A 72,089-nucleotide genomic window follows, 5' to 3' on the forward strand; every position below is an offset into this window, starting at 1 on the left:
GTTAGCAAAGGGAGACATGATTGCAGTCTTCAAGAACTTGAAAGGTTGTCACACAGAGAAGGGCCAGGATCTCTTCTCAATCATCCCAGAGTGCAGGACATGGAATAATGGTCTCCAGTTAGACATAAGCTAGACATCAGGAAAAAGCTTCCTGACTGCTAGAGCAGTACGACAATGGAACCAATGACCTAGGGAGGTCGTGGGCTCTCCCACACTAGAGGCATTCAAGAGGCAGCCATCTGTCAGATATGCTTTAGGGTGGATTCCTGCAATGAGCAGGGGGGTGGACTTGATGGCCTTATAGGCCCCTTCCAACTCTATGATTCGGTGAGTCTGTCAGAGCTCCCTATACAACTCTGTGATTATTCAGCTGCAGAAGAAGAAACAACACATCTGCAATTGTTATTCATTTCAATGATCTCCAAATGGGCATGCCGCTGGGGAGGGGGTGGCCAGCAGCCCATTCCAGGTCAGGCCTCTGCATCCCTGCCAATGAGTACTAGCCAATTAGATCAGTATCCTCCTGACTCCCCATCCCTCCAAAGTCACTGTCACTGTGATAAAAAAAAAAAAAGCCTGGGAGTTTGGTTGCATGAAATGGGTGTGTGAGAGTGTGTGGATAATTAGGTATCCTGAACAATAATCAGACACTGACAATCATCCTAGTGAATCCCAGTGGAGGAGCAGGGGAGAGGAAGGCATTGCTGAATGGACTTGGACAGGGGCCAGGCAAAATGTAAGTCCTCCCAGGGCATGAATAGGTCAGTACATTGTCCCATGCACTAGCTAACATGGCTCGCTATCACAGCCTCAGGGGCTTGCATGGTGCTCTCCTGGCCTTTTTGTGGAAGGCTATAGTTAGAGATTGGATGTGGGGCCAAGCCTGTGTTTTCCAAATAGCATCAGCTTTACAGGGAGTCCCTTTCATCAAGCTCTAGGTCTATATTCCCCGTTTATATGCCTGTAACAGAAGAGAGGAGAAGTGGGGGCATTCCACCAGTCCTGCTGAAAGGCAATTTATTTATTTATTTATTTATTTATCTTTCCTTTTCCCTTACCATTCCTTTTTCCTTGTGTATCTTCCTTTCTTTCTTTTTTTAAGATTGTAAGCCTGCTGCTCTCGAAGACTTTTTGGCTGAGCAACAGAAGTAAAATACTTTAAATCGCTCAATTAATTATTTTGTAGGGGTGAATCATGTACTCCTACAAAAGCTCCAACATGGCCTTTTCTTTTGTTGGTTATGTGGGTAAGGTGTGGAGCAGAAAACCTGGGTTCCAATCCTGGTTCCTCTCCATTCTCTGTGGCTGCTATTAGAACACCCAAAATTAGGTGTCTAATTAGGTGTCTAATTTCCATCTAAAATTGTGGCTGCTATTAAGATAGCTTTACCTTCTGATGGCCTTATTTGCATTTTCCCCTGGGAGGGGGATGCAATTCCACACCGTCTGTTTCCCACTGTGGTTTTCTTTCCAGGCAGCTTATAATGCGTCTGTCTGTGAGCTTGCTGTTGTCGGTTCCATTCTTCTTTATCCATGTGGCTGTGTTAGTCCAGGGCCTAAGGGACTATGCATCAGAACATCCCCAGTTTGAATCTCACTAGCTGGCAAGCCACTCTCTGTGTCTATCTATCCCCCATCTCCAATAAGAGGAATAATCATACTGATTTATATTATAGAGTTGTTGTAAGGACTACAACTAGATCAGTCTTCCCCACCTGGTATTTCACTAGAAAGCAACTTGAGTGAAATTACTGCAATGTGTTATACGTGGGGCTGCCTTTGAAAACAGTCCAGAAACTTCAACTGGTACAAAACAGGGCAGCACGGTTACTAACAGGGACTGGCCGATGAGACCACATCACGCCAGTCCTTTTCCAGCTTCATTGGCTGTCAGTCCAGGTTCGGGCCCCAAAGTGCTGGTATTAACATTTAAAGCCCTAAACGGCTTGGGGCCAGGCTATCTGAAGGAACGCCTCCTCCCATATGTACCTGCCCGGACCCTAAGGTCATCCTCAGGGGTCCTTCTCCGCAAGCCCCTGCCAAAGGAAGTGAGGCAGGTGGCTACCAGGAGGAGGGCCTTCTCTGCTGTGGCACCCCGGCTGTGGAATGAGCTCCAGAAGGAGGTTCACTTGGCACCTACATTATATGCTTTTAGATGCCAGGTGAAGACCTTTTTATTCTCCCAGCATTTTAGCAGTCTATAAATAAATGTTCACTTGGTGTTGTAAATTTGTAATTTTCCATTGCTGCTGTTTTTATCAGGTTGAGCTTTTATATTGTATTTTATATTATTGTTTTATTCTGTTGTTTTATACTTTGAATGGTTTTAATTTTTGTGAACCGCCCAGAGAGCTCCGGCTATTGGGCGGTATAGAAATGTAATAATAAATAAATAAATAAACTCCCATCATGGGCTGGGAATGATGGGCGTTGCAGGCTAATGCATCTGTAGAGCCCCAGAGTTGAGAAGGCCGAACTAGATAATGCATGTGAAGTGCTTTGAACACTTAAAAGCAGCATACAGATGTTAGGTATTATTTACAGTTCCCTTCCCAAATACTGATAGAAATGACTTGTGTTATGGTATTGGTGTTGTCCATGTGGACCTATGGATACTCTGGGCAAGACTCCTACCATTCTTTTGGAAAGCCTCTGGATTCTACATGCTAACCTTCTGAGCCCAGAGGCCTCTGATGGGGAAAGCACATCAATCGGTTCTTGGGAGCGTGCTTAGGCTTTGTGTACAGACTGGGTAAGGTGGGATCATTGTGGCATTCCCACTGGTTATGTGGGATAAACATGTGTTTATTGTCGCCTTCCATGCATATGTAATGTCAGTGACCAATAAGATGGGTGGATGGCAGAGCACATGCCAAGGATGCTGCGGGGTTAGCTACTGACCTTGGCCTAATCTACACCAAGCACGATAATGCACTATGAAAGTGGTATATAAAAGGCAGGAGCCCACTAAGCAGGATATAGTGGCATGAAAGCGGTATATGTCAATGGGCCCCAATAGTTGTCAGTGCACTTCAATACCGCTATAAAGCAATAATGCGGCTCCTGCCTTTTATATACTGTTTTCATAGTGCAATATCCCCCTTGGTGTAGATTAGGCCCTTGTCACACTATCTCTTGCTTCTACCAGTATTAATTTACTTTCTACTGTGTTTGCTAGGAGTGACTGCAACTATGTTAGGGCAGTGTAATGGTGGCATAGCAGCTGCCAGAGTCACAAGACCATAGGATCACCCTGCTCAAGAATAGTATCTACAAGATGTTCTCCTTTCAAACATATCTGCTTCATCACTGCTTCCTCAAAGCAAGGAATTTTTTTGTTGTCAATTTTTAATGTTGATGTTGCTCATATTGGAAAGCATGGCTTTCGGACCACTGTTCTGTTTTTTATTCATATAGTGCCTCTGTCTATTGGGGAGGGTATGGTGAAATCAATGGAATGTTCTCTTTTTTTTCCCCACCCCACCCCTCAACAAAATACATCATTTTGCTGAGAATTCTGCCAAATTTTGTTTCCTAAATACTTTTAACATCTCCACTCTGAGTTTCAGTGATTTGAATGGAGTGTCTTCAGGAATTTCATTAAGTGTTTCTTTTGACCCCCAAGACCCCCAACCTTCCCTTTCAAACACAAACATTATACTACAACCCTCCCACAACAAATATCAAAGGGAAATGTCCTAGAAGGTAAAGCATTCTGGGTTAACTCATAATCATTAACATCTTCAGGTTCCTTCATTCATTCTCAAGCATCCTGTAATGACCTGATAGATAGGTTTTGTGAACCGCCCAGAGAGCTCCGGCTATTGGGTGGTATAGAAATGTAATAAATAAATAAATAAATAAATAAATAAATAAATAAATAAATAAAGAGTGTGGCTGTGTTGTTTTAAAAGAAGGCAAATAGATCTCCCTGTTGGTAGGCTTCCTGACTGGATATCCAATATTCACTCAAAACAAAAACTAGAATTAAAATGTAGAGATGCACATGGAGCATCATCACATGAGTGTTTTATAGCACGCTCGTTATTGCCCATTCATGGTTTTTCATGGGTCCTTTTGATGACACTGTCCACCTCCCATGTTTCTCCCACCCCTTCTGCTTGTTTTCCCGTCACTAAAAAAAAGTCCCGGAAAAGCTGACTTTGTTCAGCTGTAGCAAAACTGGAGTACTTTGGCCACATAATGAGAAGACAGGATACCCTGGAGAAGAGGCTGATGCTAGGGAAAATGGAAGGCAAAAGGAAGAGGGGCCGACCAAGGGCAAGATGGATGGATGATATTCTGGAGGTGACAGACCTGACCTTGGGGGAGCTGGGGGTGGCAACGGCCGACAGAAAGCTCTGGCGTGGGCTGGTCCATGAAGTCACGAAGAGTCGGAAGTGACTGAACGAATAAACAACAACAAAGCAAAACATGCTGCCATTTTTTGTTGTGTGCAAGAGAAGCAGCGGGATAAAAACACCCACTGAATGGGCCACGTGGCGATTGTAAAGAAAGAGGAAGTATTGTGGGACAGATTGTGGGGAAGAGATGGTAAGGAAACGTGATTTCCCCCGTCTGATGGATGCTCATAGTGTAGGGTAACCACTTATGCACTGCCCAAAAAAGAGGACACACATTTGCACAGCATTTGCACGTGCTGATTTATACATATTGATGCAAATTTAGAAAGAATGACTAGAATTAAAATAGAAATAGCATTCATCTCACCATATTGGGGAAGAGTGGGACCAGTTTACTTGTGTGCCTCCTCAGTCTGCTATCCAGCTGTGAACCATTGATGAGCGACTCCGAGGATGCTTCTTTTTCTTTATATCCAACCTGGACTGGAGAGCCCTTCAAAACAGTGGATGCCCCCAAATGAAGGACAGTCTTCTGACAGCCCTTCAAAGAGAGGACTGGCCACCTACTTTAGTGGCTTAGAACTGTTCTTGTTCTTGTTTGACTGCATGTCTCAACCCTTGAGCTCTGGGCTCTGAAATGAAAGAGTAATGACTCTTCCTGCCCTAAGAATGTAGAACAACTGGCATATCAGACCTTGACCTCTCCATCTCTCCTCCCTCTGCTCAGTCACTCATTTAGTGAGATTCCAGCAAACACAGGGATTAATGCACTTAGCTTATTGATGGACTAGTAAACAAAGGGTCCTTGGTGACCATGCAATTTCAGAAAAGAGCCTTTTCGGCTCTGGCTAGTCTGGTTGGCTGCTGCAAACATTCACTTTGCCTGGACAGGATGCAAGGGTGAATGCAGAGGGCAGATGGGGAAAAGGACATTTTTTAAAAAAAGGTGATTTGGATGTATGATATTCTGCCATTAGCCAGAGTGCAAACTAATCATGCAGGCTGGAAATATCAGGCTGCTTCCATCTGATGAACAAAACCTAGAACATTTCCCACAAATCACAACAGGTTTGGAGAATCTCTTATGTCTGCATTGTTATGATGATGTGGTATAGCCTCTGAATCACCCGCTTATTGTAGTTCAGTGATAAGGGAATCATAGCAAGCAAGGGGGAGGGGGCAGGGAAAGAAAACTAATTATTTCTGTTGATCTGTGTGTATTGACAGATTTGGATTGTTTATTTGTTTGTTTCTATCCTCTTTATAGAGAGCAGTATATAATTGCTGCTGCTACTACTACATTTATTTAATTCTTTAATGAGACAGTGTAATCATCATTCTTCCACCCTACGGTAACTTTCGAGAAATAAGGCATATTGGGATCCTGTTCAAAACAGAAAAGGTGTCACATAGATTTCTGTAACAAAAGACACCTTGTGGTAGAAAAAGTATGAACTCAGCCTCCTCATTGCATCATTTGGAACTCCTGTGAGTACAATTGGTGTGAGAATAAACCATTGGTGGCCAATATACACTCGAGTAATGAGGAGTGGAGCCTCGTGTGGCGCAGAGCAGTAAAGCAGCAGTTTCTGCAGCTGAAACTCTCCCCACGGCCTGAGTTCGATCCCAGCGGAAGCTGGTTTCAGGCAGCCAGCTCGGGTCGACTCAGCCTTCCATCCTTCCGAGGTCGGTAAAATGAGTACCCAGTTAGCTGGGGGAAAGGTAATAAAGGCCGGGGAAGGCAACGGCAAACCACCCCGCTATAAGGCCTGCCAAGAAAACGTCAACGAAAGCTAGCGTCCCTCCAAGAGTCAGTAATGACTCAGTGCTTGCACGAGAAGTTCCTTTCCTTTCCAATGAGGAGTGACACCAGTAGCAGCCTGACTGGAATTGGGTGTCAAGCACACAGCACAAAAGGCTGCTGGCTTAGTGGACCTCTAGTTCAGGGGCGGGCAGAAAGTAGATCTCCAGTTGTTTTGGACTTCAGCTCCCATACTTCCTAGCTGTTGGCCATGTTGGCAGAAGCTTCCTATAGCTGAAGTCCAAAACATTTGGAGATCTACCTTCTGCCCACCCGCTTAGTTAATTCTTGCCAGCATGCATATCACCCACAATAATGCCAGACCAGCATAGATCAAGAGAGCAGGGCAAAACAGTTAAGTTTTGCAACTGAGTTCTAGCAGCTGCAACAGCAGCACACGCAGTTCCAGCAGAAATGATCAAAGACAAGCTGGAAGGAAACCACAAGAAGTGGCAGTTGAGCCTTATTAGTGCATAAATCATAAAACCAGCCTCAATTCCAGCAGGTCCCTTTTTGGCTACATGCCTGTTTCTGGCCTAGTTAGCTACAAGGTTCCAGAAAACTTATAGGCGGGCTCAGACACACACACACACACACACACACACACACACACACATTCAAACACACACACAAATTAATAAAACAAGTACAACTTTCAAAGCAAACTTTATTTCTCTTGCCTCTTCAAACTTTGAGGAACACAATAATATGTGGCCAAAATTGGAGAGGGAAATGGCCTTTTAAAATATGCCATTTTGTAAAACTGTTTTGACATTTACATTTGAATCAGGGCAGGGGGATCAAAAACAGATTTTTGCAAGGTGACTGCACATTGCTGAACATTGGGAGGAGTGTGGAAGCTGCAATGTCATTGTTGCTGATTTTAATTTCTAGTAGTTTTGAGTAGGGGTGTGCACGGACCCCCCGCTCCGCTTCACTTGCAGATCCGCCATTTTTCGGAGCGGGTCGCTCCGCCCCGCCCCCGCTCCGCCCACTTCCGCTCCGCTCCGCTCGGAGCTCCGGATCGGATCCGGAGCTCCGTTTTTGCCCCCCCATAGGCTTGCATTGAAAGCTAAAAAAGTAAACAACTTTTTTTCCGTTGAAGTTAGAAACCTCACGTTTGGCACCATGACACCTCATGGGCGTATACACACACACGCCAAGTTTCAAGGCAATCCCATCATCCCCTGATTTTTGGCGAATTTTTGAAAATCGGGCACCCCATTCACACCCCTTGGGATAGCTCCGTCAATTTGCATGTTAGAAACCTCAAACTCGGCACCAGGGCAGCTTATCCATGTGTCCACATGCACGCCAAGTTGCAAGCAAATCCCATCATCCCCTGATTTTTGGCGCGGCTCTACCCTCTAACGCACCTCCCATAACCCTAATTCACACCCCTTTAGATAGCTCCGTCAATTTGCACGTTAGAAACCTCAAACTCAGCACCATGATAGCTTATCCACGTGTCCACATGCACGCCAAGTTTCAAGGCAATCCCATCATCCCCTGATTTTTGGGGAATTTATGAAAATCGGGCACCCCATTCACACCCCTTGGGATAGCTCCGTCAATTTGCATGTTAGAAACCTCAAACTCGGCACCAGGGCAGCTTATCCATGTGTCCACATGCACGCCAAGTTGCAAGCAAATCCCATCATCCCCTGATTTTTGGCATGGCTTAACTCACCCCAAATTGTCCCATTCTACAACTACGTCAATTTGCACGTTAGAAACCTCAAACTCAGCACCATGATAGCTTATCCACGTGTCCACATGCACGCCAAGTTTCAAGGCAATCCCATCATCCCCTGATTTTTGGGGAATTTATGAAAATCGGGCACCCCATTCACACCCCTTGGGATAGCTCCGTCAATTTGCATGTTAGAAACCTCAAACTCGGCACCAGGGCAGCTTATCCATGTGTCCACATGCACGCCAAGTTGCAAGCAAATCCCATCATCCCCTGATTTTTGGCGCGGCTTAAACTTTTTAACTCACCCCAAATCAAGTCCCATTCTACAACTACGTCAATTTGCACGTTAGAAACCTATCCTTTGGTCCCATGACAGCTTACCCATGTGTCCCCATGGACACCAAGTTTCAAGGCAATCCCATCATCCCCTGATGTTAGGGGAACTTTTGAAATTTGAACACTCCAGTATGTCAGGGATTTAAAGTTGCAATTGCAGACAGCTCAATGGGGCCAGTTCCAAGGCAATCCCAACATGCCACGAGATAACCCTAAATCTTCTGGCACATTTGAAAAAGGGATTATTGAATTTGATAAAGTCTAAGTGAGCGCAGGAAGGACTTCTCCCCTTAGTCAAAGCAAGACACATACACCATCGCTGCAAGGCGGGAAGGGGAGAAGGGAGGGAAAGCAGGCAGGCAGCATGCATTGTAGTGCCGCAAGGATGGCTTGAGCACTAACGCATAGCAAACCAACCCATAAGTGGGCGCAAAGTGAGGCAAAGATGGCTGGTTGTTTCTTTCTAAGCCAGCAGTTACGCCTTGAGGGGCACAGAGGAGGACGACTGGGAGCAAGCGTGCCGGAGGGTGCTGGCCACGAACCGCAAAGCCCATCTCCCAGGCACCAGGCGGGCAGAGCAGGCGAGGAGTCAGTCCTGGCAGATGCCCCACCACAGCAGCACCCCGGGGGAGGCGGGCAGACAGGCAGGCAGGCATGGGTTGGCGGGCCCAGAAAAGCTGGTACCTTGCACAAGTAAGCCATAGATCTGTGGGGGAGTCAGTCCCAGCAGATCCAGCTACCTCACAAGGATGGCTCCCAGGCAGGCGGGCAGGCGCCTCCACTGTAGTGGCTGTGCTCAACTCGGCGGGCGCACTACAAGACGAGTTGAAGTGAGAGCTCACTTCTCAGGAAATGTAGTGGCTGTGCTACGGGAGATCGGTGGACTGCTGGAGCTTAGCTTTTTCTCTGAGGGGAAGTCCATGAGTTGAAGTGACAGCTTGCTTCTCAAAGACAGGGTTACAGCGGAAGAGGGGTGGGACGAGACCGGGGAGACAAGCTCGACCAGTGACTACTACTAATCCCCACATCCTGGAGGACCACAGCATCCCACACAAAGTGGCTGTGGTGAAGTCAATGGCTGTCATGAGTCGAAGTGAGTGCTGACTTCTCAGGAGGAAACTTAAACTGTCCCTAGTATGCACTAAGTGGCTGTGCTATGGGAGTTCGGTGGACTGTTGGAGTACCAGCCACAATTGGGGAAGTGAATGAGTTTCAGTGAAAGGTTGCTTCTCAAAATCAGCACACAGATCAAGGACTCCATTTGATCCCCGAGCTATCTAAAGGGTGACCCGTGGACTGCTGGAGTTTTCCTCCGGTTCCCGGTGGCTGGGATGGGTCTCGGCTTCTCAAAGCCATGGCACTGCTGCATATGCAGTGCAGCTTCTCGAAAGAGAGCTGTCCCACGGAAAAACGGTGCATTACTGGAGCTTAGCTTTTTCTCAAAGGGGAAGTCAATGAGTTGAAGTGAAAGGTTGCTTCGGAAGTCTATGGCTTTCATGAGTTTCAGTGACAGCTTGCTTCTCAAAGAGGGCGTTACAGCGGAAGAGGGGTGGGACGAGACCAGGGAGAGGAGCTCGACCAGCTGCTGCGACTAATCCTCACCCACATCCTGGAGGACCACAGCATCCGCAGTAGTGGCTGTGGTGAAGTCAATGGCTGTCATGAGTTGAAGTGAGTGCTCACTTCTCAGGAAAATTAAACTGTCCGTACACACTAAGTGGCTGTTCTATGGGCGATCGGTGGACACCTGGAGTACCACCCGCACATAGGGGAAGTCCATGAGTTGAAGTGACAGCTTGCTTCTCAAAGATAGGGTTACAGCGGAAGAGGGGTGGGACGAGACCGGGGAGAGAAGCTCGACCAGTGGCTACTACTAATCCCCACATCCTGGAGGACCACAGCATCCCACACAAAGTGGCTGTGGTGAAGTCAACGGCTGTCATGAGTCGAAGTGAGTGCTCACTTCTCAGGAGGAAACTTAAACTGTCCCTGTGCAGTCAGTGGTTGGGGAGAGAGGCACGGCCAGCTGTGCCTCCACCGTAGGGGCTGTGCTCAAGTGTCTGAACTTGGAGTCGAAGTGAGAGCTCAAAATTGCTCCATATGAGACTGGGGAGAGAAGCTCGACCAGCTTCTGCTACTAATCCTCACCCACATCCTGGTGGAACAAAGCATCCACCGAGAAGTGGCTGTGGTGAAGTCAATGGCTGTCATGAGTTGAAGTGAGTGCTGACTTCTCAGGAGGAAACTTAAACTGTCCCTACGCACTAAGTGGCTGTGCTATGGGCGATCGGTCGACTACTGGAGTACCACCCGCACATAGGGGAAGTCCATGAGTTGAAGTGACAGCTTGCTTCTCAAAGATAGGGTTACAGCGGAAGAGGGGTGGGACGAGACCGGGGAGAGAAGCTCGACCAGTGGCTACTACTAATCCCCACATCCTGGAGGACCACAGCATCCCACACAAAGTGGCTGTGGTGAAGTCAACGGCTGTCATGAGTCGAAGTGAGTGCTCACTTCTCAGGAGGAAACTTAAACTGTCCCTGTGCAGTCAGTGGTTGGGGAGAGAGGCACGGCCAGCTGTGCCTCCACCGTAGGGGCTGTGCTCAAGTGTCTGAACTTGGAGTCGAAGTGAGAGCTCAAAATTGCTCCATATGAGACCAGGGAGAGGAGCTCGACCAGCTGCTGCGACTAATCCTCACCCACATCCTGGAGGACCACAGCATCCGCAGTAGTGGCTGTGGTGAAGTCAATGGCTGTCATGAGTTGAAGTGAGTGCTCACTTCTCAGGAGGAAACTTAAACTGTCCCTATGCACTAAGTGGCTGTGCTATGGGAGTTCGGTGGACTACTGGAGTACCAGCCGCAATTGGGGAAGTGAATGAGTTTCAGTGAAAGGTTGCTTCTCAAAATCAGCACACTGATCGGGTCACCCAGAGGTCCACAGCCTCTACGTAGTGGCTGTGCTGAAGTCAATGACTTCCATGAGTTTAAGTGAAAGGTTGCTTCTCAAAGGCGAGGACTTGCCTGTTTCATTTTCGCAGCGAGACAGGCAGCTGCAGTAACACTCACAACCACACACACAAGGACAGCTTTTGCACAGAGGCTCATGAGTTCAAGTGACAGCTTACTTCTCAAAACCATACTTCGGGATCAGGGAGTACGTCTTCCACTCCCAGGGCACTCCAAAGGGCGACCCGTGGACTGCTGGACTTTACCTCCCTCAGTTGGGGAAGTGAATGATGAGTTTAAGTGAAAGCTTGCTTCTCAAAGACGGGTTACAGCAGAAGGGGAAGAGGAAGAGGATGAGACTGAGGAGAGAGAGGTTGCATCGGAAGTCTATGGCTTTCATGAGTTTCATGAGTTGAAGTGAGTGCTCACTTCTCAGGAAAATTAAACTGTCCGTACACACTAAGTGGCTGTTCTATGGGCGATCGGTCGACTGCTGGAGTACCTCCCACACATAGGGGAAGTCCATGAGTCGAAGTGAAAGCTCACTTCTCAGATAACTTGAATTGCGAGACTGGGGAGAGACGCTCGGCCAGCTGCTGCAACTAATCCTCCTCACCCACATCCTGGTGGAACAAAGCATCCACCGAGAAGTGGCTGTGGTGAAGTCAATGGCTGTCATGAGTCGAAGTGAAAGCTCACTTCTCAGGAGGAAACTTAAACTGTCCCTATGCACTAAGTGGCTGTGATATGGGCGTTCGGTGGACTGTTGGAGTACCAGCCGCAATTGGGGAAGTCCATGAGTTGAAGTGAGTGCTCACTTCTCAGGAAAATTAAACTGTCCGTACACACAAAGTGGCTGTGGTATGGGCGATCGGTGGACACCTGGAGTACCACCCGCACATAGGGGAAGTCCATGAGTTGAAGTGACAGCTTGCTTCTCAGGAGGAAACTTAAACTGTCCCTACGCACTAAGTGGCTGTGCTATGGGCGATCGGTCGACTACTGGAGTACCACCCGCACATAGGGGAAGTCCATGAGTTGAAGTGACAGCTTGCTTCTCAAAGACAGGGTTACAGCGGAAGAGGGGTGGGACGAGACCGGGGAGAGAAGCTCGACCAGCGACTGCTACTTATCCCCACATCCTGGAGGACCACAGCATCCACAGTAGTGGCTGTGGTGAAGTCAATGGCTGTCATGAGTTGAAGTGAGTGCTCACTTCTCAGGAGGAAACTTAAACTGTCCCTGTGCAGTCAGTGGTTGGGGAGAGAGGCACGGCCAGCTGTGCCTCCACCGTAGGGGCTGTGCTCAAGTGTCTGAACTTGAAGTCGAAGTGAGAGCTCAAAATTGCTCCATATGAGACTGGGGAGAGAAGCTCGACCAGCGACTGCTACTTATCCCCACATCCTGGAGGACCACAGCATCCGCAGTAGTGGCTGTGGTGAAGTCAATGGCTGTCATGAGTTGAAGTGAGTGCTCACTTCTCAGGAGGAAACTTAAACTGTCCCTGTGCAGTCAGTGGTTGGGGAGAGAGGCACGGCCAGCTGTGCCTCCACCGTAGGGGCTGTGCTCAAGTGTCTGAACTTGAAGTCGAAGTGAGAGCTCAAAATTGCTCCATATGAGACTGGGGAGAGAAGCTCGACCAGCGACTGCTACTTATCCCCACATCCTGGAGGACCACAGCATCCGCAGTAGTGGCTGTGGTGAAGTCAATGGCTGTCATGAGTTGAAGTGAGTGCTCACTTCTCAGGAGGAAACTTAAACTGTCCCTATGCACTAAGTGGCTGTGCTATGGGCGTTCGGTGGACTGTTGGAGTACCAGCCGCAATTGGGGAAGTGAATGAGTTTCAGTGAAAGGTTGCTTCTCAAAATCAGCACACAGATCAAGGACTCCATTTGATCCCCGAGCTATCTAAAGGGCGACCCGTGGACTGCTGGAGTGTAACCTCCCTCACCCTCAATTGGGGAAGTGAATGAGTTTCAGTGAAAGGTTGCTTCTCAAAATCAGCACACTGATGGAGTCACCCAGAGGTCCACAGCCTCTATGTAGTGGCTGTGCTGAAGTCAATGACTTCCATGAGTTCAAGTGAAAGGTTGCTTCTCAAAGGCGAGGACTCGCCTGTTTGCTTCTCAAAAAACCATACTTCTGGATCAGGGAGTACGTCTTCCACTCCCAGGGCACTCCAAAGGGCGACCCGTGGACTGCTGGAGAGAGGCAGCCTGGCTAGTGGTGGTGGTGGTGCCAGGCATTGCCTTGCCCCCTGCTTGCACCTCACCTAAACGTGCAGTCAATCATGGACAAACGGTTGTAAACCGCCCAGAGAGCTTTGGCTGTGGGGCGGTATATAAATGTAATTAATTAAATAAATAAATAAATAAATAAATAAATAAATGGAGTCTTTTGGAACTGGGTGGAAAACTATCCGGATGAGTTGACTAAGCTGTACCGGACGCCACAGAAATGAAATGAACTCAAGTGCGGTGCTTTGCCCTCACAGTCAGTCACACACACGCACGGTGACAAACTCTGCCTAGTGCCTACAGAGAAAAAACCAGCCTGCCTGAACTGTAGTGTGCCTGCCAACCCAAGGAGGGGTGGAATTAAAGGGAGCCTGCCTGTCACTCCCACGAGGGCTTGAGGGTGGGGTATCCCAGCAGGGGGAGATTGCCCTTCAGAAAGACCAGCTGCTCCACCAAGTCCGGCTCCAAGCGAGAGCGGTGAGGGGTCACTATGTCGCCCGCCATAGAGAACACCCTCTCGCTTGGAACACTGGTGGGTGGGCAGCTGAGTCGATCCATGGCCACCCGCGCCAGGTCCGGCCAAATCTGAAAACGGGATGACCAGTAGGCCAGGGGGTCCATGGAGGAGTCCTCGATGGGCTCTGACAGGTAACGCTGCACGGTGGTTGCAGCGTCATCCTGGCTGGTGGCTGGGGAGGGTCTCTGCCCAAACACGGTGTGCAGAGCCTCTTCCCAATACCCCTCGCCTGTGCTGCTGCTGGGAGGGATGCAGGTGAGGCTGCTGCTGGTGCTGCTGGTGCTGCTGCGGGGAGGGGTGGCCTGCTCCTCTGCCTCACTCTGCCCCACCCTCTTGGCCCATGCCGCCCGCACTTCGCCCACCAGCGTTTCCACCCAGTGCTGCCTGCTATTTGGCCCACAAAGCCCATCCTTCACACGAGGGTCGCACATGGCTGCCAACATGTGGACCCTGTCGGTTTGGATGGGCTCCAGCCTCCGCGTCAGGCCGTCCCTCAGCCTAGTCACCGCTTCGCGGACCTCGGGCTCGAAGCGCCTGCCGGTGACGGGATCCCTGTACTCCAGAAAGTCGCCCATCTGTTTCTGGAGATGCCTGCATACAGGGATCACCTGGCTGAGGAGGGCAGAGCTTTTGCTCAGGGTCTCGGTGGCGTTCAGGAACGGCTTGAGGACCGCCACCAGCTGGGACATGGCGTCCCACTGCTGCTTGCCCAGGTGGTGGACGCCCATGTCCCTGACCCTGAACAAGTCGTGGATGGCACGCTGTTGCTCCACCATCCGCTCCAGCATCAGGTAGGTGGAGTTCCAGCGTGTCACCACATCCTGCACTAGCCTGTGCTGCGGGAGATTCAACTCCTCCTGCTTCTCCCGCAGCAAGCGACTGCCCTTGACGCTGTGGTGGAAATGGCCTGCCACCTTTCTGCAGCTCTCCAGGAGGTTACGGATCCCGGACAGGGGACCGAGGTTGGGCTTGCTGCTGCCCATCCCAAGGCCATCCCTCACCACCAGGTTCAAGACGTGCGCGATGCAGCGGACGCCCTCGAATCCGCCGTCGCGCACCGCCTTCACCATGTTGGCTCCCCCGTCCGTGACCATGTAACCGCGGGTGACCTTCTGCCCAGCTAGCCACCCATCCACCATGCGGTTCATGGCCTCCGTAATCTCCCCTGCCGTGTGGGACTGGTCCATCACTTGCGTGTGGAGGAGGGCCCAGCAGTAGCCCTCCTTGCCAGTCCCTGTAGTGCTGGATCCTTCCTGCCCCACGGCTGCCCACCAGTGTGCCGTCAGGGACAGGTAAGCGTGCACTCCGCCCTCGCTGGACCAAATGTCCGAGGTGAAGTGCACCATCCGTGCCTCTGCCTGGCACAGACGACCCAGCACTAACTCCCTGCAGGAACGGTACAGGGAAGGCACCACCCGCCTGCTCAGGGTGGTGCGACACGGCAGCTTGTAGTATGGCACCACAAGCGCCATCAGCCTCTTGAAGCCTGCGTTGTCGACGAGGCTGAATGGCTGGTCGTCCAACGCCACCATCTCACCGATTGACGTGGTGATCTGGGAGGGCGTTGGAAAACGCCATCTTGTGGTTCCATACTTCCCCCACCCCATTTCCGGCAGGGTTGCCTGCCTAACCCTTGTGGGGATGGGAGATGGAGAGCTGAGACTGGAAGTGCCAGCAGCAGCAGCAGCAGCAGCAGCAGCAGCAGCCGCCGCCTTCGGCTTTCCCCTGGAACCAGTCGCCTTGCCCGCCTCTTTCCCCAGCAAGACCGACTGGTGCTGCCTCTTAAGATGCATCTTCATGCTGCTGGTTCCATAATGCCCTGTCGATGAACCCCTGCTTAGGCTGAGTTTGCAGTGGCGACAGACAGCAAAGCGGGGATCCGCTCCCAACTCAAAGTGGTCCCACACGATGCTTGTCTTTCGTTTCCGTGGTGACACCACCAATTGCCCGCCTGAGCTCTCTGGTGTTGCCACAGAAACAGGGGTGTGGGATGAGACTGGGGAGAGAGCCTCGGCCTGCTGCTGCTCCTCCTCAGCCCCCACATCCTGGAGGCCCACCGCCTCCTCCTCCTCCTCCCCCCCCTCCACTGTGCTGAGGACCTCGTCTAGGTCCATCATCGGGCTCGTGGGCTGAAAGGAGAATGAAGGAGTTGGGGATACTCCTCCTCCTCTAATGGCACTGCTGCCACGTGCCTCTTGCAAACGGGCACTTTTCCCATTCCCACCCTCAAAAAGAGAACGCCGGGCACAAGTTGCAGAAGAGAGTGGCTCTGCCTGCTGCTTGTCCTGCTTCTGTTTTGGAGCAGTCAGCCAAGGAGTTGCCCGTTTGAGTTTCACAGGAGGAGAGGAAGCCTGCTTACTGCTGGCAGACTGAGCCTTGCTGCTTTCAGCACGCCTGCTTCCTCTTTTCATGATGACTAACAAAATATTAATACTACTAATACTATGTATAAGGTACTACTAAGAATATGTATAAGAAGATATAATATGTTTAAATGTAGGGAAATGGGACAAGAACAATAAAATATACTACTACTAATATGTATGAGAATATACTAATATATATATATATATCTACTACTAAGAATATCTACAAGAATATAATAATATGTTTAAGAATATTACTAATAAATGTAGGGAAATGGGACAAGAAATGGGACAACCACTACTATAACAAGAACAAAATATGAATACTACTACTACTAATATGTATGAGAATGTATACTAATAGACTACTAAGACTATGTCAAAGAATATAATATAATATGTTTAAGAATAGGGAAATGGTGTGCGTATGCTTTCCCCAAAATGCTCAATCTGTGGCTGCCTGTTGAACTTGACAAAAGCAGCCCACTCCGTCGAAGTTACACAGAGAAGAAAAAGAGAATCCAATTTTTTTGGTATATTTGGTATATAGAAGATAGAAGGAAACACAATCAGGATTTAAGAGAGGGGAGGGGGGAAAAGAACCAACCACTACTATAATATGTATGAGAATGTATACTAATAGACTACTAAGACTATGTCAAAGAATATAATAATAATATGTTTAAGAATAGGGAAATGGTGTGCGTATGCTTTCCCCAAAATGCTCAATCTGTGGCTGCCTGTTGAACTTGACAAAAGCAGCCCACTCCGTCGAAGTTACACAGAGAAGAAAAAGAGAATCCAATTTTTTTGGTATATTTGGTATATAGAAGATAGAAGGAAACACAATCAGGATTTAAGAGAGGGGAGGGGGGAAAAGAACCAACCACTACTATAAGAAGAACAAAATATGAATACTAATATAATATGTATGAGAATATATACTAATGGACTATGTGAAAGAATATAATAAAATATGTTTAAGAATATAAATGTAGGGAAATGGGACAAAAACTGTGTGTATGCTTTCAAAAGAAAGCTTTCACAAAAGCAGAACAGTCAGGCTTTAATACAGGGAAGGGGGGGGGGCAACCAACCCAACCAACCCAAACACACACTCCAAAATTCAAAAATAAAGTTTATATTAAATCAAAGTAAGGGGAAAACACAGGGCAAACTAAGCTACAAGTCAGAAAGAAGCAAACAAACACACACACACGCCAAACTAAACCTATCCTAATCTATCTCCAAAGTCCAAAGCAGGAGCACTAACTAACTAAGTGTTCCCTCCACGAACGCCAACCCACAAAGAGACACAAAACAGAAAGTTCTCAGGGTGGGTCTGCCTTAGTCCCCCCTCCAACGCTGGGATTGGAGGAGGATGCTTTCTGAGGAGATCAATTCTCATCAGGATTGGGAGTTGAATGTGCCTGTCATCGCTTCCAAAAAAATAAAAATAAAAAAATAAAAAAAACCCAAACCCCGATTTTTAAAAAAATATTGCACGTGAACCACAGCACGCAGAAAGTTGAGAGTGGTCTCAAAATGACCCCCATCCACGACTCTCTGTGCACAAGAATTTTCAGAACGATAGCTTAAACCCCCCCCCAGTTATCCCCGATTCTTTCCCTCAATGCAATCCTATGGGCGAAAAGCCGAAACGGAGCCCCGCGGTTGACCCTATTTTTAAAAAAATATTGCACGTGAACCACAGCACGCAGAAAGTTGAGAGTGGTCTCAAAATGACCCCCATCCACGACTCTCTGTGCACAAGAATTTTCAGAACGATAGCTTAAACCCCCCCCCAGTTATCCCCGATTCTTTCCCTCAATGCAATCCTATGGGCGAAAAGCCGAAACGCAGTTTGAGCCCCGCGGTTGCCCCGATTTTTAAAAAAATATTGCACGTGAACCACAGCACGCAGAGAGGTGAGAGTGGTCTCAAAATGACCCCCATCCACGACTCTCTGTGCACAAGAATTTCCAGAACGATAGCTTCAAAAACAACGTAGTTATGCGCGATTATTTGCCGCAATGCAATCCTATGGCGAAATGTTTTCAAGATGGCGACCGGAGCGCTCCGCCTGAACTCGGAGCTCCGAAAAATGGTCGCTTCTCTTCGCCTTGCTTCTAGGGGGTCCGCGGTCCGCTCCTACTCCGCCTCTGGGTAAGGCGGAGCAGGCCAATCCGCTACTGCTTCTACGCTCCTAATCGGAGCGGAGCACATCCCTAGTTTTGAGTATTACGTACTGATGACAAAACCTATACCACACCTCTAGATTTGAAATACAGTACTGCAGAGGTTAGCTGCCTTCAAAATGGTTCATGGACCATATTAGGAGGGAATTGGACAAATGCATGAAGAGCTGAACTATCAACAGCTATTAGCATTGAGATAGTAGGTACATGAATCCATCATATTCGGAGGTATGAATCCACCACATTCACCCCCCAAATGCCCAATGCTGGGCCAAGCAACAAGGGAAGCTTGTTGCCCTTTACGCCTTGCTTGAGAGCTTTTTAGAGGGATTTTGCCAGCCACTGCTGGAAACTGAAGACTGGGGCTGTCTACGTTGGTTAGACAACGTAGGTGCAGCTTTGCAACCACCACAGGGGTTTCCTGCAAAGCTGCAGTTTGAAAAGGGCAGGGATTTACCCTGACTTTCTCAAATGGAGCAACATCAATATGGTGCTTCCACCATCTGATGTTGCTCCAGGGCCAATCTGGGGACAGTACTGGGTGGAATACGACCAGTGATTGGTCGCCTTCCATCAGGAAGAGGGCAGAGGCAGCTCTGGTACCCAGATGGCCTCCCAGAAACCCCACGCACCCTCCTCGGCGTCAAGATTACCCAACGCCACCCCGAGAGAGGGAAAGCGTGGGGTTTCAGAGGGAGGCAGCACCAACCCAGCACTGTGAAGACAGCCCTGGTCTAGAAGGACCTTGTATCTTATCTAGCAAGGCTTTTCTTACAGGTTCAGCTTGCTGGGTATTTCCTATCAGCAGCCCTTCAGCAGTCACTGATGGAATTCAGTGATTATCATCTTCTTCCTGTCAGCCACCTTGAATGTACTTGGGGGACTGCCTTTGAAGACTGTTCAGAAATGGCAGTTAGTGTGAAATAGTGCAGCCCATTTATTCACTCAGACCAAATGGATGGGGGATGTATTGCAGCAGTTTTGAAACAGTATCACTGGCTACTGGTCCATTTCCAAACACAAAGTCAATGTGCTGGTTTCTAGATATGCAGTGGCAATTGGAGACAGGGTCTTTTCCATTGTTGTACCCTCTTTTCTGGAATTTCCTTCTCAGAGAAGTCTGAAATGTTTGTATTTGACGTTAATGTTGCAGTTATTTTATGCTGGGTTTTAAAACCTTTCTATGTCATGGCTGTAGCGTATTTATTTATTTATTGTATTTTATGGTTTTTATTAGTTTTACTCTAGGAGCCTGTTCAGCTGAAGACTTCAGTAAAAAAAAAACCTTTAAAATAAAACAAAACAATTTAAACTACTCAGCTCAGTCTCTGTGGCAGCGTTGTCAAATACTATGGGTCCCTACCACAGAGAAGCACACGGATAAAGAAGAGAAAAATGCACTGGGTGGGGAAAAATTCTTAGGGCCAAAATTCATATAGTGCAATACCTATATGTGGCCAACTCAGAGATCACAAACAATTGCAAGCTTTTGAGATCTCTATATCTCTTAATCAAGCAAAATGTCACAAAAAAGCAACTTGGGGAGGGGGAATGGCCAACTGCATTCAGGATGGCTGCATAGTCACCGTGTATTAAGAGGTTATGATGGAAAAGGAGGAGGAGGAGGGTTTGAAGACATCCAAAATGGGCTCTGACAGGTGATATGATGGAAGAGCCCGATTTGAATGTCTGCAAACACTCATCCTCATCTTAAGACTCTGACTATGCAGACATCTGCCTTCAACCATCCAGTCAGCCTCCCCCCCAAGCTCACGCTCTCCTCTCCGCCAACCTGCTTTTTGTAACATATTGCCTGATGGAGAGAACTGGAGACCTTAGAAGCTTGCACATTGTTGTGATCTCTGAGTTCACCTAATGAAGGAACTACAGACTATGAATTTTGGGGGAGGGAAATAATGGCCAACACACCTGCTTTTGCTTCTTGAGGCTGAGGTAGATGTTACAGGAGATGCCTAATAGCCACTGAAAGAACATAGGAGGCTGACTGGACCATCTAGCCCAGTATTATTGACACTGACCAGCAGCACCAATTCTCCCAGGTTTCAGGTAGCCCTACCTGGAGATGCCATGAATTGAACCCGGGATCCTCTGCATGCAAAGCAGGTGCTCTGCCACTGAGCTGCAGCCCCTCCTCAAGAAGCAGCCTGGTATCTTCTTTGCTGATAATATTGACTGAAACCCAACGTATAGCATGGCTGAAATCTTAGGTTAGGAATTATCCTTCCCAAGTGCTGGAACGTTTAGGGCATTTGTCTAAACAAGAGTTTAGCTTCTCTATGAAGAGCGGATATTTCGAGTCTAATGAAGGCACTGATCTGTTTATTTGCACATTACCAGATTGAGGGGGAAGAAAGGAGATGACACAGAAAACAACCCAGACCCTGCTTCTTTGCAAGACGGAATTGCACAGCCTCTGCTGCCCTGGAGCCTTAGCCGCCTCCTATCCTCTCAGCTTCCGTCTGCAGCTTTTCCATCCCAGCCCTGCTCAGGACAGAGTCCGTTTCCACAAGCCCTGGCACGCGGTTACATCTCATACCTTCCTCCCAGCCCTGGGGTTTGCTTTAGCAAATACTTCCCTTGAATTAATCAGCCTTTCACTCCCACTCACCAAGTGTAGTTAATAAGGACATTTCCACTGGTGACACTAAGAAGGCCTTTTAGGCAGCTTGCAGATTATTTATGCACACAAACCCAATCAGCCTGCCTGACAGCCATGAGGGCTGCATGAAAACTACAAAGGAAGAAGACAGCAGCCCTGTATCCTTAATTGTTCTTCTCTTTTATTTGTTGATATGCCCTCTAACATTTCATAGTGGGTGGAGCTAGGAGTGGAGTCCAGCAGCCCAGCAACATAAGCCCTAGTTTGGTGAGCAGTGGCAGAGGCAATGACCTGGTCCACTTGTAACGAGAAGCCACTGTGGGTGAAGTTCTCCACAACACTTCTCATTGCCATTTTGAATATTTGAGCCAGAGCAGGGGGCATGCCATTATGTGCAATGGCACATATGTGCAAACCTGGTGAGGGTGGGTGGCGTTGTTGACAGGCCAGACGCAACCCTAAAACAGCACATGGTTTCTGGGTGGCTTGTCAACCACCCCAAAAAACCACCCTCTCCAGGTTCACACTTAATGACTACCTACAACTTGACCTTGCTGAGGCTCATATATTCAAATCAGGTGAATTTCATCATGGTGTTTCTTGTTGCAGAATGGGGAAATTCGCCCATTTTGTATATTTCATGCATGGCAAGAGTTTGCCATAGCTTCTGGTTACATGCGAACTCAATGAGGGAGGATTGTTAGAGACCTTGTCAACAAGCCACACAGAAAGCATGGGCTGTTTTAAAGTTGCAGGTGACCTCCTCCTTGTTCTCCATTTTCATAAGTCATGATGGAGTACCTGAGACAGCAGGAGACCAAGAGTAAAAGATCTGACAGATAAAGAGAGCAGTTACAGAAGAAGTAATTTTCTGTTCTAATGACTAGTGCCCATGTTGCAGGGTCCAGAGAGATGCTGCTGTAAGCAGTGTTTCCTAAGGGCATTATCATCACCTCCAGCAGGCAGGCCTGGCAGCCTCTGGCAGAGATATGGTGATGAACCAACACATGACAGTAAGCAGGTCTAAACTTTATGGCTAAGGAGATCACTCTTCAATGTTTGGTGGCATCCCGGGGCAAATGCAATGTAGCATGTAGATCAGCCATAAGCTAGTGACCCGCACAACTCTCATATCTATGGATTCCAGCTTCTACAATGCATTTTGATCAACCATTTTAACATACAATGGTGGTTGCCTGCCCTTTATGTTATATATATGAACTAAAATGCTAATAGAGTGAAAATGGTCTTTGGGATGCCATGTTAAGTAATCAAAACCCAAGAAATGTGAGGGTCTTTTTTTTTTTAACATGTTTATGGAAATCCTAATGTCTGGCTCCTTGTGTATCTTTCCCATGCATTAAATCAAGTGGAGATCCTGTGGGGAAGGAACGGCAAGTGGTCTTGTAATTAAAGATGGTATCATAAAGTATATGCATTAAAGTGGCACAACTAAGGTTGCAGGCAATTTTAATTCTGACATTTACTAATTTTCTCATGGAAGCCTTTGCAGCCTAAAGATCATTTTTAAAAGGAAAAAAAAAGTATGTGTGTATATGTCATTCTCTACCAAGATTTTAAATTAGAAAAGTAATGTCTTAGGGGTGGGGAAGAAATGTCTCTTACATTATATGCAACTCCTAACACCACACCACCCCAACCATTAGTTAGTCCTAGGAGCTGAGCTCTAAATCTTCAGCATCCCAGCTATTATGTGACCCTGAACAACAGAAGCTGCTTGTTTTTCCTATAGCAGTTTCTACAGTGGGTGGAGAATAAAAGAGCAAATGGATGGTCAGAGATCAGTATTGGCTGCACTATTCCCACTTTGGGAGCTGGAGAAACTGCTGTCTCTTGTGACATGCTCTTGTGCAAAATGTGAGATAAAAGGGCTACCAAGTTCACACACTTGGTCCAGTTATTTACACAACACACACTTATTGCCACATCTTAGGTTCATCTACTGCTAGTTTCTGGCCAGATCCAGCAGAACACTTTTCCTGTGGTTGTCTTCATTGTGAAGAACCAACACAGATTTTCCCAAGTGTTCATCACATAGATCAGGGCTGGGCAACCTATGGGCTCCAGATGGTGTTGGACTGCAACTCCTATCATCCTTCACTGCAGTCCAACAACACTGGGAGGGCCACACGTTCCCAACCGTGATATAAGCCTTTCCTCATATTTAGCCTTGGCTTCAGCAACTAGCACCCTGGGGAAGCTGCAACCAGTGCTGCCACCTATTCTGGGCCTGCAAGTCACCATTGTAAATTTCCCATAATACCCTAAAGCAGGGGAGGGGAGCCTCCAGCTGGTGGACCTAATCTGGCCAACCTGGTGCACCCGCTTGGTCTCCCTCCATGGGCCCTGCCCAAGCTATGCCCTAGAAGGCTACCAGAGACTTGAGGAGGGGGCGGGGAGGGAAATCCTTCTTATCTCCAATCAGTGATCAGAGATAACTCAGAGTTTTCCCTTATTTTCTGGTTTTGTTACACAAAGAGGGAGAAATCATTTCAAATTGTCATTTCCCATCCTTTTCTGCTTCTGCCTCCTCCTCCTCCTCCTCCTCCTCCTCCTCCTCCTCCTTTTAGGATTGTGTATTCAGCACAGGACTGTGGCCCAAGGTCTCTTCTTTAATAACCATATCATCTGACTTAAGCTTACAGGGTTGGATCCAAACTTAGTTTGACACCTATTAAAATCAATGCCCTTTAGGTTCGATGGGTCTACTCTTAAGTATGACTAAGTCTAGATCCATCCTACTGTCTTCCTGCTATGAGACTCAGGTCACCTCACATATGAACGGCAGAATTATGTTAACATGTACACTATGCCTGTCACCAGGATAGCAGACACTAGGACAGTCCTCCATAACCTGGTGATGACTAGAGGTCCCATCATCCCCAGCCAGCATGAATTATCTGCAACCTGGTGACACTGGCTGGAATGGTTGGAGTTCATGGGAATTGTGGTCAATGTATCTGGAGGGCAGCACTTTAGAGAAGGCTGCACTAGTTGGACAATAGAGAACCCTCCCCTCTACATTCCCCTTTTGTTCTTTTAGCTACTTGTGAACATCCCTGTCCCATGTAATCCCCTAAGGGGTAGCAGGTGATTCCCAGGCCATAGCTAGACCTAAGGTTTATCCCTGGATTGTCCAGGGGTCAAACCTGTTCATCTAGGTGACACACAGGGGATCCAGTGCTCAGGCAGGGGCGAACCCTGGATGATCCCAGGATAAACCTTAGGTCTAGCTGTGGCCCTAGTGTCAAAAGTAGAACTAGTTTGTTTGGAGGGCTTTTGCTGTAATTACTTAATGACATGCTTATTTTCTGTGTGCTGAATTTCTCTTTCTCTCTCTCTCTCTCTCTCTCTCTCTGTGTGTGTGTGTGTGTTATTTTTATTTATTTATTTATTTCATTTTTATACTGCCCAATAGGCAACGGTTTTCTCTCTCTCTCTCTCTCTCTCTCTCTCTGTTTTTTAAGTGAGATAGACCCTGGAGGCTTTTGTGGGATTGCCCAGGTCTATTCAACACAACTAAGGTTGTAAACCGCCCAGAGAGCTTCGGCTGTGGGGCGGTATATAAATGTAATTAAATAAATAAATAAGGTGGGTGATAAAATTAAAAGTACTTGCTTTTGGTCCTTGCTTGAATAATACAATAGAACAAATGCTATATCCAGACACGAAGGGCATTTGGAATCCCACTGTACTATATGCAATCTTTCAAATTAAAGAGACAGGCAGACTTGGGCTAGATGCTTTATAGCCGTATTGAAGTGCAGTGATCTGTTGGGGCACATTACACATACCATAGTGTTATTTCCTGCTTTTTATTCCACATTATCCAAAATATTGCAAGAAATGTCATTGTTTGTCCTATGAGGTCTAAATGCACAAGAGGGATATAGAGCATCATCAGACAAGCGTTTATCACACACTAGTTACTGCCCACTCACAGATTTTTGTGGGCACTTTTGATGATGACGTCTGCCTCCCATGCATCTCCCACTCCTTCTGGCATTCTTTCCATCACAAAATAAGACCCCATTAAGTCCAATATATTTTTAGAAGCAAAACTTGCCATGATCTCCTGCCACGTGGTCATTGTTTACTTCCTCTTTCTTCTCTGTGAAGAAAAAGTGTGTGACAGAAGCAGGAAGGAGAAGCGACAGTACAGGACCATGATTTCCCCCCATCTGATGATTTTCATTTTAGGATTGTAATGATTTGAAACAAAGCATAGATCTAGCCTCTAGACAAAGTTGCATTGATTAATAATATCTAGGCTGTAGAAAAGAAATAACAGGAATCACATGGAGATGGTGCATCTTTACAAAGGACTGTGAGCTTGTCCTTCAAAATTGAGACTTTACAATGTCCCTGTTAACATGGGATGTTGGAGCCACCACCACTAGTTTTCTACAATGATTACTATCACTGCCTCATCCCCATCACCACCTAATCCCAGTAGTGTATTGGGAGTAGCAGCAGTCATCACTGTAGGAATCAGCATTCTTCTTCTGTGGATTGTGGGTATCAGGCCTGTCAACATGCAGGTTCCTTGCTGAAGAAAATTAAAATCTAGTTGTGGTCTTAATACGAAACATCCAGCAAAGCACTATTTCTGAGAAACTGTATGCTAAGGCAGAAACTAATCATCTGCCCTAACCATCACAACCTGGATTTGGGGTGGGGAGGGGTTAGGGAAATGTGAAAAGGCACCTGGTCAGTCTAACAAAACACTCAGGCCATAGCTAGACCTAAAGTTTATCCCAGGATTGTCCTGGGGTCAAACCTGTTCATCTAAGTGCCACACAGGGCATCCAGCACTCAGGCAGGGACGAACCCAGGATGATCCTGGGATAAACCTTAGGTCTAGCTACGGCCTCAGTTTCTCTAAATATTTGTGTTTCAGAGCAAAAAGAGGGGCATGTGCAGGTTCTGGCTGCAAGGGAGGGAGCATTGCTTTGCATTTAAATGGCCTGAAAAGCCCTTCAAATTGTGATGTTTTGCCTTGTTCACACTACTGTTGCTAAAGGTTCCAGTTTTGCTCTCACACCCAGAGAAGCACTGGATATTAGCATTATAGATGCTGAGGGTACCGCATGTACATCGCGCTTTGTGGTAGAGAAAATCTGCACGCGGGGCCCTTAGCAATTCACAGCAAAGAGGGAAGAGAGATTCCTGGCTCTTAGTATTGCATGCCTTTTGTGAGCCACTAATAATCATGCTGCTTTTCTGACATGATGCTCACTTGGCACGATTTTCAAGGTTTACAAAAGGATTGTGTCTTAACTGTCTTGTGAAAACAGTAGGGGGAACTATGCATCTAAGAAAGGGGGGAAAGCAGCCATGGTTGGAAGATGCAATTTCATTACAAGGATCTCTTGACTACAGCACTTATTTGTGAAGTTGTATGAAGGTGGGAGCCCCAAAATAGAATTAATTTATTTCACTTCACGGATGGCATGTGAGATGGACATTTTTGTTCATGCTTCCCCTGCCTATGCTTTAAAGCTGGAGTGGAGATCTGATTCTGTTCCTTCTGTTATACTTAAAAAGATTACAGTCCAGCTGTAGTAAAATAATAAGGTGTGATTCTATAAATTGTCTTATCTAATGAGGGAGCAGTGTTAAATAATGCTGACTAGGTCTAGAAAAAATGTTTCAAGGAACTGGGCATCAGAACAACTTCTACCTCTTCATCTTCATTTTCTGATGGAAAGTTTGCCTTTCTAGGCTTAAAATAGCTCACTTCTGATCACTGAAGAGGGCACTGAGTACCTCACTGGGTATATAATTGAAGAGTGCACTGAAGAGTCATGGGGGCAAATCTGTGCATTTATACAAAATTACAAATGAAGCATGGAGGGAGGGAACCCCAAATACTGAATCCAAGACAGAAGCATGCCTCAGAGTCCAACAAGCCAGGGAAATTAAGGAACCCCAGCCTAGCTTCTCCTACACTCTTTTTCTGAGGTGCTCACTGAAAACATCAAGTGCTCACTTACGCGTGACAAAAAAGAACACAGATTTGCATAAAATCTGCTTGTGTGGATTTGTATGCATAAGTGCAAGTTAGAAATAATTTCTATGATTTAAATATAATTAAATTATATATTCACCGTAATGGGGAAGACTGAGCTGGTCACCTGCTGCTCAGTTACGAACAGTTGATGCACCACTTTAAGCAATATAATAAATAAATAATATTTATTTATTATATTTATTTATTTATTTATTTAAGGATTTTTATGCCGCCATTCAGCCAAAAAAGGCTCTCACGGCGGATTACAAAAGTATTTCTTGACAGTCCCTGCCCACAGGCTTACAATCTAAAAGATTATAATGCTATAATGCCTTTCTGAAGCCAACTGAGGTGGCTTACAAACAGTAATAATAATAATAATAATAATAATAATTTTTTAAAAAAGAACCACCACAACAATTTTCAGTTCAATCTTATGCATGTTTAGACAGGAAATGGGTAGGATTGTACTCTCAAAAAGCCAAACTAAAAAGATGTGTCTTGACCCCCTTTCTAAATGCAGAGAGTGGGGACCAACTCCCAAAGGATGGAGTCCTAGAATTTGGGAGTGACACAGGAAAGTAACTAGGCCAATCAATAGCCTGGCTGGCTGGGGCTGATAGAAGTTGAAGTCCAGGACATTTGAACGGCACCAGGCTGGAGAAGACTGCCTTAACACATTACTCTGCAGCATGCAGTCATTCTGGTCTACCTTTAACTTGGGCCGCCATGGGCAGAAGGAAGATTTCCAATGACTAGCCCACCACTTTTTTGTGGTTGTGGTGAATGGAGCACCTTCAGCCAGCATATTGTTCTTTCAATCCCAAGTTAAAAGTTATGAGTGAAGGAGGGGGAAAGCCTTTTCCGAAGCCTCCCTGGGTCTCTTCTGACTGTTCCAGCAAGGAAGGGTTTCTTTACATCACTTAAGGGGAGACACATTACCTGAATGAGAAACCAGGCCTTCAAGGCACATCTGTCTAAACCCATTAGCAGGGCAGATGCAAGAGTGTGCGGAACACTTTACACAGTTCAAGCCAATGCACAGAAGCTGCACTACAGGGAAATAGGGCTTGTCGTGCAGAATACAGTCTGGGGCAAGTGGCTGAAGTGGTCCCAAGGCAACATAAGACCAGATGGGGCAAGACTGGAATTAAAAGACACACATTCAACAGTCAGGAGCAGACTCGGGGGCAGGGGAGGAAGGAGTTCAAGCTAAATTTGGAAACCAGATTACTTATGTCAATCTAAGGGACAAAAGAACATTATAGGGCAAAGAAATGAGGCTAAGATAAAGGCAGGAAGCAAGACAGATGGAACAAAAAAGGCAGAGGGAAAGGGTGTCAATTTCACACTCAATCCAAGAAGCATCCAGTGGTGGTGTAATTATCCTACCCAGAAGCCTGAATTCACATAATGGCTCACGACTAGTCAAAACAAGGCAGCCAGTCTCAACTCTTAGTGTAGTAAGTCTAGTGCAGCCTTCCCCAAACTGGTGTATTGGGCTACAACTCCCATCAGTTCCAGCCAGCATGGCCAATTATCACCGGTGATGGTAATTGTAGTCCAAAACATCAGGAAGGTGCCTGGTTGCCTACCCGTATTACAGCTGGGTCAAAAGATAATCAAGGGCCTTAAGGGAAGGGCAACATGGACAACATTTGGCAGGAGGCTAGTTTGGAAAAAGGAGGCTAAGGGGAGACATGATAGAGGTGTACAAAATCATGCATGGGATGGAGAATGTGGATAGACAGACATTTTTCTCCCTTTCTCATATTAGAATTTGGACGATCCCATGAAGTTGCTTGGTAGGAGATTCAGGACAGATAAAAGGAAGCAGTTCTTTACACAGCACATAGTTAAATTATGGAATTTACTATCGAAAGATGTAGTGATGGCCACCAATTTGGATGGCTTTAAAAGGGGGCTAAAAAAATTCCCTGAGAAGAATGGCTACTAGTTCTGATGCCTCTATGCTACCTCCAATAATCAGAAGCTGTATGCCAACATACAGCATTTGCTGGGGAACATGGGCGGGAGAGTGCTGTTGCAAACGTGTCCTGCTTGTGGGTTCCTGGTTGACCACTGTATGAATGGAATGCTGGACTAGATGAACCCTTGGTCTCATCCAGCATGGCTCTTCTTATATTCCAGACTCTGTTGGCCTGTGGCTGCCACACACACTGCATGTCCCAAAGGACAGAAAAAGTGATCACAGGCAAAAAGAGGCCTGGGCTCCTCACCTTTATTGTTGTGTAAAAGAGGAAATGTCACCAGAGGGTATTTGCACAACTGGCTACACCTGAATTCCATCTTCAACACAACATATAAAGGTGCAAGAGCCCTGTCCTCTTTTGCTTCTGGCCACCTACCTAGAGACCTGGTGTAGTGTAGTAGCACAGAGAATGAGCTGGGAATCAAAATGTGCCCGATTTGAGTCTTAGCTCTGCTATGGACTCATTCTCTCCCTCAGTCTCCCCATCTGCAGTATGGGGAAGGAGGGGAAATGATGTTCACTGAGTTCGCAGGGTTAATTTTTAGCATTTCAACTAAATAATGCATGTGAAGTGCCCTGAAGCCTTGAAAGCTCTAGATGATGATCCAATAGGTTGCCTAAAAGTTAATTGAACATGTTGTGCAGCAGTACAGGATCCGGTTAGGAAAGATGCTTCTGTCAAACTGAAGCAGCTTTTTAGGCTGCCGAGATTCAGGACTATGTGCTCGGTTTACCACCTGCTCTGCTTAGACATTTTGTAAACAGAGATTACAAACAGAACACCACTGGACACCAGTGTTCTCTGAGCCGAACTAGACACACCTGAGCAGCCTGGGGACCAGGAAGTTTCCCTCCCAACCCTACCAAGGACGCCCTCTCTAAAAGAGCATCCCTTGAAGTGCAAATAGCAGCCAGGTCCTGACTGTGACAGGGAGAGAATAAGGGTTAAACTTCCACTCTCGATCGCTGCTCCTACATAACAAAAGCGTGCGCGTGAATTGCAGCGACACAATTAATCTCACACCGACTTCGGCCCTCTCCCCACCCCCAAACGACATCCTGAATCTTCACCCCGGGGAAAATGCAACTCTGAAGAGTGCAAAACAGTGTTTAAGAGTGCCAAAACTTGCCTTCCTAAGTGCTTCCACAGCATCAAAAAGTGGAGCAGAAGGAAGGAAAGTACAACGGCTTAGGTCAGCCTACCCCAATCTGGCACACCTGGAAGAAGTGATTACGAAAGCTGCTCTTTTAAGACCCAATTGGCCATTGTCACGTTGTGCAGGAAGGGAGCCGAAAGGAAAGAGCTTGCGCTGCCCCTTCCCCAATTATTTTCAGCAAGCCCCCTTGGTGCGCTCCCGACTGAGAATCGGGCCCGGACACGATTAGCAGCCCCACCGGCTACTGCACGGAAGACCCGGCTTGTTTTCCGGAGAAGGCGGCGGCGTCACGTTCAACGAGCAGCAGCTTGCATTTCAATCCTAAGTGCCCGTGGAAGCTATTTTCATCTTCAGCTGCTACAGATTTGTTCCTGGGATGGCGGCTGCACTGACTGGCTGACACAGACCTGGGAATCAATCAAAAGTAATTGAAACAGAAGAGGCTCTGCAATCAACCAATTAGCTTGCTGGAGCCAGGAAAACGCAGCTCCAAGGTACAAGGATAAGAACTGCCTGCTGGGATGGAGATAGATAGATGCCAGAAAACTTGCTATCAGGAAGAAGCGCTGTTATCCTTTCCTGTCGGGAAGGAAGGAAGGAAAACGGCAGCTGATCCGCTTTCCTTTCCGTTACGGGGAACAAACAACAAATGTGGCGAATGAGCGCGCTGTGGGAAATCTGCACCTTCTGATTTGCTTGCCTGCCTCCAGCGAAAGCCTCTCGGGGTCTGCTGAGCCAGGCGGGCCTTTGCTGCGCGTGCGTGCGTGTTCCTGTTTCTCTTCGCCTCGCCGCTCCGCAGCGAAAGGCCTCTGCTCTCTAAAGCCACCGCATCATTCAGTCAGCGCGGCCGTACGCGGGGCCGCCGCCACAGCTTGGCTCCTTCCAGAGCTCTGTGCAACCCCGCTTGTTCAAAAGCCAAGCATGGGGACCAATCCGTAATAGGAAAAGCCGGGGGGAGGAGGAGGGCGATTTCGGTAGAGCTGCCGTTTCCAGCGGATCGGTGGCGTCCACGCCTGCGCGCCCTTCCCGCCCTCCCGCCGCGACTGAACCTTGTGGCTGTAACTTCAAGGGGATTTATGCGGGAGGAGACTTTAAAGATCGTCATCTCAATAATTAGTCCAGGGAAGTAGAATCAAAGGTGGTTTTCCCCAAAGCCGGGGTGGGGGATGTGGCGGACCACAGCTCCCTTCTTCCCCAGCCAGACGTGGCTGTGGAAAATGGAAGTTGTTCTACCCATCGGAAGGGCTCCAGGCCGGGCAACGCTGCTGTGGTGAATGGGCACATGGCGGGGGGGGGGGGGGAGTGGTGGGAGAAGAAAGTTAATCCGGGGAGAGCTTTCGTGCCCGTCAATATGATGGATTGGACCTGGGTTTAGTCATGCTTGGAGAAGACCCATTGGAATCAGTAGGGCTTCAGTTAGCCTAAATGAAGTCCCATTGATTCCATTTGGTCTATTCTATATGTGAACAAACGGGTTGAACCCAGATGGAATCAACTTCCTTTCGGAGAGCCCTAAGCAGCCCCTCCCGCTGGAGGGCAGGGCACAAGGGCTCTCTTTGCCCATGTCAGATGCAGCGAGCTCCCAGGCTCAGTCCTGTGGCTAGCCAGGACATGTGGGTGCCCGAGGCGGAAAATCCCCATGACATACTCCCTGTGGTGAAAGAAAGAAAGAACGACAAATTAAGTAGCCAACCATTTCCTGCCCTTCAAAGGGTGTCCATCGCAGCTGCCTGCCCCACTCTACCTCCTGGTCTGCTAATGTGCAGTCCCCACAAGTCCCACAACCCCCTTGGTCAGCCTCAGTATTATGGGTGGTGGGGTCAGTGACAGCTTTTGAGAGTTCTGCGCTTCAACCAAAACGACAAAATTATACAGTATGCCACTCTACTACTACCTTTCTAAACTAAAAGACAAAAAAAGTGTTGCAGGAAGAGGCAGGCATCCTTTTGATGGTGAGTATGATGATATATTAAACACTTACCATGTATCTAAAATGTTCAAAGTGTGTGCGTGGCCTGGCTTTACCTAATCAGCATGATCCAAAAGGAAAAAAGAAAAGGGGAGGGAAGGGAAGAGGAAAGACAGCATTGGAGGAGGAGCTTCTTCTCTAGCCAGTCAATGGGGCTAGCTTCGGCTCCCCCTTACCATGATGTTCTTTCTAGGGGGCAGGGTGGGCAGTCTCCCAGGGATTGCATTGGTCAGCCATGATGGGGCAGGGCTAGTTTTGTGGGGGGGGGGGGGTTGAAGGCCTGAGCAAAAGACCCAACTTATTTATTTTATTTATTTCTTTATTACATTTTTATACCGCCCAATAGCGGAAGCTCTCTGGGCAGTTCACAAAAATTAAAACCATAATAAAACAACCAACATGTTAAAAGCACAATTACAAAATACAGTCTTGTGAAAGTGAGCCCTCATTCACTTCTGTCCCCTTTCAACCATCTTGCCCACCTGTCTTCCAAGCACCACAAGAATCATGGAAAGTGTGGTTAGGAGCTTAACTTGGCCCAGGACATGGGTTGGTGGGCTATTCAAAAATCAACGGGTGAAGGTCATGTGCCAGGATTATGCACACAGCACCTCAGACACATCCTCGGCCATTGCTTCTTACACCAAACTTGAGAAGCTTGGAAGATCCTGTGCAGAGAGACAAGCACAGCTAATTGATTTCGGATGCAAGCCTATGCATTCTTAGACCCAAAATAAGTTCTACAACTCCCAGCATGCTCCGGTCAGCTGTCTTGTAGGGCTTTTTTCTGGCTAAACCTGCATAGGATTGCACTGTCAACTACTAAACATTTTTTATGTGATAGGCTGAGCCATCTGATGTTAGATAGTTTTTGGTATGAGTGACTTTGCCATAATACTTGATATAGGCTTGGATTACAATTCAAATTTTAAAAATAATCTGTTTTGGCTGCAGCACTTAGCACACTTACTTGGAACAGAAGTGAGTTCCATTGAAAGCTGTGGGATTTACTTCCACATAAATGTATTTTGGATGGGTCTGTTTTTAATTGCCTTTTGAGCATAATTCCTGCATTTGTCTTCCCTTTCAAAAGTACCCTCGGCTGAAGGCACCTTTCTGAGAGCTCCCTACATCTATCAAATAAGAACGATGAAGTCATGCGAGGGCATCTCAATGGCTTCTCCCTGGCTAAGAAACTGATGACTCCATCTGAAGACATGCCAAAATACAATGCTGTGCATTTTATGGAATTGCATTTTAAAAAGACGTACACAGCCAACTTTTTAGATTTAAGCAGGCTTTGGGTGGCATTTTTAAAGTGATATGTTGTAATAGTTTCTTATAATATTTTAAAATGATTGTTTTAAAATAGAAAAGAAACTGACCAGCAGTAGAGGGCTAAAAATGGAATGCATGAATTAATTTCTGTATCCTGTATGTTAGCATACAAAAATATTAAGTTTTAGGTTCTAAAACTGAACAGCATCTTTCCTCTCTTTAAGTTTTTATTTTATCTTATTTTAGTGCTGTGCTGAAAATTTCTCCCACATTTTTTTTCACCATTCTCATTCACTTTGATAGAAAAGAAATTGCTTTTGAAAAGAAATTTGAAGGAGCAGAAAATTTTGGAGAAATTCTCATGGGTTGGATTCAGGATTCTTGTGCTTTCCTTATGAGATGATCAAGAAATATGTGTGAGTGTGTCTTGTCTTTCATTGTGCAATCATTTCTCCAGCAGCCTGTAACTTCCTTGACTTCCCACATTTCAATTAAAGCCCTGGGGAAGACAGCATAAAATAATTCCACTCATAGGGCTTTTTCATATCAGGAAGTGCAGGCAGCTTGGGAGGCTACAGAGTGATGGAGACATGTGCAGCAGAAAGAAAAAGCCAACACTGCATCCTCAGTCAGGTCACAGTGATCAGGGCCTGTCTTCACCGCAACGAATTGGTGCCGCCTTCCCCCAAACCCCTGGGGTTTTTCTTACATGAAGCAAAGGAGGGAGTATGGGGTTTCTGGTGATCATCCAGGTATTGGAGTCACACACCCCTTCCTCATGGAAGGTGATCAATCACTGGTCACCTTCCAACAGGACTGCCCTCTGGATCAGCTCCAGAGCAGGATCAGATGGCGGAAGAGCCATACTGACCTTGCTCCCACTGAAAAAGGTGGGGGTAAGTCACCAAATTTTTAAAGCGCATCTTCACAGGAAATCGCCATGGTAACTGTGAATCTGTGGCTGCATCATATAGCTGACATGGCACAGATTCGCAGCCACCATGGGGCTTTCCCCACATATAGACAGCCCCCAGGTAAGCTAAAAAATACCACCAAAACAAGTTCAAAATAAATACTCAAATGCCCTGAGAATGAAGTAGCAAAATGAATAACACTTTCATGGGAGAGGAAAGCTTCCAGGAAATTGGAGGAGTTGTTTTTGCACAACACTAGCTTAATTTCATTTATGGATCTGGACAACACACTGCCCCTTCATACCTGCTTTCAGGGAAGTTGTGGGCTTATAAGTATTTGCATTAGAGACAAAATATGTCCACAATCACCCCTCAGAAATGCAATGTTTGGAAGACCCTGCAGATTCTCTTAGTGGAGACTGGCTGCTATATTTCTCTGTGCCTTCACTAACAGCATCAGCTAAGGGTTGTGTGTCTCCTCTGAATGAATGCTTGGAGGCAGTAATGGACTGGATGAGGAAAAACAAACTGAAGCAGTATCCAGACAAGACAGAGGTGCTTACTGTCAAGAGCTCTAACCTGGGTTTGGAGGTGTGTCAACCAGTTCTGGATGGGGTTACACTCCCCCCTGAAAGACTGTTCGCAGCTTGGGGATGCTTCTACATCCATCGCTCCAAACGACAGCCCAGATAGATGCGACAGCCAGGAGTGGCTACATGCACTGGTAACCTCAAGGCTTGACTTCTGTAATGTGCTGTATATAGGGCTACCATTGTACTTAGTTTGGAAACTTCAACTAGTCGAAATATGGCAGCCAGGTTGGGCACCAGTAACCTAGGGGTGACCATATTTCACCATTATTAAAATCACTCCACTGGCTGCCAATTAGGTTCTGGGCAAAATGTTAGTTACCTTTAAAGCCCTACATGGTTTGGGTCCGGGTGCATGCAGATTGCCTTCTCCCTTACACTGCCACACACACTCAAGTCCTTTGGGGAGAACTTACTTCAGTCAGCCAAAACTTGGCTGAGAACTGTTACCCAGAGGCCACATTCTTCTGCCACCCCCAGACTGTAGAATGTCCTGCCAGAGGAAATTTGTGAACTTAACACTCTTTCTGAGTTTAAAACAGCTATAAGACTAGTCCCTTCCAGCAGGCCTACTGAGATGAATTTTAAACCTAAGAATTTTAAGATATCCTGATTGATATTTTAATATTGTATCGGTTTTATATGTTTAATCGGTTTTATGCATTTGATTTATATTGTAATGTATTTAATGGTGTCCCCCGCCTCGATCCAAAGGAAGAGGTGGGTAAGAAATATATTGTCGTCGTCATCGTTGTCCAGTGGTGTAATACCCTCCATTTATGATGTCAGTGGTCTAGCAGCTGAACCTACCTTTTTAATGATTCTAAACTTATACCTCCAAAGAGCCAGTCGGTTACAACTGTGTGGGTTTATATATTTATATTTATCTATTGATCAATAGATATTTTAGTGTGCAAATGTTTATTGGAGAACACAAGATAAGATCTGACCTATTCAAGTTTCCTGGCTTCCCATTCAGGTTTCCTGGCTTCTAGGGGACACTGCTGAGCTACATCAGAGTATAGGGGGTTGAGATCAATAAACAAGCAAGTATTTTTATACCGCAAAGTCCTCTTTATGGGCAAAAATCCGATCCAGTCTCCAGAAAATCACAAGCAAGCTGTCCTGATGAGCTTCATTCAGCAGTGAATTCTACAAAGAGGAGGCCCTGCTTTATTTTATTTCTCCAAAGATCTCACAATTAGGCACAGAGAAAGTGTCTCACTGAATACACTAAAATGATTAAGGGGCTGGAGCATCTCCCCTATGAGAGAACATTACATCAGCTGGGATTGTTTAGCTTGGAGAAGAGAAGGCTGAGGAGAAACATGATAGAGGTGTAGAAAAATATGCATCGTATGGAGAAGGTGGATAGGGAGACATTGTTCTCCCTCTCTCAAAATGGGTCATCCCATGAAGCTGAGTGGTGGGAGATTTAGGACAAATAAAAGGAAGTACATAGCGCATAGTTAAATTATGGAACTCACTACCACAAGATGTAGTGATTGCCACCAATTTGTATGGCTTTAAAATTGGGTGGGATAGCTAATCCCCTAGAAGACAGAAACAAACTTCAAAGTGATCTTGATAGGCTGGAGTGCTGGGCTGAAAAAAACAGAATGAAATTTAATAGGGATAAATGCCAAGTTCTACATTTAGGAAATAGAAACCAAAGGCACAGTTACAAGATGGGGGATACTTGGCTCAGCAATACTACAAATGAGAAGGATCTTGGAATTGTTGTAGATCGCAAGCTGAATATGAGCCAACAGTGCGATATGGCTGCAAGAAAGGCAAATGCTATTTTGGGCTGCATTAATAGAAGTATAGCTTCCAAATCACGTGTGGTACTGGTTCCTCTCTATTCAGCCCTGGTTAGGCCTCATCTAGAGTATTGTGTCCAGTTCTGCTTGCTCGGGCGGCGCGCAGTGTGATCGCACCCGCCCTGCCCCCTTGCCACCCACCCTGCCATCCTTCCCCCTCCCCTCTCTCCCCCCCCCCCGGGCCGATGGGCACAGCGCTCATATGAGCGCTGTGCCAGGCAGGTCCGCGGCTTTTCACGGCTACTCGCGAGTAAGCGAGTAGCCGCGAAAAGCCGCGTAAGTCCCTAGACATTCCCCAGCTCCGGCCTGAGGCCGGAGCTGGGGAACAGGCTCGCCATAAGCGAATTTGCTTATGGTGCGTTAGACCAGGCCTCAGCGCGGCCTGCCGCTGGATTTCCCTGTGCGTCATGTGGATGCACAGCAGGGAAACCGGGTCGGAAGGCGCGCTAAGGCCTGGTCTAGCAAGGCCCTGAAAAAACTGGGCATGTTTAGCCTGGAAGTCGTAGTCCAACACATCTGGAGACACCAGTTTTGGCGAAGGCTGTTACAAACTAAAACTGTGACACAGTTTATTGTGAAACTAATTTGTAATATATATAATGTATCTTTATTATGAGAGCCAAGTCTGTAAAGGTTGTTAGCTAAGGATGTGACTAGATGGGAGATGTAGCTACTGTCATCAGCAAGAGGATTGGTTGCTTTTTCTTTGTTCTTACACACACCTTTCTCAACTGCAGTTTTATTTGTGACTACTTTGATTATAAATGTGTAGACTTTCTCCAGTTCCAGGAATTGGCTTCCCTTAGGTGAGTTGAGACATTAAGGGCACAACCATAGGCATGTTGAGACAGGAAAAAAAAGTTCAGCCGCTCCCAGCATGCCCCAGCCAACATGGCTGACTTGGGTATGCTGGGAGTTGCTGGACTTTTTCCTGTCTAAATATGCATAGGATTGTGCTCTAAGGGATACATTTGAAGGACATTCAAAATCCATTCAGGATTAGTAATGCATGGTGTACCCTTTTCCTACCACTGCACTTAACAAAGATTTACACAACAAATATAACATGTTACTTAACATGCGGCAGGTCAATAACTATATCTCACCTACTCCTGTCGAAAATAGGGGTGGGCAAAATGTATAAGCATTACTGCAAGATATTTTGTCAGACTCACAAGTAATACACCCTCCTTTTTTATTTTTAACTTTATTTTCCCCCTAATCCTCATAACTGCAAAGGTAAGTTTGAATGTGATGGCAAAAGTGTCTGTCATATTTCTCAATGTTGAACAATGCATCTTTCCCCACTCCTGAACTTTCTGCTTAACACAGATAAAGAGATGAGAGGAAGAAAGATCTTACCAACTTACATTTATTTAATCACCCTATTTTAAGTACAATGCATCTCTTTTCTTCTGGCATTGCTAAAGTTCTCGTTAACTCCCTCATAATCTCTCAACATAACGATTGTAATGTTCTAATAGTTCTTGATCTTCCTGCTTCTTTCCCTAAATGCCTTTCTTCCTTCTTGAACTCCTTTGCTTGCTGGATCTATCATTCTCATCCCTTTGATCACTTTTCTTCTCTTTTTTGTTCTCCTTGCTGGCTTTCTCTTTCTTCTTGCATTCATCTTTTATTTGCTTTCAAATGCCCTGTGTTTCTAGGATCACATCTTCCATGTCTTAGTTAGGCTCTTTTCTAACCCTCCCCATTCCTGTCTTCCAGCAATGGAGGCAGAGAACACACATCCATATCCTTCCCAACCCAAGATCCTCCTTCCCCCCATCTTGATGCCAGGTCCTGAGTTTGGGGAAGAAACTTTCGAAGGACATTGCCACTCCTTCCCACATCCTGAAGTTAAAACACAGCTTGAAAGAATACAATGTGTTTCCTATGCATTCTTCCTTTCCCATCCACCCAGTTCCCTGAGTTAAATTTCTTGGTCATGCTAGTATGTGAGGAAGCACATATTACTACAAGCTGACTCAGGTCCTATTTCCCCTAGTGACTCTTAGGTTGTCGGGAAGGAGTCTGCAAAAATCAGTTCTATTAATACATCTTACACTGGAACCAGCACAATCAGTTGGCCAGAGTCATCCCCATAAAGAAAATGCCTTGGTTCAACCTTTGGTAAGTTGATCACAAGAAGGCCTACTACTATTTCCAAAATGACAGATCTAACTTTATTTATTTATTTATTTATTTAGCACCAACAATGTACTTGGTGCTGTACAAAATATACAAATAAAACAGCGATACCCTGCCTAGAGGCTTACAATCTAAAATCACATTAAAACATATGAAGGGGGAAAGGGTTCACAAAGCAGAGATAAGAAAATAATCATAGTAATAAGAACTTTGTGAACTTGCGGGGGGGGAGGGGGATTTCCACAAGTGTGCATTTCCACAACTGAGCATATGAAGATGTGCTCATATGCACAAATGTACATTTTCAGATATGTGCATTTTCACAAGTGGACACTTTTGAGTTTGCATGCAAGTTTGGGAAGCTGTAAACATTTCCTGAGAATTGCGTTCCTACTTGCATTCACATTCAGCACTGCGAACAGACATGTTAATGTGATTTGAGAACAGGAACAAAATTCTAATACATCCATAATAGAACGATGGCTCTGGTTAGTGTACTCAGTGCCAGTTGATTTTTCACATTCCATGGGTTGGCAGATTGATTATGTAGCACAATGACCCTGTTCAGACAGCACGCTAAGCCAGGGTGGGTAAGCATTTTGAGCTAAATATTATGGCTTAGTGTATTGTGTGAACCATGACTTAGTGTGTCATGTGATCCATTCCTAACCCATGGTGGCTACATAACAATGATTTAAACACGCTCACTAACCATTTGCTGCTAAAGGGTTCTTGGTCTAACCAACCATGGCTTAGTGCATTGTCTGAACAAGCCCATCGTCTTTCTTAACAGCTTTTCAAAGCCATCATTTCCCAGCGATACTAGGGGGCAGCTGCAAGTCCAACCATCATATGATTTGCAGAGCCTAATTTGAATGTCCGCAGAGCATTTCCCCACCCCACCACCCAGTTCCATCCTGGGACTCTAAACATGCAGACACTGTGACTTCTGCATTATGCCACAAGATTTTTTTTCCTCCCCTTTTCCTCACCCACCCACCCCCAAATCTGCTTTTTGTAACACCTCATCTGATTAAGAGATTTGGAAAACTCAAATGCTTGCACATTTTTGTTATCTTTTGATTGGCCTAATAAAGGTATTACACTGATATGGGTTTTGAGTTGTGTGATTAGTTTTTAATTTAAGAAGAAAACAAACTGCAGGAATCTGAAACCAGGAGCAGAGGGCCAGCAGGCAAGGGCTGTTTAATCCTTCCCCCCCCCCCTGCCATTTGTCCACTCAAAATCACACCTACACCACACACACACACACAACCACACACCAAAGCTGCTTTCCCACCCATTTGAAGAAAGACATGGGGGCCCTTTCTTTTTCTCCTATGGGGAACAAAGCTGCTGAGAGGTGAGTGTGAGCCGTCAAAGAAAAGCAACGTAATAAAGAAACAGAAGCTGCAGGAGTTGTGCATTACTAGCTAGCAAAAATCAAGATAAATCATACTGATCCAAATATGAACTTTCCACAAAGGTAGTTTAGGCTCCCCCAATTTTAAGACAGTGTGTGTGTGTGTGTGTTTAGATGATACATAAGAGCCCTGCTGGATCAGACCAAGGGTCCATCTCTTCCACTTTTCTGTTCACCCAGTGGCTGACTGGCTGCTTGTGGGAAGCTCACAATAGGAAATGAGTGCAATAGCACCCACCTGCCCATGTTCCCCAGCAACTGGTGTACATAGGCATACAGCCTCTGACATGGGAAGGAGCATATTTCCATCGGGACTAATAGCCACCAATAGCCTTGTAGTACTGTGTACCTCCCACATTATTTGTTTATTGATTTATTTGATTTATACCTCATCTTTCTACCAAACAATGGCACTCAAGGCAGCTTATAAAAACAATTTGAAACAGATTAAAACAATAAAACACATCAAAATATAATCAAACATAACAATTACAGAATAAAACCAGCACCCAGCCCACAGACCCACTCTCAGGACAAAGGCCTTCTTGAGTAACATGGTCTTTGCCTGCCGGCAGAAGGATAACAGGGATGGAGCAAACTTAGCCTCCCTTGGGAGGGAATTCCACAGCCTTGAAATGGCCCCCAAAAGTCCCTCTCTTGGGTCGCCACCAAACATGTCTCTGAAGGAGACAGTCTCAAAAGAAGGGCGTCTCCAAAAAATATTAGGAACCAGGCAGGCTCGTATGGCAGAAGGCAATTGTTCAGGCAGTGCAGTCCCAAGCTGTATAGGGCTTTATAGTAGGGATGTGCTCTGCTTCTAATCGGACTGGCGAATTAGAAGCGGAGCGGGGGGCTTCGCCTGCCCTTAAGGTGGAGGCGAGGATTGGGGGGCCGGCGGAGCGTGGCGAAGAGGATCGAGGTGAAGGCGGATCCTTCGCCTCGATCCAGAGTTCCGCCGGAAAGGTGGGGTTTACCGGGCCCTGCTGCTGTCTCTGTCGCCCATGCAGCGACAGCGGCAGGGCCCGGTACCCCCCCCCCCGCCCTCCTCTCCCTTACCTGCCTCCGTCCACGGTCCGTCGGCGTCTTCAATTGAGCCCGCGGTTCAACCAGGAAGTCTGGGCCGCTTGATATATTATAGTATATAATATTGATATTATATAGTATATAATATTGATATTGATATTATAGTATAACATTACAGAATGGCATAAAGAAAAAGATCTACAGCAACAAATAGGTTTCTGCCCCAAAGAACTTACCATCTGAATTTTACCAGTTCAGATGACACGAAAAGGAAGAGAGAGAAGGGGAGGGAGGAAGAGAAGCCTAGTTCAGTACAGGGAAATTACAAGGGCTGCACTATCCATATAAGAAAATGACCCAGTGATTATTGGCAGACGTAGTCTGTCTAACCCTCCATTGGAGAGCATTCACTACATTCTAATAAGGCAGAGATTTGATCCCCCCAATATCACTTTCCAGCAGTATTTAGCAGGCTGCAGAGTCGTGAGTTCAAGACAAGGCTTTGTTCCTTTGACCTCAGCCCACCTGATCCAAGCCACAGACAGGATATGCAGCTGCAGTCATGCTGCTGAGGGGAGGGGAGAGCCTGCCTTGTGCATTACCATCCCCAGTAAATTATCCAAAGATCAAGATGGATAGAACTGCAAATGGGGGCTACGTCTCAGCTCATGTTTGTGGCTGATGTAGAGCGGCGACCGATGAACAGCAGGACAAAGAATCATGGTGGAGGGGGTGGCTTTTGCTTTGGGGGTTTTGTGGGAAATCAGAATACGAAATTCTTTATGTTACTCTTCCCAGTTGCCCAAGTTTGCTTGGTTTCATATCTTCTTTTCCAGCTGGTGTTGGGGGAGTCCTGTGTAGTCTGTGTTGCCATGCCTTTCTGGTTATTAGCACTGTACATTATCTCTGCCTTTCTCTTCCTTTAACAATAAATTGCTTTCCTCCAATCCGTTCTGCGACAAGGCTAAAGAGGGGGAGAAAGAGAGACAGACTGCGCATCATAGGGGCTAGTCAGACGGAGATGACTCCCATTCACACTGCTGACACCACCGTGTTATTTTTCATACCTCCTCTGACCCTTAAAGATCAGAAGGCCCTGACCATTCTGCTTAGGCAGGGGAAAAGCACTAGTCCTGCCGGACTTGCAGCCTGGGAGAGAAAGACAACCACAGGCACTGGGAAAGGAGCTGTCAGCCTTCATTATTAATATCCCACTGTTAATATTTAATGTCATAAAACTGCAGCTCCCTCCGCAGCGGAATCATCAGACATGCAGGGGTCATACCAACCAGACTTCTTTAGACGGGAGATTCAGCGGCCCCATTCTGTAGCTTCATGCCGGGACTGCTAAAGATGTTCTAGAAGGAGATGATATGGTGGGAAGCTTAATAAAGCTTTATTTAAAAAGGGGGAGGGAGAGATAGAAAAGAAAAAGAAAAGAGGTTACGTTACGTTTCTATGAAATGAACTCAGCACTTGGAACTCAGAATTCTTCCACTGAATCATTATTATCATCATCTATCATTTCAGTTCTACCTTTTCAGTATACAAAGTACAGTTGCATTTTTGTACCGTTTATATTCACAGCACACTGGGAGGTAGATGAGGGCTGCAACCCTGTGCACACTGGTCTAGGACCAAAAACACATGTGCATTTTCAAGCATGGTTGGGGATCATCTCCATTGCTTGCCCACCACACTACCACTTCCTTCATCATCCCCACCCCACCCCGCCACTCTGGAGAAACTGACAAAGTGAGGGGAGTCTTGTCCACTTCACCAAATGCCAGTTTCCTTCACCAACTTTCTCTGTTCTCCAACAAATCTGGCAAGCTCAGGGGAAATCTTTGTCAATGTCACTGGTGACATATCAGGGTGGTGGTGTTTTGCTTTATTTTTAATGAATATTACTATGCATCTCAGAGCTGGCACCAATCTCCACCTTGCAAAAAAATCAAAAAGTGTGGGAGGGACCTGTGAAATTGATAGGTCTTTCAACAGTTAGAGAAACTAACATGACTTTCCAGGTATTTCCATTCTTGGTAAAATTGACTAGACTTCCCAGGACTTTTGTAAGTTTCACCAGGGACCAGAGAGGTGGGAAGCATGAAGGAAATGACTGTACAGCAGGGGTGGGCAGAAGGGAGATCTCTAACGTTTTGAACTTCCAACCCCCAGAATCCCCTGTCAACATGGCCAATGGTCAGAAATGCTAGCAGTTAAAATCCAGAACATCTGGTGATCTACTTTCTGCCCACCCCTTCAAATGCTCACCAACATGGAAAAGAACAAAGAATTTGGTAACCAAGCTAATAGTGCCCAAAGAAACACTTCTGAACAGGGAGGAAAGTGGAAAATGTGGGGGTAAATATCCTTGAATGTATGCAACTCTATGGGAAATAGTGTTGATACTGGAGAACAAAAGTTGTGCTTCAGTTAGCATGCATGCATCTGTTTAAAGATGACACCTGCGAAAACAAAACAAAAAACACAAAGAAACCCCAGGATGTTGAAATGCAGTTGCATATCCACCTCCCTGCATGGCTATCAATCATTAGGAAAAAATACCTGATAGAACTGCATTTAAAACTGACTACCAACAGTGGGGGAGAGCCCCCAAAGCACTTTAAATAGCATGTGTCAGCTTGGTCAAAGAGTAAGTCCTGTTGAAATTAATGTGACTTCTGAGGCAATGACTGGGATTGCATGTCATGCTAAGCCATGGTATGTCAGCCTGTGGTTAGAATGTCTTTTTCCGGCGTTACTCACCAACGGTGGTGATTTGAGTCTAGACTCTAGACCTTCCACATCTACACTCAGCATGAGACCCACCACCATGCTTTCTGTCTCCCTTATGTATATTATGCCAGATTCGTGATGCATAGGGACACTAGACCCAGCAAGTTTGGCACTGACAGATTAAAGCAGTTGTTATACCATAATATCAGTTCAGAATCTGCACACGGGGGGGGGGGGGTATTTTCAAGCCTAATTCAAGAACAATGGGGAAATAATAACTCTATGCAGCTAGAACGTGGTGTGTATATGTGTGTGTGTGTGTGTGCGCACGCGTGCATGTGTTTAAAACAAACCTCATTCATGTATTCCATTTTGGCATCAAGCAGAACATGGCAAAGCCTGCTTTACTCTACTGCTGATCCTTTTGTTTGCAGGCAAGGAAGTGCCGGGGGTGTGTGTGGGTGTGTGTGCATTTGCTTCTACCTGGGTGAGTGCCAGAGTGTGCATCCGAAGAACCTCTGCTGTTTCTGCTTCAGAGAAAGGTCACGCGCAAGTGCTGTTAGCACAGGGCAGGTTGCTTTCCTCTAGCTGGGAGACTGAGCAGCGCATCACCTTACCTGGCTTCAAGCCCAGGATCTTGAGTCCACTTCACAGCATCAGGTCTTTCCTGCTTGCAGCATGCCTTGCTTTGCCAATGTGCAGCTGAGCTGCCTCACAGCACTCATTCTTTTAAAACATCCTCTCCTCCAGGCATGGATATAGCTCCAGCTCCAAAAGCCTGCAGAGTAGTTAGGGAGGGAGCGTTTAAAATGCCATGTAGGCTGGAATATATTTTAATAGCAATTTAATGTGCCCTCCCAAAAGGAATTGACTATAGCAGGGACAGAAAACCTGGTGCCCTCCAGATATTTGGGGTTATGACTTCCATAACCCATGAGAATTGGCCATGGTGGGTGGGGCTTATGGGAATTGTCAACCAAAACATCTGGAGGGCACCACATTGTCTACCCCGGTCTACAGCATAGGGACATGAATTATAGGGTTGGATCCAGATTTAGGGGATGCAACTGAGCTGGTGGAGAAACTCATTTCTCCATCACATCCTTCCCTTTGCTGCCTCTTCAGCCTCCTGAAAATGCAACATAGATTGTCAAGGGTGTGTGTGCTGCTGAATGGGGTAGGCTGTAATGCAGGGAGTTGTGGGGAGGGGGATCCCTGAAAATGGGGTAGAGGCATCTTCTGTGAGTGGAGCTCTGGTCATAGAAGGCGCATCTGCATAATTCTCCCTTTCACACCCCACCAACTCCTACCGCCATTCTGCAGGCTCCCTTGACTCTCTGACCAGTTTTGCACATTTGTAGGCAGTTAATAAGACATGGTGGCTTATTAACCACTCCCACATATGCCAAGCTGCACAATTTCTCTAATTACCCTCACTGGGCATGGCTTGTCATTACATGTGAACCTGGCAAGGGTGGCTGGCTGGGATGGCTAACAAACCACCCAGAACTAACACTCTGTTGTAGGGTTGCTGGGATGTTTGCTAACCATCCCAGCCACCCACCCTCACCGGGTCCACACATAATAACAAGCTGTACTAGGCAAGAGTAATTAGGGAAATCAGCCACCATGTAGGGCTGTCAGAGAAATCCACAAAGGAATCAAATCAGTTCAGATGTCTATGAATCCAACCCATGGATTCTGCAGCAGACCAGGTTTTCCTGAGTTGCATGGACTCTATGGACTCACAGCACTTTTTTCTTTTCTTTTTTTACTTTCTGCATTTTGGGGAATATTTTTGCATTTTTATACATGTGAATTTGCACCAATTCAGGAAACGCACAGATGACAGAACGAAAGGCACCTCACAATCTGCCAAATGCAGACAGAATAGATTTTACAAAATCTGGTCACCCCTACTGGCACATAACTGGCACCCTCAAGTCATGTGAACGGGCCTCTGTATAGTATGTGCAAGCTGGAGGAGCTTCCTTGGGGAGGATGGGGCAAGGAAGTCTGCTTCCACTGGCTGAGTTGCACACAGCTAAATCTGGATCCAACCCATTGTGATTAACCCGTCTAGCATAATTACATTGCTGCTTGCTTATTTCAGGACCCTACAGATGTCAACACCGTGGAGCATGGCCTGCTTGTGAACTTCCCACAGCTGGATACTATTGGAGTCTTTGGACCAATCCAGCCAAGCAGTTTTGGTCATTTATGCAACATTTTTAAACATGCAACATGTTTTGCAATCCTTATAGCATTTGCTTCTGCTCAATCTAGTCTTTATTCATTGTTAGACCCATTTTCAAGATGGGGGAGATGAGTCAGAGATTTGCCCAAGCCTACCCAATGAGTCAATGGACATGATGAGTCTTTTGCAATTGCTTTCCATGGAAGGTGAATGAGTAAGAATTCAATTTCAACTTGTCCAGGCTCAAATTCAATATCACACTTACCCGGCGCTGAGAGACAGCCCCTGGGTCATTCTGCTTGGTAGGAAAATATCAACAGTAAAAGTATGATAAAATATGTCTATCAGTACACACACACACACAAGATTTGCCTGCATTAAGGGAGGGGAGTGTTGGTCCCTGTTGTGTGATCTTCAAGACAAACAAATGTCACCTCTAACCCCCACGTGACCCGTAATGTAGAAAATGGATTCATTTAAAGTACCACAATTTATGGAAAAAACATGTTTTGAGCAAGGTTGCAAACTAGGCCAACAGGAGTCCTTCACCAGTCAATTATAGTAAATATTTACATAATGGCAGAGCCCCCCAAATTTAGAAGGAAGAGTTAATGCAAGGATGTGCCCTTTAACTATCCCATTTTATTGCCTGAACCACTAGGGAGCCCGGCATACTAAGATTTGCAAATGAAGTGTTTGATATTGGCTGAGACATTAAATTACTTATCCGGTGCTATAAAATGCATAGGTGTAGTATATCATCCCTTGCACAGAAATTTCATCTCCACATTTCCCTCTTAACTCTTCCACAGCATTTCACATAGTAACACAAAACACTCTCTCACACTTAGGGGGAAAACCCTACTAGTAAAACCAACTAGCACAGCCTTCCCAAATCTCATGCCCTCCAGAAGTTTTGGACTACAATTCCCATCAGTGCATTATTATTATTATTATTATTATTATTATTATTATTATTATTATTGGTGAAGGGGAGTATCATCTCAGTAATAATTCCTATTTTGCTATGGTTCCTTCAAGTAACATAATAGGTGAAATGATACGTTGTATTGGATTTGATGTAAAGGAATGTAAGCCTTCAAGCTCTGTGTAACTCAAAAGCTTTTCTGATTTTAAACATGTTCAACCTGGGGGACCATATATTGGTGTTGCGGTTGCTGCTAAGAACATAAACTAGGTAGGCTTTCTCCACTAAGAGCCTGAAACACCTTCTCATATGGTTTGAGCAATTTCGGACACACCAGCCAAATGCCTCTTTGGGCAGTGGGGGAGGGTCAATAATTTTACTGGCACGCAATGGTTCCAGTCACCTGTGTGTAGTTTACGTTCTCGGTGGCAGTCACATCAACATACTGCGAGAAAAAGTGCAAAAAGCACTTCCACTGTTTTGTTTAGGTCTCTGCGGCCACCAGAGCAACAATGCTGTTGTTTCTAAAGAAAGGCCAATTTCAAAGGAAATAAGAGCAGCCTTACTAGGCTTGATGCTCATCAAAATTCCACCCAGCAACATCAGTTGTGACAAAAAGTCCTCCAAGTCACTCCTGTGATGAAAATCATGAGGACAAGACTGGCATAATCTCAGGTGTCTGATGATTAAGCATTGAAATATTTCCTCAGCTCTCTACAGGGCTTGGACTAGTTTCCTGCCTGCAACTGCTCACACATTATAAATGCTTCTCCCAAGCCACTTCTGCATCCTCAGCTTACCAAATGGATCTGCCTCAGAAATAAATACAAGTTTGATTCTTTCCTAAACTCCACAGCACAAGTGTATGCAAAGCATTGAAAGAAGTGGAACGTACGAGCAAGCAGGACTACATCAAGTTAACAAAAGAATAAAAATCAGTTACATTTTTTTAAGAAAACAAAACCAAATATGAGGTGTCCCTCCAGTCAAAGCACACTTGACAGGTATGCCTGGGGTAATAATTCCAGTGCTTTTCTTGCTATAACTCTCCAAATTTAATTAAAACTTTCAATGGTAGCATCTCCACTGAGGGAAGTATTTCAATTCAAATTTTAAAATGCTGCTGGTTGATTTCTGCCTCCCCACCCCGCTCCCCCTTGTATATCACTCTTATTCATCAAGAGGCCCCCAGGCTGAGGAGCCTGACATCCCAATCCTAAGGACAGTATGTGGAACCAAGTTATTTTGAAATGATGGAGGACATCTTTCTACGGTCTGTGTTTAGGATTGGGTTGTGTGAGAGAGAGAGGCTCTTCCTTCCCCTCCACCCAGTCCTCTGACAATCTTTTTGCAGTAAACTATGCTTGGCACCAAAGCCTGGATCCCTTTATTATAGCCACCTATTATTTCCTAACATAAATTTATTTTATAGGGGAATAAAGTATGCTATTCTGAAGATGTGTGAGTGTATGTGGGGGGTGGGGGATCCTTTTGCACACCTGCTTCTCCTCCAAAAGAGCCGTGATTTGGCATCTCAGGTTAGAGCAGGAAATTATGAGGCCGGAATTGACTTTAGGTGTTTCTGATGCTTCCTTGGATGATTGCTTCTATAACTTATAGAGACAGTGGGGCTTTTGTATACAAGCGAGCATATATATATATATATATATATATATATATATATATATATATATATATATATATATGAGAGAGAATGATGTGCTGCAAACAGGGCTGGTTTGAAGAATGACTTTTTGTGCACAATGCTCCTATGCGTCTACAGAATGCAATCTGAAGGAGCCATTTTAGTCTTTTAGACAATCATCCTACGCACTTTCCAGGGAGCAAGTCCCATTGAACACAATGGGACTTTCTTTTGAGGCAATATACATAGGATTGCACTGTTAAAGAGAGGCCAAAGCTCAATGGTAGAGCAACTGCTTTGCATGCAGAATGTCCCAGGTTCGATCCCCAGATCTTAAGGATCCTGCCTGAAATCCTGGAGAGCCGCTGCCAGTCAGTGTTGACAAAACTGGGCTAGATGGGGCAGTGGTCTTTCTCAGTATAAGTCAGCTTCCTATGTGAAAACACATGAGCAAGGCATTTAGGTATGCATCACTATGGAGGAGGGATCAAATAGGTGAAAACAATGGCAGCTTTCCTGGTGAAAGGGATGGATAAACATGCAGTGCTGCTGAACTTCAGGCCCATGGGCCAACTCTGGCCTGCCTGAGGTCCCAAGACAGCCCTTTGGGGTTCCCCAGATGGCCACACCCCTTCTGGCCCCACCCCATTTCCCCCAAGTGGCTATCATTTGTGGTCTCTCAGAGTTTGTGCAGTTTTTCCCCCATTCTAAAATATTGAAATGCTTCTCTAAATATCTTAGTTTCTGGCAGTAAGAACATTAAGCCAAAATATGCTGGGGGCTGTCTTCACAGCACTGGGTTGGCGCTTTCTCCCTCTTCAACCCTACACTTTCCCTCTCATGGGGCAGCATCAGGCAAGCCCAGAGCCAACGAGGGAGCGTGGGGTTTCTGGGTGGCCATCAGGGTCCCGGAGCCACCCCCGCCCTCTTCCGGGTGTAAAGTGACCAATCGCCAGTTGCCTTCCACTAGGCACCACCCCCAGGTTGACCCCAGATTGCCCCCAGAGCAACATCAGATGGCAAAAGCGATGTATTGACATCGCTTCATTTGAAAAAGTTGGGGTAAATCCCCAACTTTTTCATATCGCAGCATCGCGGGGGAGGCATGCGGTAGCTGCGAAGTTGCGCCTGCGTCATCTAAACAACGTAGTGCAGATCCACAGCCACCAGAAGGCTTTACGCACATATAGACAGACCCCTGCTATTTGGAGTATTTCTAGTACTTTTGGCCCTTCCCCCTTTTGCCTTCAGCCCCACCCACCATTGGAATGTGGGCCCCAAGAGCGTCTGTGAAATGGAATTTGGCCTTTGGGCTGAAGAGGTTAAGCACCCTCACACTACACTACAGTGTGGAGCTCTGCCTAAATCCCAGCAGAATTCAGTTGACCAGCAACAAGACCATCCTGCTCCCTGCACTAAAAGCCATTCATGTTCCTGGGCTCAAAACAGAATTGTGGCTCCAGCCTTGCATGAAAAGGGAATGGTGTAGTGGCCATATTCCCAGCTTCAGGGAGATTTATTTAACACCATGGAAACCTTTCAGGCATCCAAGCAAGAGGAGCAGAATGGCCCATAACCATGCTGCTGAATAATGTGTTGTATGAAACGCTTGTATGACATGCTAAATGTATTGGGATTCAGCCATTACCTACGCGACGTGAGTGACAACACAAGTACTTTCACAAGTAACTTCCTGATGTTTACAGCTGAAAGCCAGCTTCTTTGCCATTCTGCCTGATGAAGAGATCTGTGTAAATCAAGTGTGAGCAACTATGGGAAGTCGGGGGGGGCATTTTTGCTTCCCCCCCCCAGGTTACACTCCAAGGGGTACTGCATAGTCTGTGGGCTTAAAAAGAATAAAAGTAAAACTACCAGAGGAGAGGACCACTGGTTTGCCATCAAAATTCCAAGCTAAATATAAACCATTTGGAACCCTGTAGCTGTTACAGATGCCTGTTGTTGTTGTTGTTGTTGTTGTTGTTGTTTTAATTGGGAGCATGACAGAGGTCAGTGGGGCAGCACCAGGGGGCAACAACGTCCTCATGCAGCTCACGGATTATATGTTGGCCACCTCTGGTTTAAATCAAAAGCTCGCATGCTCTCTCATAAAGAGCAGCCTGTCCAATTAAAAGACATCCCCTTATAACACCAGAATATTTGGACACGTATCTCCAGACGCCAATTTACTGGGACTTCATCCATGACACCAAAATCAGTTTGTGCATTTCCTACATCTGTAATTTGAATGTAAAACCTACATTGACTAGAATGATGAACACTAGGAGCTCCTTTGGATGGGGGGAAATTGCATTCCCTTACCATGGCTTTGTTTCCTGCTTCTCTTCCACTTCTGCAATGAGCTGTAATTATATGAGGAAGAGAGCAGCAACCACATGGTTTGTACAGCTTCTGTGCGGTTGAATGGGACAGTACTCTCTAGTGGGCATTTTATAATGCAACTTTGCCAACACATGGCAGGAAAAGCTGACAAATATCAATATATCCCAGAAGAGTCAAGTTTTCTGAGGTTTCGTTTTTAGTGCTAAAACCGTAAAATGGAGCAGGAGATGCACAGGAGGCTGACGGCATCATCCGAATTACCTGTAAACATTCATAATGAGCGTGCTATAAAACACTCATTTAAAGATGCTCTAGATTTTCAAATGACTTGTCTGCCTTCTATCGCAACATTAACACGTTCACACCATGCTCAGAAACAGTTTAAGAAAGGCTCAGTGATGCTTTTGGTGTCATGTGAAAATGCCCTTCTTGTCACCATCCCATGTACCATTCCTAAGTCCTTTTTGAGTTTCTACACTAAATCATAATGTTGGAGAATTTGCAAATGGTTCGGTAGACTTTTCTAAACAGAAAGTATAAGGTGCTAGTTGTTCCTGTTGCCAAAGCCCAGCACAAAATGAATTTTGGCTCTTGTCTGAGAGAGTAATTAAATTTATTAACCTTACCACCCCAATTCTCTGCAGGTTTTCTCTGTTAATTGTAGCAGAGTAGAATGTTATCAATGGCTTCATATAATCGCATGTTTCCCTCTTAAAGAGTCTTATGAAACAATGGTGAAAAGATGATAGATAGAGGGAAGGGGGGTTTCTCAGCCTTAAATGAAAAACCTGTGGTATTTTTAATCAGCCTGTTAAAACGCAAAAGAGAATTGAGAACTGTATGATGTTCATTATTGTCATTATTTTCTGATTGCTTTTATTTATTTTTATCCATAGGCCCAGCCTTACCGAGAATTAACATAAAAGCAATTGTTTCAGGCGGTAGGTTTCAGAAAGGCTGCCACTGTCCTGCCACCAGTCACTGTTCCTGTGTGTCATTCTAAAAACTGAACTCCCACTGAGAAAAGGAAGGGGTAGGTTTTACCTTTCATTTTGAAGACTAGTATCCCAAGACTGAGGGGCAGTAGCTGACAGCATACTTAAAACAATTAGCAAATACAAAATAACAAATACAAATACTAAGCTACAGTAAACCAAGATGTATTGCAAGGTTTGGTGCATTCTCTTCCCCTCCTTATTGTTTTATTATGATTTTATTAGAAAGTAAGCCTATGCGGCAGGGTTTTGCTATTTTATTGTTTTACTCTGTACAGCACCATGTACATTGATGGTGCTATATAAATAAATAAATAAGACTGCAGGCAGGGCTCATGTGACTGATTGCTCCTCCATACAACTACAACTACCCCAAAAATCCCTGAACACAGAAAACTAGCATATCAAGCAGAAGGCTCAGCTAGAACCCTTCTCTTTGACACCTAAGTTTTCTACATGGAGTGATTTTTTTTTCATTCAGAGGAGAATAATTCCTTCTTCACTAGCAATCTGAGTGCCCAACTACACATGATGTGCAATTGCACATTTCTTTCTGGTTTGGTTTCCTGTTCTTGATCTTTGGCTTAGAGGGGGCAGTCAAGAGCAAACGAGTGGTGGTGAGGGTGGGCCTGCTGAACTCTGTTTTATCTTCTTGTTTTTACAGCCAAAATACCCTCTTGCGTGTAATGGTTGGATACAAATGTAATCATATTTACAAGTAGTAGTCCCATTGAAATAAATGTATTTCACTACCAACTTAAGTCCTATTGATTTCAATGGCTTTACTCTAAGTATGACTAATTGTGGATCCAAACTAGTTGTTTGGTCATGAAGTGGTATGGTCTAGGATGGACCCAGGTTTCTGAACTCAGTTGATTGGATCCAAGAACTGCCTTCCAATGATGGAAGGGTTCCACTCACCAAAGGTGCCACTGTCTAATTTTGGGAGATCCTTCTTTCCTTCCACGCCACAGCAGGAGGCCCCAACCCTCTGTGTAGCATTTTCGGGGGCTGCCATAGAGAGGAGAGGGTGAGGAGGCCCTCTTCCACCAGGCAGTTGCATGGGCCTAAATCTGGATGCAACCCAGTAAGAACCAGATTCCAGTCACCAAATGCCTTTACCCTAAACAAAACAAACAAAAGTGGCTTTCAGGAGATGATCATAGAATCATAGAATCATAGAATAGCAGAGTTGGAAGGGGCCTACAAGGCCATCGAGTCCAACCCCTTGCTCAATGCAGGAATCCACCCTAAAGCATCCCTGACGGTTGTCTAGCTGCCTCTTGAATGTCTCTAGTGTGGGAGAGCCCACAACCTCCCTAGGTAGCTGATTCCACCGTCGCACTGCTCTAACAGTCAGGAAGTTTTTCCTGATGTCCAGCCGGAATCTGGCTTCCTTTAACTTGAGCCCGTTATTCCGTGTCCTGCACTCTTGGAGGATCGAGAAGAGATCCTGGCCCTCCTCTGTGTGACAACCTTTTAAGTATTTGAAGAGTGCTATCATGTCTCCCCTCCATCTTCTCTTCTCCAGGCTAAACATGCCCAGTTCTTTCAGTCTCTCTTCATAGGGCTTTGTTTCTAGACCTCTGATCATCCTGGTTGCCCTTTTCTGAACACGCTCCAGCTTGTCTGCGTCCTTCTTGAATTGTGGAGCCCAGAACTGGACGCAATACTCTAGATGAGGCCTAACCAGGGCCGAATAGAGAGGAACCAGTACCTCACGTGATTTGGAAGCTATACTTCTATTAATGCAGCCCAAAATAGCATTTGCCTTTCTTGCAGCCATATCGCACTGTTGGCTCATGTTCAGCTTGTGATCTACAACAATTCCAAGATCTTTCTCTTTTGTAGTATTGCTGAGCCAAGTGTCCCCCATCTTGTAACTGTGCATTTGGTTTCTATTCCCTAAATGTAGAACTTGGCATTTATCCCTATTAAATTTCATTCTGTTGTTTTCAGCCCAGCACTCCAGCCTATCAAGATCACTTTGAAGTTTGTTTCTGTCTTCCAGGGTATTAGCTATCCCACCCAATTTTGTGTCATCTGCAAATTTGATCAGCGTTCCCTGCACCTCCTCGTCCAAATCATTAATAAAAATGTTGAAGAGCACTGGGCCCAGGACTGAGCCCTGCGGCACCCCACTCGTTGCCTCTCCCCAGTTTGAGAAGGTTCCATTGATAAGTGCTCTTTGAGTCCGATTCTGTAGCCAACTGTGGATCCACCTAATAGTTGTTCCATCTAGCCCACTTTTAGCTAGTTTGTTAATCAGAATGTCATGTGGTACTTTGTCAAAAGCCTTGCTGAAGTCAAGATATATGACATCCACAGCATTCCCACAGTCCACAAGGGAGGTTATCCTATCAAAAAATGAGATCAAATTAGTCTGACAGGATTTGTTCCTGACAAATCCATGTTGGCTTCTAGTAATCACTGCATTGATTTCAAGGTGTTTACAGATTGACTTCTTTATAATCTGCTCCAGAATTTTCCCAGGGATGGATGTCAGACTGACTGGTCTGTAGTTCCCAGGTTCCTCCTTTTTGCCCTTTTTGAAGATAGGGACAACGTTAGCCCTCCTCCAGTCGTCCGGCACCTCACCCGTCTTCCATGATTTTGCAAAGATAATAGACAAAGGTTCTGAGAGTTCTTCCGCTAGCTCCTTCATTACTCTTGGATGCAGTTCATCGGGCCCTGGGGATTTGAACTCATTCAAGGAAATTAGGTGTTCTTTGACCATTTGTTTATCAATCTCAAACTGCAATCCTGCCCCCTCAACTTCTGCTTCACTTTTTCCAGGGGGGTCATAGACCCGCTTTTGGGAGAAGACCGAGGCAAAGTAGGAATTGAGCACTTCAGCCTTTTGTTTGTCGTCTGTTATCAATTTGCCATCCTCATTAAGCAGTTGAACCACCATTTCTTTCCTCTGTCTTTTACTACTCACGTATCTGAAGAAAGCCTTTTTATTGCTTTTAGCATCCCTCGCTAATCTCAGCTCATTCACAGCTTTAGCCTTCCTGACGCCATTTCGGCACTTCTGCGCCACTTGTCTGTACTCTTCTTTTGTAGCCTGGCCTTCCTTCCACTTTCTATATGTATCCCTTTTTGTTTTCAGTTCATCAATAAGCTTTTTGTGGAGCCACATTGGTTTCCTCTGTTGTCTTCTATCTTTTCTCCTTGTTGGAATTGTTTGTAACTGTGCCTTTAAAATTTCATTTTTTAGATACTCCCACCCATCCTGCACTCCTTTTCTCTTTAGGCTCCCTTGCCACGGGACCTTACTTATTATAGTTCTGAGTTTATTAAAATCAGCTTTCCTAAAATCCAGAGTACGTGTATGGCTACGCTCGACTTTTGTCTCCTTCATAATCAAGAATTTAAGTATGACGTGGTCACTTTCCCCCAGAGTTCCCGTAACTGCCACTTTATCCACTAAGTCATCCCTATTGGTCAATAACAAGTCAAGGATTGCCGATCCTCTAGTTCCTTCCTCCACTTTCTGTAGGAGAAAGTTATCACCCATACATGTCAGGAATTTCTTGGAAGGTCCGCTTTTGGCAGTAATGGTCTCCCAACAGATATCAGGGTAATTGAAGTCCCCCATCACTACTACATCACACTTCTTTGAAACACTGGCAATTTGTTTCTCAAAAGTTTCGTCCTCGTCTTCTCCTTGATTGGGTGGTCGGTAGTAGACTCCGATTATCATATTCTTTTTATTCCTAGCCCCATTTATTTTAATCCAGACGCTCTCGACGGGGCTCCCAGTCTCATCCGCCTGTATTTCTGTGCAGGGATAGGTATTTTTAACATATAGTGCAACTCCACCTCCCTTTCTATTTCTTCTGTTCTTTTTGAACAAGTTATATCCTTCAATTGCTATATTCCAGTCATGGGAGTCATCCCACCAAGTTTCAGTTATACCTATCAAGTCGTATTTGCCTTCATGTAATAAGAGTTCAAGTTCATTCTGTTTGTTTCCCATGCTCTGGGCATTAGTATATAGACATCGAAGACCATGTGTTTTATAGTCTGGCTTTGTTCCTACCTTGTTGCAGACACTATTTTGGGACTCTGTTGGAGCTGTTCTCTGTACTGTGGTGCATTGGCCTTCATCCATTGTTGCCTCAAAATTTACGTCTCCCACCCCCGCAAGATTCAGTTTAAAGCCCTCCGATGAAGTTCTTCATGCTGTGGCCGAACTCATTCTTTCCAGCCCTTGTGAGGTGCAACCCATCCCTTGCCAGCAGTCCATGTTCCAAGTAGCGTAGCCCGTGGTCCCAGAATCCAAAACTCTCACGACGGCACCACCTTCGAAGCCAGTCGTTCATCCGGAGTATTTTTCTTTCCCTTTCTAATCCTCTTCCAAGAACCGGGAGGATGGATGAGAAAACTACCTGGACCCAAAGTTCTTCAGTTTCCTTCCCAGAACTTCAAAGTCTGAAATGATTTCTTCGTAGCTCTGCTTGGCGACATCATTTGTTCCCACATGGATGAGAAGTGTGTCCGTGGGCTTTATGAGCTTCGGTAACCCTTCAGTCACATCTCTAATCTGTGCTCCAGGGAGACAGCACACCTGGCGAGTCCATGGGTCTTCACGACATACTTGGGTTTCAATCGTGGTCAGCTTGAAGATCATAATGTAGAGCTGCAATGTAGAGCTGTCTTTTTTCCCCACTAGAATTACTGAGTTGTTGTAGGATCCTGCAAAAGCCAAAATTTACCTCCAGATATCCAACCAGTATCACTTCAATGCACATGTGTGGGTTTGTTTTGGGTGACTAATAGGTAGGGGCCACACACCCAACTCCTATGGATGGAACTCATCTGTGTAAGCACTCATAGGCCCTGTTCAGACAACATGCTAAATTTATTTATTTATTTATATTTATTTATTTATTTATTTATTTTTATTTATTTATTTATTTTATTATACCTATATACCACCCCCATAGCTAGAGCTCTCTGGGCGGTTTACAGAAATTCTAAAATTAAGATAAAAACAAGTATACAAAATTTAAAATTCTAAAACGCAGAACATACATACATAAAGCATTAAAAACCATTAAAAATAAGCATGTGGGTGATTAAGATGTGCTGCCATATTCCTGGGCAAAGAGGAAAGTCTTAACCTGGTGCCGGAAAGATAGCAGCATTGGCGCCAGGCAAGCCTTGTCAGGGAGATCGTTCCAGAGTCTGGGGGCCACCACCAAAAAGGCCCTGTCCCTTATTGCCACACTCCGAGCCTCTCTCAGAGTAGGCACCTAGAGGAGGACCTTAGATGTTGAACGTAGTGACTGGGTATATTCACATCTGGAGAGGCGTTCCGTCAGGTATTGTGGTCCCAAGCCGTGTAAGGCTTTATAGGTCAAAACCAGCACCTTGAATTGGGCTCGGAAACATACAGGCAGCCAGTGCAAGCGGACCAGAGCAGGTGTTATATGGTCGAACCTTCTGGTTCCCGAAATCAATCTGGCTGCTGCATTTTGCACAAGCTGCAGCTTCTTAACCACAAAATGGTTAACGGAATGCATGCATTCCGTTAACCATTTTGTGGTTAAGCAGCATGGTTTAGCATGTTGTCTGAATGGGGCCATATAGTTGTCTATGTCTATTAGCAATTTGCAACCATAATATGTTCTTTGTCTTCCTTCTTTTTTTCTTTTTTCTTTTTTTGGAATATCCCTTTGGAGTGAAATTGACCAGATAATGAATGGTTCGGTCCATTTCCCATTCCCTTGACTTGAAAGGGATATGGGGTGTGGTTGCAGTTAAGGAACTGGGAAAACTGAGCAGATGGATTTCCCTGGAGCTCTCAACAAGCCTTCCTTTGTGACTTTCCCCCTCTTCCATTACAAACATACTGGATCGGGGCTAGTGCCATAGTATTGGTGAGGAAAGCGCCACTGCAACTGGTTCAATACGTTCAATCAATCACGCTCATCTGTACAGAGCTCTTAAAGTTGCCTGTTAAAGCACAGCTATACAAGAGCTTCCCACATTCCCACTTTATTGCTTCAGCACAAGACAGAAATATGGGAGAAATCCCTGAACAGCAGAAATAATGTGACACAGTTGAAAGAAACTAAGGCTGACAGCATTCCTTAAGTGGTACAAATCGTGCCGTGCAATGCTCTGACTGCCCACCTGCCTGCATTGCTAAAAAGTGTGAGAGGATGAGGCAAGCAGGCGTGCTGCTGGGGGGTTTCAGAGATGGTCCAGCCCACTGCTGGGAAATACCCCCATATCAATAGGCCTTATCCCTATGCTATTAACATAAAGGGCTTTCAGCCCAAACATGCAGAGAGAGAAATCATAGTTGAAAAATACTGTGCAATTAGTTGCAGTGAGAAAGGTAATCGAAGCTATTGCATAGACCAGTAAGATTAGATTCATTCTCAAGCATTTATATGGGCATAATCTTGAGGTGGGGATGGGTGGGGAGAGAACAAACAGCCATTATCATTCCTTTCCTTTGTATCATGAAGGAAAATCCCTTCTTTCCTCAGGCAGTAGAAGAAACTCCAGGTACTTCCAATGAATTATGTCTTCACCAGCCTTTCCTCCACAACTGCTTGGGCCTAGATAGACCTTCCTCTTGAATTATCTGAGCTCCCTATTTCTCATTTCATAACTCACACCAGGTGAGTTTCCCAGTGAATGGCTTAAAATGCATGATCTGTTTGGATTATTTTGGTTTTTAGCCAAGCATGTTCTAAACACTCAGGGCAGGGAACAGTGCTTTAAAACACATTTTGAAATATAGGATGAAAATTATAAATGTGACAAACAAAGCTCACCCACCCGCACTGCCTGCTTATCCAAATACAAAAAAAATTGATGTTTGCAAACAGTGTTCAGAGCAGTAAGATCTTGCCCTTTTCCCTTTTGTCTTCCTTATGGATAGATCTGTCTCTTTTTTGGCTATGGGGGAAGAACTGGAGAATGGATCCTACATCACTGTGAGGCCTTTGCTAGACCAGAGGTTATTCTGGGCTGATACCCAGGATCGCCCCTGTGTGTCCAGATGACACACAGGGGATCCTGGGCTCAGGCAGGGATCAAGCCTGCCTGGCCCTGGTTTTTCCCACGGTCTCAGGCTGAGCACGAGACAGTGAGCGTGTGGCCTGTTTTCACGGTTTTCCCCGGCTCCGCGCAATTACTCGCATGTAACCGGGAGAAGCCACGCACGGGGCACAGCGCCCACCAGGAGCATTGTGCCCATTGGGGGCAGGGTGGGGGGAGTGGGGAAATGAATTTAATTTTACAAAAAAACCTTGCCTGTGCACACAAGTGTTCATGTGCATTGTCCCTTTAAGAATAAAAAAATGGTGGACGCGATGGCTCTCTTCTTGAGCTCATCACGCCTGATGTATAGACTAGCGCGACAGCCCGCGATAGTTGCATCGCGGGCTCTCCCCTCCTCCATTGCGCATTGATTTTGCTCTGACTTTATACTGTTAGTTTTACCCTACCCTGTGCCTGTTTGGTGCATTCTCTTCCCCTCCTTATTGTTTTATTATGATTTTATTAGAATGTAAGCCTATGCGGCAGGGTCTTGCTATTTACTGTTTTACTCTGTACAGCACCATGTACATTGATGGTGCTATATAGATAAATAAATAAATAATAGGTCTAGCAAAGGCCTAAGTCACAGACACACAGAGGCTGAAGTCCTTTCATTCGCTGTAGCTCTTCTTTGGTACATAAAAGAGTGCTGGTAGACTGGGGAATGAATTCAGGCACCATAAAGAGGTGCACATGGAATCAAAGTATTGGAAAGTCCTTGCTGTGATTTTCTAGTCGAAATCACCAGTGTTAAGAGAACCTACTCTTGTTTCAACATAGGAGAGTAGAACTGCTTTGGAATATTGACAACATGTGGGGGGGGCGGAACATGTGGGCCCTCTAGATTTATTTATTCTATTCATTTATATCCCACCTTTCCACCAAGAAATGGCACTCAAGAGAGCTAACAATAATAAGACCAAGACTAAAACAAAACGTAATTAAAACAATCATGAAAACAAATGAATTAAAATCATAATTAAAAACACAACATAGAAGGAATTAACAGCACCCAACCCAATAGAACTCCCCTTCAGCAACAGACCAGCCAAACTCTGAATAAAAACATCTTTGCCTACCAGTGGAAAACTACAGGCAGGGGACCAACCTAGTCTCCCTCAGCAGGGAGTTCTAGAGCCTGGGAGGAGCCACTACCACCAAGTGTGTCTCTGATGGTGAGTAGGGCTAGATAGTAAAACCTGGGCAGACTTGTTGTATGGACAAAGTCTTTCAGGTAGTCTTTCTGGTAGCTTGGTCCCAAGTTGTATAGAGCTTTATAGATCATAATCAACACAATGAATTGTGCCTGGAAACAGACCAGTAGCCAGTGAAGGTGTTGTAACAAACCAAGTCACATGGTACCTGTAACTGGCCTCAGTCAACACTCTGACCACAGTATTCTGGACCAGCTGAAGTTTCTCAACAGTTTTCAAAGGCAGCCCCATGTAGAGCTCATTACAGTAGTCCAGACATCTACTGTACAGATGTGGTTGGGTTACAACTCCTATCAGACCTAATTAGCAGAGCCATTGGTGGGAACTTCAGTCCAGCAACAACTAGAAAGCCACACATTCCTCATCCCTGATGTAAAAGATGGGATTCTGACAGCACAATCCAATTCATGTTTACTCAAAAGTAAATCCCACTGTGCTCAATGGCGCTTACTCCCAGGAAACTGTATAGGATTACAGAAACATTTTATTATAGAGGAAACACATGTGTATTCCCAAAGCCTGCTAACAGAAGTATCACAATGTTCAGCTTTGTGAGTAGGAATGCAGGCAAAGTAAAAAGAGGGAGGAAAGCAAAATCAGGTTTCGAACAAATGTGAAACTCGCACTTTCCTACTTTGTAGAGGAAAAACCTTCCCAAGGACAGTTTGCTCTTTGACACTGAGCTAAATGCATAATAAAAGTTGCCTAGCATTTCCTCACAAAGCTAGAGAGAAAACTTCAGGGGCACGTATTATCCGCTGACAGGCTCAAAACCTCTGACACGTTTTTCTAATGGACATCGTCATCAAATCTTTTTAAGCAGAGTGAAAAAGATGTGATGTGATCAAGTAATTCCTCTTTGAACACAAGATGGCACCCTTAAATACATGCAGGCCCACACAGCTTTTAATCTTACACATCATTAAATTCCTAATTTACACATTATGTTTTCATGGGCCTGCCCATAACTCATTAGTGCTAAACTCACGAGTTGTAAAGATCAGCACACAGGACACGGGATGGTTTCTTTACCTGTTTTTTTTTTAAAAAAAAAAAATTGATGGTGCTTTACTTTGCAAAAGGAATCTTTCTTTGTTTTTAAATAGCCTGGGGTCAGTTTTCACATTCAACAGAAAAAAAGAGAGGGGTGTTGTTCCCTTGCACTTTGCACAGTACTTTACACAAATGTAAACATTCCTGATTGTTGTAAATTACCCATGAATTTTACTGACTGCACAAAAATGGGGAGCTTGAGGTCTTTCAAACTTTTCAGTGTGCAGGGATCTGAAGTTTCTGAGCCGGCAGCATTGGGCTTGAGAATTTCAAATGGGGAGTGAAGATGAGAACTAAATGGACCACTCACACATCATGAAAACACTTCCCACCTCCCTTGAGTACTAAAACATTTAATTTCTTCATTAACTTTAATGTGCCATTTGAACGTAAGCTCTTTCTTTCTGCGCATTTCTATCCCAACTGTTATGCAAGGAGCTCAGCAGAGCAAACATGGCATTATTCTCCATTACTCTCACAACAGCTTTGTGAGGTTGGTCAAGTTGCAAGACCAAATTGCCCAATGCCATCCAAAGATGTTTGTGTGTGTGTGCGCACATGCATGTGTGTAGGAATAGCTAGAGAGCTGCGCTGAAAACTGCCACAGTCACATCGTATGCAGCTATTTAAACTTTTGCCATTCCTTCTCATAACTAACTTCATTCATTTTTCAAGAGCCTGTCCAAGCAATGCCTGAAGTTCACTGCCCTAAGGAAGCATCCGGAAGTCACATACCCGAGAATGCAAACGGAGAATTCAGAGGCATGAAGTAAAAAAGCAGTTCTGCATATTCAGTGTAGAAGATTTGGTATTTCATACAGGGCTAAAAGCCATTAAACTTAAATAGAGTTTCCCTTGACTTGAGGGGTTCCGTAGAGCAGCATGCAAAATAAACATTTGATGCAGAGTGATTTGCCATTGAGCAAGCTGATAAAAATGTGTTGGGGCCTTGCGCAGTGTGGGAGGGGAAGGCAGCAGCAGCAGTAGCAGCACAGAGAGCAACCACATCTCTCCACAGACCAGGGGTGGGGAGCCTCAGGGCTGGAGAGCAAATCTAGAACTCCTGGGATCCCAGGCTTGTCCTCCAGGGTCCCTTGCCTTGCCCCCTCTTTTCTCCACCCACGGATTGTTGAGGGCTTCCTAGCTTTTGTGCGGTTCCCCACCCCACCCCGTTGTAAAGGATAGAAATTTCTCTCCTAAGGCTTAATTCCTGCCAGTAAGAGCATAAAACTACAATTCGCTGGGGGAGGGGGTACGATTTTGGTCTGACCCCTTTTGCCCCACTGGAGTGCAGCTCCCAAGAGCTTCTTTGAAACTGAATTTGTCCCTCAGGCCGAAAGAGGTTCCTCATTGCTGACCAAAAATGATGCATTGCCCACCCTTTGCCCTCCCAAGCTGCCAGAGTTCCATGGCAGAGACAAATTCCCACCAATGCTGCCTGTCTGGGCTGCTGGCTAGAACTCAGGACACTGGCAGAATACATGAAATAGTTTATGAGCTAGTCGCTCAGCCCCTTTGCTGATAAATGGCTTAGAACATTCTCTGCCTCAGTTCAGTCAGTCCCAGTGGCTTCCCCCAGGCACTGCCTGGATTCAGGCAGACGATATTAAGGACATTTGGATTACAACTCCCATGATACCTTACTATTGGCCATGCTGGCTGGGGCTAATGGGAGATGTGGTCCAAAACATTTGCCGGGCACTGGGTTTCCTTCCCCTTCTGTGAATGGAGCATCAGGCTCAACATGTAAAAGGTGTGTGGCTCCTCCCAATCGAAAGAAAGAAATGGGAGAGGGAAGGAGGACGAAAAGCAGGCAACAGCATCATCACAGAGGCACATTACACATCCTTTGTGTCTCCTGTGCAAGCTTTCTCAGCCACTTGCAAACAAAGGGAATGCTCACCCATCTGGTTCAGAGACTATCTTCCTCTGCTTTAAGCGAACCCAGACAAGAGAACCAAAAGGTAGTTTGGTTGCTGTCACTCAGACAAGACCCACCTCCTGAGGCATTCTTGACCCATAACAGCAGCAGCACCAGACATCAGACAGACAAGATGAGCTGGACGTGCAGTGTTCCGGTGACAGGGAAAGAGGACACTGCTTGGAGCTGTCAGCAGAAGGGCATGATGGGTAGGAGAGGGCACGTGTGGGAAGAAAAGGATTCTGAAGGCAGAGGACAATGTCACCCACAGAAAGCAGCAAATGGCAGGAAGCGAAAATGGTTCTCGCCGTGTCAGTGCAGATACCTGGCAGCCAGCGATGTGCTTTAGAGAGGAAAAGGAAGAAACTCGAATTCTGTCCAGCACCTGGGGACACCGATGCCTTAGTTCCAAGTGGGAAATGACAGTCTGCGGCTGGGGGAAATTGCCGGTGAGCGGCTGGATTGACCGGAGCCACCTTTTTAATTAACAACTTGGAGATTGGAAATAGGGCCTCAGCACAGGGGGTTTGACCTGCTTCTCCCTTAAGTGGGGGCTTCTCTGCAAAACAGAATAAAGGCTCTTTCAGCAATGGGACATTGTTTGCCCTGGAGACCAGCCATATGGTAATAGTGGCACCTAACCTTCTAGGATCTGAGGAATTAATGCCTTAGCCAGTTCAGAGAGGTCATTATTCTGCAAACTGGAAATATTTGCAAGTGCTGATCTTTTCTTCCTGCGTGGCAATGCAGCTCAAGCTACTTCCGTGGTGTTCCCCTCTTAGAAATAGATATGCATAAATTGTTTCTAATGAGACCATCTGCCTTTTATAGCCCCCTTGGAGCTAAACAGTATCCAAAGACCACTCTGTCTTGTACAGATCGATGGTCTACATGCCTGCTCTTGCTTGTAAAAATCAAGAAAGAAGGAAGGAAAAAAGAAGGAAGGAAGGAAGGAAGGAAAAAGAAAATTGTTGAAAGAACATGTTTTGATTGCTGTCGTCCAGGATGACTGGACTGTAGTGAGTGACAGTCAGGGGAAATGGCTAAACTTCACTGACTCACAGCTCTTAAGGACCAGCATCTGGATAGTTTTTATTCAAATCATATGGTGCTGTTCACTTACAGAAGGTGAAGGAGGGATTGCTGAAACCTCTTCTCAAACATTTTCCCCTTGAAATTAAAGCCCTTGGTTTTGATAGATGCTGTCAGTTTCTTATTCATGACTCAGATGTTTAACACCAGTGCCTTTGACTTGGTTGTCTGGAGTATGGGCACAGCCTTTCCCAACCAGGTGCCCTCCAGGGGTGTCTTCCTGGCTTGGAATGATGGGAATTGTAGTCCAACTCATCTGAGGAAGCCAGGTGGCATCCACACTGTATAGGAGAGCCTTCCCTAGAGTGTTGTATTCCAGATGTTTTGGACTACAACTCCCAGGATTCCTGACCATTGGCTGTGTTGGCTGGGACTGATGGAAATTAAGGGAGAGAAGGCCCACCTTCATGGCAGCAAGCAGCAAGGGGGTACAACTTCTCCCCCAATGCCACTTCTGAGAGTGGCAACAGTGGTTGCTCATGCTGCACCTGCCCCATCTATCTCCACTTTTAGTTTCCAGGCAGATGGGCAAGTCTCAGGACAGGACAGAAGGTCAGTCAATTAAATTTAGGAGGGGGAATGCCTTCGAGTTTAACCAGTGCTGTGGGATCACCTCCTCATGAGGCAAAAAGGTAGTAGCAGGCTCCTCCATGCTAAAGTAGATTGATTGTGAGAGCAGCAACAGCACCTTGTGCTGCACAGACCTGCCCCATCTATCTCTACTCTCCAGTTCCCTGCAACACAGACAGGTGAGACCCAGCCAGAGGAAATCAGTAAATAAAACCTGGGGATGGGGATAGGGATTCCATTGAGCTCTGGTGAGATTGGCTGCGCTGCAAACAGTAGAATGTGGACCTGGAAGGGATGGTGAGGTGAGCTTTCTGGCAGGCCCAGCCAGACAGCACCATGGCCTGTTAGGCCTTTGGTTTGGTAGCCTGTGGGAGCACCTGCCTCATAAAGCAAGTAGGCAGTAGCATGACGGGCTCCCTCGCTGACTGTGGCTGCGCAAACCGCTGTCTTCCCATCCTGCTCCACCTGGCCAGAGCCCACAAATGAGGTAAGGTGAGGAGAAGAATATTGAACCATTGCCCATCTAGGTAGTGGGGGGTGAGTATTGCTTGAAAAGACAATCCCTGCCAGTCCCAGAATCACAAGGGGAAATGCACTCCTTATGTACACTGGATTTTTGTGGCTTAACACACAAACATACCACATAAATGTGGACTGTTAATGTTGATATGTGAAAGCATTTTAAACCCCTTGCTTTCACCCACAAAGGCTGGGAAAGTGCTGAAAGAGATAATAAGGGAAAGGGAGAGATGGCTTTCTTTCACGTTATGAGGATGGCCATTCCAAATTTCATCCATGCTTATGGGCATCGGTGGGAAAGGGCAAGGAGGAGCAATTGACCCCCTGGAGATGAACCATAGTCTCCAGATTCCCAGCTTTCTCTCTCATATATGCAAATATCTAGCCCTTATAGAACCTGAGATATGAGGCAAAATGTGCAGCCAATATTCTACCTATTCATTGTGTGAGAAACTAGCCAGTTTCCAGGTTTTAGTGGTTTTAGCCAATGAATGTAGTCACATCAATGGTTAATAAACCCACTATCAGGATGTGTAAACCTTTCTGGGTATCGTAACCCTTTTGGGGGTCTTCCCTGTTAGGAAGTAATTGCAGCCTCATTTAGAATCCAGGAGTTTCCTGTAGCTGGGTTTGGACAGTAGTATGTCTACCAAAAACCAAAAGGTAGCAGGTAATAGAGTGCAGAATCCTTCACAGTAAAGTGGGGAATGAGTGGAGTCAGCTATTCTCACTTCCCCATGCACTCCTTTTCAGGTAACAAATAGATCCCACCCCACTTTGTGTGGGAACAGGGCAGACACACCTCTAGTTTGGCCCAGAGTGTGTATGCTATGGGCAATAAAGCTTCTCTCCTACCGCCCCCCCACCCATCCACCCCCGGCACTCTGAAGACAACTCTCCTCTGTCTCCAGCCTGGCTCTGTGTGGGTTGTATTCAATTATTTTTAACTGCACATGAATAATACAAAATTATACAAAAGGATACATCAGAGGTTGGATCATGAGCTAAAGAAAAAAAGGGGGGAAAGCTAATTTAAAAGCAAGTAAGGTACTGGAGAGAAATCATGGAGGAGAAATGTTGTGGTTATCAAGGACAAAAAAGAAAAAGTGCAAAAGCTTCCCCTAATGTAAGTTCCTCAAAACAAACACAAACATTTCATATGCAAGTTAAATTCACAGCAGGTCACACAAGATCAGATGCATTTTTGAAAATGAATGCCTTACCCCCCAAAAAAAATTAAAATAAAGAAGACAATAAAATTAAAAATTCTAAAGAGAGAGAGAGAGAGAGAGAGAGAGAGAGAGAGAGAGAGAGAGAGAGAATGCCTTCGCTTTATGGAAATGTGACATTAAACATTGGTATGGCTACTTGTCATCATTCTTCACCCAAAAGGTTATTCACACTCCATACAAACTTTTAATCCATGTTCAGTTGTATGAAAATGAACTGAGAGCATGGGTAGATTGAGCACCAGCAGATTTTTACTCTGGGTTATTTCAAAATTGAGCTGCAGAAAGCAAGTTCCTGATCACAACAATTTGCGCTGCTATGGCATTAGGGGAGAAAAACACGGTATTCTCTAGGTGGCTGCCTTCACGGCACTGAGTTTGGTGCTGCTCTGCAACCAAACCCCATGGAATCACTGCTTTGGGGTGGCGGTGAGCAGTCTTGACAGAGAGAGACAGCGCAGGTTTTCCAGACTGCCATCCCGGCCCTATCCCCTCGCCCAGCTTCCAGTGACCAATCCAAGGTTACCTTCCATCCAGGAACACCCCTGGCGCAGCCCCAAGCGAGGACAAATGGTTGACCTTGCTCCTGCAGGAAAAGTCCAGGTACGTCCCCAACATTTTTCCTGCGCATCTTTGCCCCACTGTGGCTCCAATTAGGGGACTGTGTCATATAACCAACACAGCCAATGCAGGGCCAAAACATTTAGAAAGCCCCCTGCTGTTCCCATCCCAGTGCAGTGGGGGGTTTTCCCTCAGAAAGCAGAATATTGCAAGAAAAAAGAAAAGCAGCAATGGGAGGGAAAGGATGGATAGTGGGAAGGAACAGTGAGCAACCCTACTCCTGTAACAGGGGGACAATGTCTGGAACAGGGGACAATTTAGCAGGTGATTTTTTTCCCATATTGTGATCCTACAGGCATGAGAAAAGCTGTACCTACTGAAATTCCTTCTTTTACATGACTCTACGCAAATGTATGCTTAAAAGCTTTTTCTTTTGCTGGTTGCCATCACATCTCTCTCTCTCTCTCTCTCTCTCTCTCTCTCTCTCTCTCTCTCTTTTCCAGGCCATTGTCAATTCTCACTCTGCAGGATTGTGCTGTTCTCGTCTCCTCCCTTCTCTGGGATAGCCTTCTTTGTTCTTGCTGTGATAAGAGTTGTTTTCTCCTCAAACATTCCATGGGCTACCACTGTGCCGGTATTCCCATCCCCTCCCAGCTTTGATAACGTGCATTGACTTTCAGTTTCCTCTCTCTTAAAGGCCTGACGCTGTTTGTTTTTTCTCCTGGAGCTGCTCAGCGAAGCCCAACTCTGATTCAGTATTCAGGGGTGTTTTTTTTTTTTGCTGTTGTTAAAAATAAAAACAAATGCATTTTTATAAAAAAGAAGTCAAGGTCAATTTACCTTTTGTAAGATTAGCATAAAACAGAAACAATAATCAGATTTACTCAAGCCTTTATTTGCATAAGTGACTTCCCCCATTAAGGGCGCAATCCTATGGATGTTCAGACAGAAAAAAGTCTGAAAAAGTGCGGCGACGGCGGCAGAGCCCGGTAAGGGACCAAGGGGGAGGGGGGCCTTACCTGCCTCCGTCCGCGGTCCGTCGGCTTCTTCAATTGAGCCCGCGGTTCAGCCAGGAAGTCTGGGCCGCAAGTGCAGCCTAGACTTCCTGGTTGAACCGCGGGCTCAATTGAAGAAGCCGAGGGACCACGGACGGAGGCAGGTAAGGGAGAGGAGGGGGGGTTTACCGGGCCCTGCCGCTGTCGCGGCATGGGCGACAGCAGCAGGGCCCGGTAAACCTCACTTACCTTTCCGGCGGAGCTCCGGATCAAGGCAAAGGATCCGCCTTCACCTCGATCCTCTTCGCCAAGCTCCGCTGGACCCCCAATCCTCTTCGCCTCCGCCTTAAGGGGAGGCGAAGCACCCGGCTCCGCTTCTAATTCGCCGGTCTGATTAGAAGCGGAGCACATCCCTAATGAAAATTATGGGAGTCAGTAACATGAGGATGTCCAGTGTGTTTGACACATCTGATTCTATTAGCAGCTTTCACATATTTATCTTCAAATACTAAAGTCTAGGGTCTAAGTCATGAGGAAGTAGCACAGGAATGGAGCATGTTTTCCCTCAAGAACCCTTGAATCTAAGGGAAATGTTAGGAGTCCTAACAAAAAGACCATCCGCTGTGTTTTTAAGCCTCCCCCAAAGAACTGTGAAGTCCCTTGACCACTCCCTTTCTCTGCCCCCATATGCATAGAATTGGTGGCCTGAAAAACAGATCTGGCACTTCAATGATGAATAAGGCCCCAACACAAAATATTAGAAGAAGTAAAGATGAAAGAGAAAAAAGAAGAAGATGCAGGATATGATTCAGCAATCAGAAAATGTATGGACTTTGGACCATGCTCTCTCCCTTGACATGAACATTACAGAAAAGTGTTTCAAAACAATGTCAAGATAAATGAAATCCCCGAAATAATTAGTAAAATAAACAAAAGATGCAGTGCTACTAGCTGGGAATGTCAAAAAGTAACAGGAGTTTCCTCTCCCCTCTGGTGAAAATTCCTGCCAGCACACAAAAAACAAAAGCTGGGAGGCAGGGGGACATCTAGGCCAAATTTACACCTCATGTCATATCAATACAATCCCATTATGGTGACATCTTTTGTGGAATTTTGGATAATGCGGAATAAAAAGCGGGAAATAGCACTAGTGGTATATATGGAATCTGTAGTGTCCCTCAACGCTTATCAGTGCACTTCAAGACTGATAAAAAGCACTAGTGTAGATCTAGCCTAGGTTATACTGTTCAGTTAAATCCTTTGTTATTCCTTTTCAAGTATGCTGATGGCAGCATACCTAAGCATGATAGAGAATTGATTGCATAACGGTTACTGTGGCTGCAGTGGTATGTCCTCAAATGATACTGGAAGCAAACAAAAATACCAATAATGACAACATGTGGGCATTTGTGGCATTTGGCAAATATATATATAACCAACTATATTTGCATTAAGAAGAGATCATGGGTTGTATCCAACTGTGTCCTGTTCAGAAAAGGCTCGTAAATCCAGCAGAGGCTTCTGTGAACACAATGGGGGAGGCCATTTCTCCTAATTTCCCCCTTCCCCCTACAGTCCCCTGTGTCTCCCGTCCCCGCTCCCATCTGCTCTGGTGGGTTGGGAACCTTCAGAATGACATGGGAAGTGGCACAGGAGAACCAAGGTAATTGAGCAACAGGTAGGGCAATCCTAGCCTTGACCCCAGAGAGCTCCAGCTGGAGACCCCGAGATTCCCAATGCCCTGCTATGCAAGGCCCGCAGGGCAGAAGAGAAGGACAGGAAACATGCCTGCCTTTCTATCCCCAGGGCTGGCATTTTCCATTTTCATCTGATTTCACTTCCAATAACACCAATGGGAGAGAAGGATCGGCACCAACTCCAGGGCTGGTGTAGATCATTGTCCTCTTTGGGGACATGTCTGGAGGCCAGGAGAACTATGGATCCATGGCTTCTCCCAGCACACTCCTGGATAACTGCTGACTTGTATCCCTTTCCAAGGTCGGAATTCCACCATTGGGAAGAAACTGCCACAGACATTTCTTAGGCGACTGGGAGAGGAATCCTGTTATTGATCACTCCTGGCCACAGCACAGCAGTAACTTCTTTATGAGGCAGACATGTTGCTTGCTTCCCTGCTTGCTCTGCTCTGCACTGACATCCACAGAGACAGCAAAAGACCCCTAGAGGCTTGACATAAAACATGCCCAACAAATCTGAGGTCAGATCTATCCCGTCAAGGGCTGACATCAAATTCTTCTCACAGAGGAGGAGATCTGGCAAACCCTATGGCCCCTGGGACACCTTTCCAGGGACTATACGATTGCAGCCCAACAAATATAAATAATAAAGAAGGGATTTGCAATAGATCACCTCCCTCACTAAATCAAAGGGCCTTCAGTATCCAAGACAGTAAGTGTGTGTACACCAGTTGCTGGGGAACATGGGTGGGAGAGTGCTGTTGCACCGTATCCTGCTTTGTTGGTCCCTGGCCAACAGCTGGTTGGCCACTGTGTGAACAGAGTGCTGGACTAGATGGACCCTCAGTCTGATTCAGCCTGGCTCTTCTTACGTTCTTATGTTCTGTCAATTTATTTATTATTTATTTATTTATTACATTTCTACACCACCCAATAGCCGGAGCTCTCTGGGCAGTTCACAAAAATTAAAAACATTCAAAGTATAAAACAACAGTATAAAACCATAATATAAAATACAATATTTTAAATTTGTAATTTTGCATTGCTGCTGTTTTTATCTGGTTGAGCTCAACCAGATAAAAACAGCAGCAATGCAAAATTACAAATTTAAAACACCAAGTTAAAAAAATTTATAGACTGTTAAAATGCTGGGAGAATAAAAAGGTCTTCACCTGGCGTCTAAAAGCATATAATGTAGGTGCCAAGCGAACCTCCTTAGGGAGCTCATTCCACAGCCGGGGTGCCACAGCAGAGAAGGCCCTCCTCCTGGTAGCCACCTGCCTCACTTCCTTTGGTAGGGGCTCGTGGAGAAGGACCCCTGAGGATGACCTTAGGGTCTGGGCAGGTACATATGGGAGGAGGCGTTCCTTCAGATAGCCTGGCCCCAAGCCATTTAGGGCTTTAAATGTTAATACCAGCACTTTGAATCGGGCCCGGACCTGGACTGGCAGCCAATACTGGAGGAACAGTATTGGATAAAACCCAAAGACAGATAGGTAGATAGATAGATAGATAGATAGATAGATAGATAGATAGAGATAGATATTGTTAAAGTGTATATCCTGATTTTCTTTATAAACAAATTCAAGGTGACATACAACAAATTAAACAAATCAATTACAAAATCAACACACAAACAAAAAGCCAAAAAAGAAAGAAAGAAGCAGCAGCAGGGGAAATTTCAATATGCACATAATATAGCACAAAAGCAAAATAACACCTTCAAAACAGCCATTTGCAAAAGCACTCTGAAAAAGCCAGATTTTAACCTGATAATCAAACGCGTTCAATGTTCAGCTTTCTTGGGGTGGAATTTCCACAAATCTGGTGCCACCAGTGGGAATCTGAAAGACTCTGACTACACTTCAGTCAGTGAAGGTACCCATAGCAAGA

Source organism: Elgaria multicarinata, chromosome 5, assembly GCF_023053635.1.
Source record: "Elgaria multicarinata webbii isolate HBS135686 ecotype San Diego chromosome 5, rElgMul1.1.pri, whole genome shotgun sequence".
Classification (NCBI taxonomy): Eukaryota; Metazoa; Chordata; class Lepidosauria; order Squamata; family Anguidae; genus Elgaria; species Elgaria multicarinata.